This window comes from Hemitrygon akajei, chromosome 16 (genome assembly GCF_048418815.1).
Source record: "Hemitrygon akajei chromosome 16, sHemAka1.3, whole genome shotgun sequence".
NCBI classification, from domain to species: Eukaryota; Metazoa; Chordata; class Chondrichthyes; order Myliobatiformes; family Dasyatidae; genus Hemitrygon; species Hemitrygon akajei.
This window is the reverse complement of record NC_133139.1, coordinates 53,939,675-54,011,763: the sequence shown is the minus strand read 5'-3', so window position 1 is coordinate 54,011,763 and position 72,089 is coordinate 53,939,675. Positions and strand designations below refer to the sequence as shown.

Sequence of the window (72,089 nt, the reverse complement as noted above, 5' to 3'; positions counted from 1 at the left end):
CCATAGTCTGTGTTGGGATCGCTTCTTTTTCCCTTATATATCAATGATTTGGATGATGAAATTGATGGCTTTGCTGCAAAGTTTGCAGACGATACTAAGTGGAGGGCAGGTAGTTTTGAGGAAGTAGAGAGGAACTGAAGTGTCCTTCAGCCTCAGATTCACTGGAGGTGGTGACACGATTCTTTTGTAAAATAATTGATAATCCAGTGTAACACCTGCAACTCCTGTCAGACTGCAGTTGGAGCTGTGGTTGGACTTGTGATGGAAACAGTGCACCCCACAGATATGAACAGTGTGAGTGAGCACCAGGAGGGGAAATGCAAGCAGGTAGTGTAGGTGTTCCCCTCTCAGACAGGTTTACCATGTTGGATGCTGTTTGGGAAATGGTCTCTGGGAAAAGCAGCAACTGCCCAGTTTGTGGTACCTTGACTGGCTCTGCAGTATAGCAGTGGTGGTGGGATTTGTTAGTGAGGGGAACAGACAGGGTACCTGTATCCGAGAGCAAGACCCAAGGATGGTCTGCAGCCTCCTTGGTGGTGGGGTCAGGGAGTCTTGAGGGGGGGAGGGAGAAGAGTCAAAGGTTGTAGTGCATGTTGGTCCCAATGACATACGAAGAAAGAGGGAAGAAAGAATTCAGGTAGTAAGACAAAAGGTTAAAAAGCAGGACCCTTTGGGTGGTCTCATGATTACTCCTTGAGCAGCATCCTAGTGAGGATAAGAGTAAGAGGACAGGATGGATGATTGTTCAGCTGAAGAGCTGGTGCAGGAGGGAGGGCTTTAGGTACTATTGGGATCAATCCTGGGGAGGTGGAATCTGTACAAAGACACATTGATCTTAAAACGAAGGTGTACCAGAATCCTTAAAGGGATGTTTGCTCACCAAGGTTTAGACTGGGAAACTCAGTGGCTGTATGGTAGGTGGAGAGATTAACCTGAATGTAGGGGACATATCAGATAGGTCCAGTAGGCAGAGAAGTGGGGGGAATTTTGGGAAGATCAGGGAGGGCAGGTGGGCTCAACTTTCATGTATTGATGTTTGGAGCTAGAAGATGTGGGAGATGCACTGAATGACCTTAACTAGGAGGACAAGGAGGACAGTTAGTTCAAGAAGTTGGATTAGGGTCAAGATAGTTGTCTTCATTATGTTTTCCCTGGTAGTTTTAGCTTTCTTTATGCATACTTATGTATTCATATAATCAACTGTTTGAAAAGGTTTAGTAACTTGTACATTTAGTTTTGTTTTTTTGTAGTTTCTTTGTCTGCAAAGCTGAAGTGTGATTCAGACAGTACCTGATAAACGGGTTTCTTATCTAAACCAGTCCAGACTAGTTTGCAGTATAAAAAGAAACCATGTGCTCACCTTCCTTTGTTACAGCCACGATAGTTACACTTCAATAAGGCATTTGCATGACAGGCTGGTCCAGAAAGTTAAAGCACATGGGATCTGAGGTGAGCTGGGTGCTAAGAGGCAGAGGGTGTTGATGACTGGAAGCCTGTGAATATTGACCATTGGCAGAGATCAGTGCTGGGACACTTGCTGTTGATGAATACGATGTTAATGTAGCGGTATGATTAGTGAACTTGTGGTATGGGTGGTGAGGAAAAATATTTGAGGCCACAGTGGTTTATAGGTCACATGGGAAATTGACAGATGGAATTTAATCCTGAAAAGCGTCAGTGATGCACTTCGGGAAGTCAGATAAGGGTATATTATCTATAGTACTTGCTAATATAGTTAGGAAAGTCCATGTCTATAATTTCCTGACATTAGCAATACAGATAGATAGGATGGTGAAGAAGGTGTGTGAAATGCTTGCCTTCATAGGCCTGGGAATTGAGTTGTGACATTACATTTCAAATTCACAATAGACTTGTTCGATGTGACAGAGTGGAAAGGATTAAAGCAGCAGGAGTGATGTTCCTAGTCATGGAAAATATCACAGCAGTGTCCAAACAGGACAGAGTGAAGAACTCTTCTAGTCAGGCTTTATGGGTGGAACAGGAATAAGAAAGGTATAACCATATTAATGAGGCTATATTACAGACCACCCAACAGTCCTAGGGATTTAAAGGACCAAATTTGTGGAAAGATTACAGACTTTGCAAATTTGTTAAATTAGGTGGTTTTAACTTTTCAGATATCGACTGGGAATCCCATATGGTAAAAGGACTAGATGGTATAGAGTTTGTCAGATGTGTTCAGGAATGTACCAAGAAGTCCCAATGAGAGAGACAGGACAGGTGACAGAAGTTTGTGTAGAGGAACACTTTGCATCTGGTTAATTTAACACCATTAGCTTTGAAGTACATTTGGAAAAAGATAGGTCTGGTCCATGGGTTGAGATTCCAAACTGGAGAAAGGTCAATTTTGATGGTATGAGAGGGAAATGGGAATGGGGAATAGACATTACCTGAATGGTAATGTCTATTACCAGAAATCGAAGTTCATGCCATCATGTAGATTGGGAGTCCACTTCGCCGAGCACCTATGCTCCATCTGCCAGAAAGTGTGGGATCTCCTGCTGGCCACCCATTTTAATTCATCTTCCTATTCCAACATGTCTATCCATGGCCTCCTCTATTGTCGCGATGATGCCACACTCAGGTTGGACGAGCCATACCTTATATTCCGTCTGGGTAGCCTCCAACCTGATGGCATGAACATTGATTTCTTGAACTTCAGGTAATGTCCTCACCTTCACCATTACCCATCCTCTTTTCCCTCTCTCACCTTATCTCCTTGCCTGCCCATCACCTCCCTCTGGTGCTCCCCCCTTGTTCTTCCTTCCATGGCCTTCTGTCCTTTCCTATTAGATTCCCCCTTCTCCAGACCTGTATCTCTTTCACTAGTCGACTTCCTAACTTGATGAGCATGCTAGAACCTCCACCTGAATGTGATAAATATGGCATGCTGAAGACTCAACTATTATAAACTTTAACACCATTAGACTCTGAGCACACCAAACAGTTGCTCACCTTGCCTGGCCTGGGGGTTGCTAGGCCTTCAGAGCTAGTGAACAACATGCTGCCTTTCCTGGGAAATCACCATCCTTAGACTCATAGAGTCATACAGAAACAGGCCTTTCAGCCCATCTAGTCTATGCCAAAACCATATTTAGACCATAAGATCACAAGCCATAGGAGCAGAATTAGGCCATCTGGCCCATCAATCATGGCTGATCCTTATTTTCCCTGCTCAGCCCCACACCTCAGCCTTCTCCCCGTAACCATTGATGCCACAGCTAATCAACAACCTATCAATCTCTGCTTTAAATAAACCCAATGACCTGGTCTCCATAGCTGCCTGTGGTAACAAATTACACAAACTCACCATCCTCTGGCTAAAGAAATTTCTCCACATCACAGTTTAAATGGCCTACTCCATTTGCACAGAGACCATGTCCCTCCATGTCCCTGCTATCCATGTACCTATCCAAACTTCTCTTAAACATTGAAATCAAACTCACATGGACCACTTACGCTGGCAGCTTGTTCCACACTCTCATAATCCTCTGAAGAAGAAGTTACACCTCATGTTCCCTTAAATCTCTCACCTTAAACACCCTTAACCCATGACCTCTGGTTGTAGTTCCATCCAACCTCAGTGGAAAAAGCCAGCTTGTCTATCAAATCTCCTCACAATCTTCTACATTCTAAAGAATACATACCTAACCTATTCAATCTTTCCTTATAACTCAAGACCTCCCAGCAACATCCTTGTAAAATTTCTTTACACTCTTTCCACCTTGTTTACATCTTTCCTGTAGGCAGGTGACCAAATCTGCATACAGTACTCCAATTTAGGCCTCACCAACATCTTATATAACTTCAACATAACATCCCATCTCCTGTGCTCAGATCCTTGATTTATGAAGGCTAATATGCAAAAGCTTTCTTTAGAACCCCATCTACCTGTGACCTGTATTCCCAGACCCCTTTGTTCCACAGCACTCCTCAGTGCCCTACTGTTCACTGAATAAGACCTACTCTGGTTGGTTCCACCACCTCACACTTGCTTCCATTAAATCCCATCTGCCATTTTTCAGCCCATTTTTACAGCTGGTCCAGATCTTACTGCAAGCCATGATAGTTTTCCTTTTTGTCCACTACACACCCAATCTTGGTGTCATCTGCAAATTTGCAGATCCAATTAGCCATTATCATCTTAGATGAGAAACAACAATGGACCAAGCACCGATCCATGTGGCACTCTACTAGTCACAGGCCTCCAGTCAGAGAAGCAACCATCTATTACTACTCTCTGGCTTCTCCCACAAAGACAATGTCTAATCCAATTTACTACCTCATCCTGAATGCCGAACGGATTAACTAGCCTCCCTCGTGGGACCTTGTCAAGTGCCTTACTAAAGACCATTTAGATAACAGCCACTGTCCTGCCTTCAAACACTTTCCTGGAAACCTCCTCAAAAAGCTCTATAAAATTGGTTGGACATGACCTACCATGCACAAAGCCATGCTGACTATCCTTAATCAGTCCATGTTTATCCAAGTATTTATATATACAGTCCCTTAGAATATCTTCCAATAACTTTCCCACACCTGATGTCAGACTCACTGGCCTGTAATTTCCAGGTTTCTGTTTCGAGGTTTTTTTAAACAGTGGAACAACATTAGCTATCCTCCAATCCTCCAGTATCCATTGCATTGTGAAGTATGTTTGAAATATCTCTGCTAGGGCTCCGGCAACTTCTGGTCCGAGGGAACACCTTGACAGGCCCTGGATGTTTATCAACTCTGATTTACCTCAGGTTAGCAAACACCTCCTCCTCTATAATCTGTACAGGATCCATGAAATTGATGCTTTGCCTCAATTCTATACTTTGTATCCGACTCCCAAGTAAATGCAGATGCAAAAAATGCATTTATGATCTCCCCATCTGTTTTAGCTCCATACATGGATTATCATTCTAGTCTTCCAGAGGACCAATTTTATCCCTAGCAATCTTTTTGTTCGTAACACACCATTAGAATCCCTTAGGAATCTCCTTCACCTTGTCTGCTAGAGCAACTTCATACCTTCTTTTAGCCTTCCTGATTTCTTTCTTAAGTGTTCTCTTGCATTTCTTCTACTCCATAAGCACCTCATTTGTGCCTATCCCTGCTATGCCAGTGCCTTAACCAGTGCCTCAATATCTCTTGAAAACCTAGGTTTCACTACACTTGCTATCTTGAGCTTTTATTTTGACAGGCACATACAAGCTTTATAATCTCAAAATTTTGTTTTTGAATGCCTTCCACTTTCTAAGTACACCTTTGCCAGAAAACAGCCTGTCCCAATCCACACTTGCCAGGTCATTTCTGATTCCATCAAGATTGATCTTTCTCCAATTGAGAATCTCAACCTGCAGACCAGACCTATCTTTTCCCATGTTTACTTTGAAACTTGTGGTCGCTGGATGCAAAGTGTTTCCCTTCACAAACTTCTGTCTTATTCGCTAACAGTTTTGCATGCTCTCTCATTGGGACTTCTACTTACTGATGAAGGAAACTTTCTTGAACACACTTGACAAACTCTGTCTCATCCAGTCCTTTTACAGTATGGGATTCCCAGTCAATATGTGGAAAGTTAAAAGCACCTACTGTAACAAACTTATGTTTTCTTTGCAAGTCTGCAATCTCCTTACAAATTTGTTTCTCTAAATTCCACAGTCTGTTGGATGTTCTGTTATATAGCCCTTTTAATGTGGCCATACCTTTCTTATTTCTCAGTTCCACCCATAACCACCCTTCCACCCTTGTTCAAAAAAGGTAGTAGGGATAGTCTGGGTAATTATAGACCAGTGAGCCTTACATCTGTGGTAGGAATGCTGTTGGAAAAGATTCTTAGAGATAGGATCTATGGGCATTTAGAGAATCATAGTCTGATCAGGGACAGTCAGCATGGCTTTGTGAAGGGCAGATCATGTCTAACAAGCCTGATAGAGTTCTTTGAGGAGGTGATCAGGCATCTAGATGAGGGTAGTGCAGTGGATGTGATCTACATGGATTTTAGAAAGGCATTTGACAAGGTTCCACACGGTAGGCTTATTCAGAAAGTCAGAAGGCATGGGATCCAGTGAAGTTTGGCCAGGTGGATTCAGAATTGGCTTCCCTGCAGAAGGCAGAGGGTCGTGGTGGAGGGAATACATTCAGATTGGAGGGTTGTGACTAGTGGCGTCCCACAAGGATCTGTTCTGGGACCTCTACTTTTTGTGATTTTTATTAACGACCTGGATGTGGGGGTAGAAGGGTGGGTTGGCAAGTTTGCAGATGACACAAAGGTTGGTGGTGTTGTAGATAGTGTAGAGGATTGTTGAAGATTGCAGAGGGACATTGATAGGATGCAGAAGTGGGCTGAGAAGTGGCAGATGGAGTTCAACCCGGAGAAGTGTGAGGTGGTACACTTTGGAAGGACAAACTCCAAGGCAGAGTACAAAGTAAATGGCAGGATACTTGGTAGTGTGGAGGAGCTGAGGGATCTGGGGGTACATGTCCACAGATCCCTGAAAGTTGCCTCACAGGTAGATAGGGTAGATAAGAAAGCTTATGGGGTGTTAGCTTTCATAAGTCAAGGGATAGAGTTTAAGAGACGCGATGTAATGATGCAGCTCTATAAAACTCTGGTTAGGCCACACTTGGAGTACTGTGTCCAGTTCTGGTCTCCTCACTATAGGAAGGATGTGGAAGCATTGGAAAAGGTACAGAGGAGATTTACCAGGATGCTGCCTGGTTTAGAGAGTATGGATTATGATCAGAGATTAAGGGAGCTAGGACTTTACTCTTTGGAGAGAAGGAGGATGAGAGGAGACATGATAGAGGTATACAACATATTAAGAGGAATAGATTGAGTGGTCAGCCAGCGCCTCTTCCCCAGGGCACCACTGCTCAATACAAGAGGACATGGCTTTAAGGTAAGGGGAGGGAAGTTCAAGGGGGATATTAGAGGAAGGTTTTTCACTCAGAGAGCGGTTGGTGCGTGGAATGCACTGCCTGAGTCAGTGGTGGAGGCAGATACACTAGTGAAGTTTAAGAGACTACTAGACAGGTATATGGAGGAATTTAAGGTGGGGGGTTATATGGGAGGCAGGGTTTGAGGGTCAGCACAACATTGTGGGCCGAAGGACCTGTAATGTGCTGTACTATTCTATGTTCTATGTTCTATAACACCTCATTAGTTGAGTTCTCCAGTCTGTCCTGATGGAACACCGCTATGATATTTTCCAACTAGTAATGCCATCCCTCCACTCTGTCACATCTGAAACAACAGAACATTGAGCTGGGATGTATTAATTGCAGATGTTGATCCATACCCTGAGTTCATCCGCCTTTGCTTACTTCTTGCATTGAGATATAGACAGCTCATGCGCTTGTCACACCATGCTCAACCTTTTAATTTTTGACTTTGTCTGATATCTTTACAACCTCTCCACTAACTGTTCTGACCGTCTGGTTCCCTTCCTCTTAACTTTAGTTTAAACCCCACCATGCAGCATTATCAAACCTTCCAGCTAGGATATTAGTCCTCCTCCATTTCAGGTGCAAACCATTCCCTCTGTACAGGTCCCACCTTCCCTGGAAGAGAGCCCAATGATCCCTCCCTCCTACACCAACTCCTTAGCCACATGTTAAATTGTACTGTATAATTTAAATTTTCCTAGTTCTGGCCTCACTAGCATGTGGCACAGGTAGCAGTCCTGACATCACAACCCTGGAGGTCCTGCCCTTCAACTTAGCATCTAATTCCCTGAACTCCCTGTGCAGAACCTCATCACATGTCCTACCCATGTCATTGGTACCCACATGGACCATCCACAGAACCTCTTTGCTGTTCCCTGACAAGCGAATCCCCTATCACCACAACTCACCTCTTCTTCCCCCTTCCCTTCTTAGTCACAGAGCCAAGCCCATTGCCAGAGACCTGACTGCTGTGACTTTCCTCTGCTAGGTCATCGCCTCCAATTGTATCCAAAGTGACATACCTGTTGTTGAGGGGGATGGCCACATGGGTACTCTGCGCTGGCTCCTTTCCCTTTCCTGACTGTCACACAATTTCCTGTGTCCTGCACCTTGGGTATAACTACCTCTCTATATGTCCTAACTATCACCCCCGCAGCCTTTCAAATGATCCAGTTCCATCTCCAGCTCCATAACGTGAATTGTTAAAAGCTGTAACTGGATGCACTTCTAGCAGTTGTAGTCATCAAGAACACTGGAGGTCTCCCTGACTTCCCACCTCCCACATTAGGAGCATTCCACTATCCTGCCTGGCATCTCTACTGTCCTACCTGAGCAGATATAAAGAAGGGAAGGAAAAAAAACTTAACCGAGAACTTTTCTTTTCTTTTGCTTTCTCTGGCTGTAGCCTCTCTTTACTGAAGCCTTAAAGAGTTAAAGCCTCAAGCTCACCACTCCAATTCTGTCCACTCAGAGGATGGCTGCTGTACTTGCCCCTGACTTCCTTTAATTTGCTTTTGCTAATCAATCATTTCTATTTGGGCAGGAACTTGAGTGAAATCCCCTTGTTTCAAACTTTTGACAACTGGATTGGTTGCTGATCAAAGCTCTATTAGGCTTTGTTTTTTCTGTTAAAGAACTCCTTATGCTGCAAATACCTGATCCAATGCACATAGCCTTTGTGCGTAGACTGGTCACAGAAAAGCTGGAAACCATGAAGGCTGAGTTTGCTAACATGGAAAGGCTTGGCATTGTACATGGGTTGAATAGACCTTGGGTTTTGCTCCTCCTCATGGTCTTTAAGCCCGATGGTGAATGTTGGTCATGTAGCAATTGATGATGCCTTAACGAGGTCACCACCCCCGATCATTACCTAGTCCCACATGTCCATGTCTTTTCAGCACATTTAACCAGAAAACACATTTTTTCTAAAGTTGACTTAGTTTGGGGCCTGTGCGCTGGGAGGACAGTGAGGATAGGAATAGAATGAGGTGGCAGATAATGAGGTGGCTGAAGAATTGGAGCAGGGAGCAGAGATTCAGCTTTCTGGATAATTGGAACCTCTTCTGGGGCAGGTATGACCTGTACAAAAGGGGCAGTTTGCACCTGAATCTGAGGGGGCCAATATCCTTACAAGCAGGTTTGCTAGAGCTGTTGGGAGTGGTTTAAACTAATATGACAGAGCAAAGACACACAAAATGCTGAAGGAATGCAGCAGGCCAGGCAGCATCTATGGAAAAGAGTACAGATGATGTTTTGGGCTGAATCCCTTCAGCAGGACTGGAGACAAAAAAGGCTGAGGAATAGATTTAAAAGGTGTTGGGGGGGGGGGGGGGAAGGAGAGAGAGGAATGCTAGAAGATGAGTGCACCTCTAGGGTTCTGAGCTTTTGCTGGCCTGGCCCAGGGACGAACTGATTCTAAGCCGGTGCTGCCGACTGAAGCATTGCAGGAGTCAATGGAATATTGCAAACAGCGGTTCAGCTGTTGGAGGGCTCTGTACTTGGACTGCTCTTCCCTGCTTCTCTCATCCACAAAGGCTGTTGTAAGTCTAGTCAAGGAGAAGAGTTTACGAAAGGTTCAAAAAACTAGATAATGATAGAGATCTAGAAGGTTATAAAGGCTAACAGGAAGTAGCTATTTATATCCTCCTTAGCACAGGTGAGCTAATGGAGGATTGGAGGACAGTTAATGTTGTTCCACTGTCAAGAAAGGCAGAAAAAAACCAGAAACCAGCAAATTATAGGCTGGTGAGCCTGACATCAGTAGTGGGAAAGCAATTGGAAGATATCCTAAGGGACCAGATATATGAATATTTGTTTTGACATGGACTGATTAGGGACAGTCAGCATGGCTTTATGTGCGGCAGGTCATCGCTAACCATTCTCATAGAGGTTTTTGAGGAAGTTACCTGGAATGTTGAAGCCAAGACAGTGGAGGTTGTCAATGTGGACTTTAGCTGTGAGGGTGTGGAATGAGCTGCCAGTGCAAGTGATGCATGGGAGCTCGATTTCAACATTTAAGAGAAATTTGGTTAGGTACGTGGATGGCAGGATTATGGAAGGCTATGGTTCAGGTGCAGGTTGATGGGACTAGGCAGTTCAAATGGTTCAGCATAGACTAGAAAGGCCAAATCGCCTGTTTCTGTTCTGTTCTTTTCTATGACTGCACTGGGAACTTTGTATGCTGTTCTGGCAGTATTACAGGCAGGATACGAATGGAGAGGAGATTCACTGGGATGTTGACTGGATTTGGAGGACTTTGGTTGATGGGAGAGATTGGATAGGCTGGGTGTTTTTCTCCTGGAATGAGGGAGGCTGAGCGATGACCTGATAGAGGTGTATAAAGTTACGAGATAAATAGGGTAGATAGGCAGAAACTGTTTATCATGATAGGGATATCACAAAACAAAAGGACATACTGTATGTTTAAGGAAAGAAGAAGGAATTTTAAAGGGGATCTGAGGCATAAATATCTTTTACATAGAGAGTGATCAATATGTGGTACCCACTGTCAGAAGAGGTGGTGGAACCAGATACATTTAGGAGACACTCAAACACTAATTAGGCAAGGCCAAGAAGTATTTGGTTATAGTGCTGAGAAAGGGATTAGTGTAGGTGAGCTAGAAGATTAGTAGGACCTGTTTCTGTTTTGTATGATATGTTCACTTTTAATGATATCATTCTTTTAGGGTATAGAACATATATGTCAAACTCAAGGCCCGCGGGCCAAATTCGGCCCGCGGTGTAATTATCTTTGGCCCGCGAGATAATATCTAATTACTATTAAAGCTGGCCCCAGTAATCGAAGCGCCTATGGCATATGATATGGCTAATGCTGAGTTTATTCAGGTACCAGGTTTTCAGGGTTTTTAGTGTTTATTCGGCAGTCTTCTTCATAAGAAACGGAATTTGTAAAGTGAAACACTTTGTAGTTATAGCAGAGACTGAGACACATGAGAGCAGGCTGAAAAAACGGAGGTAACGAAAGCTGCGTTCGCTCGCGTCCGACTGATCCGGCCCGCATGAAGCTGCATTTTGCTCAATCCGGCCCGTGACCTAAAATGAGTTTGACACCCCTGGTATAGAACATAGAACATAGAATAGTACAGCACATTACAGGCCCTTCGGCCCACAATGTTGTGCTGACTCTCAAACCCTGCCTCCCATATAACCCCCCATCTTAAATTCCTCCATATACCTCTGTAGTAGTTTCTTAAACTTCACTAGTGTATCTGCCTCTACCACTGACTCAGGCAGTGCATTCCACGCAACAACCACTCTCTGAGTAAAAAACCTTCCTCAAATATCCCCCTTAATATCTAATATCTTAGTACTCAAATGTTCAACATAGTACATAAAACACTACCCATATCCCTCCATTCTCTGCAAATTCATGAGCCTCCACATCCCCCAAGTAACCAATTCCAGGCATCCACCACTCTGTGTAAAGAAACATAAAGCACACACTTGTCCTCTCACTTTAAGTACATACCCTCTGGTATTAGAGATTTCAATCCTGGGAAAAAATACCATCTGTCTGCTCTATCCATGTCTCTCATAACTTTATAAACTTCTATCAGAATTCTCCTTATCCTCCACTGCTCCAGAGAAAGCGACCCATATTTGTCCAACATGTTCTCTTATCCAGGCAGCATACTGGTAAACCTTTTCTACACCCTCTCCAAAGCCTCCACATTCTTTTTATCATGGGCAAGCAGAATTGAAAGCAGTACTCCAGATATGAGCTAACCAGAGTTTCATAAGCCTGCAGTATAACTTACCGACTCTTGAACTCAGTGCCTTAACTAATGAAGGAAGCATGCGTCTGTATTCTTAACCGCCCTATCAACTTGTGTAGGCACTTTCAGGGAGCTATGGATTTGGACCCCAATATCCCTTTGTACATCAACACTGTTAAAGGGTCTTGCCTCTAACCATGTATGGTCCCTTTACATTTGATCTCCCAAAGTGCAATATCTCACACTTGAGATTCCTCTATGTGGTAATTAAAATGTAATTCTTTACACTGATAATCCAGTATATTACTATGATTTGATAATTCTGAGTACTACCATCACCTGGTGATTCAGTATACCACTGCTGTCCCGTATTCCAATGCAATTTATTACTGTAATCAACAGAAGTGTTAGGAAGGAGCTCCACACCTAAAGCCTAGAGCTGTTTCTATAGCACAGTAATAGAAAACTTTAAACTTTATTAACAATTTCAGAGTGCCCCATTATCCATGGGGATATTTTAATACAGTAGTTGACTGATCCAGTTGTGTTTTCAATCTGTTATCTCACTGTGAGGACGAGGTGGTAGAGAATTGATCGGAGAAGTTATCGATGGCCATTGTTTGAGTGGAGTTTGTGTGAGAACCCTCGCTGTCATCTCTCTTCCTCAGTATGTAGCTGTATATCCTGCAGTAGAAGCATAGACACTAAAGAGTTAAATGTCACAACTCTGTCATTGGACAGAAATTGAGCAGCAAGTTGCCCATCATCAGTGCCACCAATTCCACCTCTTGGCTCTCTCCCCATTCTATCAATGTGAATCAGTCCCAATGCCACCTTCCCCATAGCCTCGCGTGAGTCAAAACGTAGTCTACAATTCAGTGTGCAGTAGGATTCACTGATCATGAAGGAGTGTACAATCATAGGTCCAGTCCTGGGTTCATGGGCTTTCAGAGGATGTACAAAGTACAGGATCGGCCATGGTCTCTGGAACAATAGGGCAGGCACAGGGCTTGGCTGCTGTATCCCTGCTACTGAGATACAAGAGAGACAGCAGATGCTGAAATATAGATCCACATACAGTACACAGAGCACAGGAGCAACTCATCAGGTCAGACAGCATTTACAGAGGAACTGGACAGTAGACGAGACCCTCAGGATCCTCAGGACTGTTTACGGTATGAGATGTGTACTTACACAATTGGGACAGTGCTGAGCCAACAGACTGCAGCAGCCAGGAGCAGAGAGAAGCCACTATACCACTCCAGGAAAGCAATGTAAAGGCTGTTGAAGGTGAGTGCAGCTATCACATCCGTCAGGGTCATGGCAGTCTGAAACCAGGCAAAAGTGGAACCTGAGGACATTGAAAACAGAACATGGAGTGAGTAAAATTAATAGTACCGGTACTACTGATCCAAGTACACTTGTCCACTGTATGCAGATGTACTAGAGGGACTGGAGTGTTCTTGCTCATTTCCCCTACCACTCCCCCCACCCACACACACAGCCTCTGGACCACTGACATCTAGAGCCATGGGTGGCTCTGTGGGCAACAAGCAAAGCCTGAGCTCACCTGTTGAGATGCTGTGTGTCAGAGCTAAGCACTGCTGTTGGATCTGGTTGGGTCCAGGGCAGAAGGCAGGAGAATGGGGCTAACTAAAACAGCCATAATTGAACGGTGGAGCAGACTCAATGGGCCAAATGGCCTAATTCTGCTCCTATATCTTATAGTCTTCTGGCTCCAGGTCATGAGAGAAGCTACGGCTGACCTCCCATCGACATTGCACACAGGTGGACCTGCCAGTACCCCAGCTCATCACAGGTGCACTGTAGGCCTGTGTGCTGAGTCCCCTGCTCTACTCCCTTTATATTTCTGAATGTGAGGCTAAGTACAGCTGCAATACCATATTTACTGTAAGTCTACTGATGATAGCACTGTTGTTGGCTGAATCAAAGGTGGCAAGGAATTGACGTTCAGGAGGGAGATTGAAAACCTGGTTGAGTGGTGCTGCACCAACAACCTTTCACTCAATATCAGCATAACCAAAGTTGACTACAGGAAGAGGAAAACAAGGTCCATGAGCCAGTGCTCTTAGAGGAATGGAGGTGGAGGTCAGTAACTTTAAATTTCTTGGAATTATCATATCAGAGGATCTGCTTTGTACTATTACAAAGAAGGCATTGCAATGCCTCTACTTTCTTAGAAAACTGTGCTGATTAGGGAGGTCATCTAAAACTTTGACAAGCTTCTATAAATGCACAGTGGAGAGTATTTAACTGGCTGCTTCACAGCCTGGTATGGAAAAACCAATGCCCAAGAACAGAAAAGCCTAAGAAAAGTAGTAGATACACCCCATTCAATGAAAAGCAAAGCCCTCCCCACAGTTGAGCATGTGTTCAGTTCTGGTCACCTCACTACAGGAAGGATATGGAAACCATGGAAAGGGTGCAGAGGAGATTTACAAGGATGTTACCTGGATTGGGGAGCATGCCTTATGAGAATAGGTTGAGTGAACTGGGCCTTTTCTCTTTGGAACGACGGAAGATGAGAGGTAACCTGATAGAGGTGTATAAGATGATGAGAGGCATTGATTGTGTGGATAGTCAGAGGCTTTTTCCCCAGGGCTGAAATGGCTAACACAAGAGGGCACAGTTTTAAGGTACTTGGAAGTAGGTACAGAGGAGATGTCAGGGGTAAGTTTTTTACTCAGAGTGGTGAGTGCGTGGAATGGGCTGCTGGTAACGGTGGCGGAGGCGGATATGATAGGGTCTTTTTAAGAGACTCCTGGCTAGGTACATGGAGCTTAGAAAAATAGAGGGCTATGGGTAACCCTAGGTAATTTCTAAGTTAAGGACATGTTTGGCACAGATTTGTGGGCTGAAGGGCCTGTATTGTGCTGTAAGCTTTTCTATGTTTTTTCTTTTCTATCAATAAGGAGCATTGCCACAGGAAAACAGCATCCATCATTAAGGACACCAACCATCCAGGGTATGCTCTCTTCTCACTGCTGCCATCTGGAAGGAGGTACAGGAGTCTTAGGTCCCACACCACCAAGTTCAAGAACAGTTATTACCCGTCAACCATCCAGTTCCTGAGCCAGCATGGATAACTCCACTCACCTCAACAGTGAACTGATTCCACAGCCTATGGACTCACTACAACTATTGTCCTCAGTATTATTTATTTACTATTTGTTTATTATTGTTGTGTGTTTTTTTTAAATTTTCAGTTTACCTTCTTTTGCAAATTGGTTGTTTGTCATTCTGTGTGAGTAGTTTTCATTGATTCTATTGTATTTCTTTGTTATGCTGTGCATGCCTGCAAGGAAGTGAATCTCAGGGTTGTATATGGTGACATACATGTACTTTGATAATAAATTGACTTTAAACTTTGAGGCATTTGGAGATGCATTACCATCTGGCTACATCCCTGTCCCTGGAGCACAGCTTATATGGGGCTCCGATCTGGAAGGCAGTATCCTGGACCACTCATCTCAGGGAAAACGATTTATCTAGCTATTTATTTATTTAGAGATGCAGTGAGATATACAGATACAGATCCAGCCCAATGAGCCACACCGGCCAGCAACCTACCAATTTAACCCTAGCCTAATGACAGGACAATTTACAATGACCAATTAATGTGCCTTTGGACTGTGGGAGGAAACCGGAGCACTCACAGGAAGAATATACAAACTTTCCTACAGATATTTGAAATCTGAAATCCAATGCTACCATAGGGCCCCTGGCCAGATGTGGTCTTAAAATCATCTCTAAGTTACATAGAGTGACCTTGGGGTTTGGTGGGTGGGGGTATGGTTAGTCAAGGATGAAGGGAAAACCAGTTCAGAACCACCAGCTGCAGTGTAGCTCATGGAATGGGAGGAGGGATGGCTAATGCATGATGCAATTAGAGCACACACAAAATGCTGGAGCAGCTCAGCAAGTTAGGCAGCATCTATGAAGGGAAATAAGCAGGCAACATTTTCGGTTGAGACCCTTCATTAGGACTGGATAGGAAGGGGCAGAAGCCAGAATAAAAAGGTAAGGGGATGGTAAGGAGCACAAGCTGGCAGGTGACAGGTGAGGCTAGCTGAGGGGGATGAGGTAAGAAGCTAGGAAGGGATGTGCGCAGATGAGAAAGGGTGAGAGAGTAACCAGATAGGGGATTGGAAAAAAAGATCTTCCCCCTCACCTAGTCTTCCCTGTCACCTACCAGGTTGTACTCTTCTTCCTCTTCCCACCATCTTATTCTGGTCTGCTCCCTTCCTTTCCAGTCCTAATGATGGGCTACAGCTTGATATGCTGACTGTTTATTCCCTCCAGTGATGCTGACTGACTTGCTGAGTTCCTCCAGCATTTTGTATGTGTTTCTCAGGATTTCCACCATGTGCAAAATCTCTTGTGTTGATGATGCATTCAGAAGATGGGACAGCCTTTGGTTGATATGATGGTGGAGGGTTGATAGCATTTCTGGAAGAAACAGCAGGACAGGGTCTGCTCTGTTGTTGATGTGACAGGAGGGCCAATCTGTAAGTGGACTGGCTGGCATTGGGAATGCTGTGGGCAAGATGCAGGGCTTCGTCTCCAGGGTTGATTGGAAGAGAGGATAGTTTATGGACCAGGTGATTGGTTGAGAGGGCAGTCTGTCAAGCGAGTGGATGTGGAGGTCATGGTCCAGATTGTTGGTGGGACTGTAGAACTCCCTCCACCTCCATCAGCTATAGAGGCTTCACTCTCATGATTGACACAGAGAGCAGCAAGTGGCAGACCTCAGAGGAATGTGTGTGATCAGTTCTCAGCTGCTGGCCGTGTGGTGTGGGTCCTCCAGCTGCTCTGGTCTGCCCACACGCCCCAAGGATGTGTGTGTTGGACGGTGGTGGGTGAATGGGGAGGGGGAGAATAAAATGAATGGAACAGAGTGGGAAATGGGATGGCTGAGATTCCACCTGACAGGCCAGATAGCTTCTATCACTAAACACAAAGTGCACTGCAGATGCTGTGGTCAAATCAAGACGTACAAAAAAGCTGGATGAACTCAGCAGGTCGGGCAGCATCCGTTGAAAGAGGCTGTCAACGTTTCGGGTCGAGACCCTTCTATCACTGTTGGAAGGAAATCATGCATCCATGAGATGAATCTCACATGCTTTAGAACACATTCTTACCGTAGGAAGCTCGGTCGGTTAGCTTGGACAGCTGAGCCCGGATTGTTGGCAGTGGAATACAGGAAAACAGCATCATGGCCCGCGCTGCAAAACACAAGAGCACAACATGACGGCAGGGACATCCAATGGCACGGGAACTTGGCACACCAGCCTGCTTGGTACTGCAGACGTGTTCTGCAGAAACATCCCTGTGATGGGGAATGTCCCACAGATACATCCCCCCCTCCCCCGGGTAGGAAATATTCCAGAGACCCTGCCTTGGGTGGGCAATTGTGACAGAAACATCCCATGGGTGAGGAGCATCCCACAGACACCCTCTGGTTGGAGTTTCCCACAGGGACATCCCTTGGGTGGGGATAGTCCCCTGCAGTAGGCTGATCGTCACTTCTGCTCTCACAGTCAATCCAAAGTCCATGGCATAAGACATTAATACCATAAGACACAGGAGAAGAATTAGGCCAGTCAGCCATTCCAACATGGCTGATTTATTATCCCTCTCAACCCTATTCTCCTCCCTTTTCTTCGTAACCTTTGACACCATGACTAATCAAGAACCTATTAACCTCTGCTTTAAACATACTCAATGACCTGGCCTCCACAGCTGTCCGTAACAATGCCTCATCTCCATTCTAAATGGATGTGCCTCTCTTCTGAGGCTGTGCCTTCTGGTCCTAGACTCTCGTACTATAGGAAACATCCTCTCCACATCCATTCTATCTGGGCCTTTCAATATTGAATAGGTTTCAATCAGATCCCTGCTCAGTCTTCCAAACTCCAGTGAGCACAGGCCCAGAATCATCAGACGCTCCCCCTATATTAACCCCTTCATCCCTGGGATCATTCTTGTGTACTCTTTTGACCCTCTCCAATACCAGCACGTCTTTTCTTAGGTAAGGGGCCCAAAACTGCTTATAGTATTCCAAGTGAGGTCTGATCAATGCCCTATAAAACCTCAACATTACATCCTTGCTCTTATATTCTCGTCCTCTCAAAATGAATGCAAACATTGTATTTGCCTTCCTTACCACTGACTCAACCTGCAATTTAACCTTAAGGGAATCCTGCATGCAGATTCCCAAGTCCCTTTGCACCTCTAATTTTTGAATTATTTCCCCATTTAGAAAATAGTCTATGCCTTTATTCCTTCTACCAAAATGCATGACAAATCCTTCCCGTACTATATTCCATTTGCCACTTCTTTGCCCATTCTCCCAATCTGTCTAAGTCCTTTTGCAGACTTCCTAGTTCCTCAGCACTACCTGCCCTTGCACCTATCTTTGATAGGTGGAGAGGCTGTACTTGACCTGGTATTGGGAAATGAACCTGGTCAGGTGTCAGGTCTCTTCGTGGGAGAGCATTTTGGAGATAGTGATCAGGGTTCTATCTCCTTTACCATAGCATTGGAGAGGGATAGGAGCAGACAAGTTAGGAAAATATTTAATTGGAGTGAGAGAAATATGAAGCTATCAGGCAGGAACTTGGAAGTATAAACTGGGAGCAGATGTTCTCAGGGAAATATACGGCAGAAATGTGGCAAATGTTCAGGGGATATTTGCATGGGGTTCTGCATAGGTATGTTCCAATGAGACAGGGAAAGGATGGGTAGGGTACAGGAACTGTGGTGTACAAAGGCTGTTGAAAATCTAGTCAAGAAGAAAAGAAAAAACTAACAAAAGGTTCAAAAACTAGGTAATGATAGAGATCTAGAAAATTATAAGGCTAGCAGGAAGGAGCTTAAGAGTGAAATTAGGAGAGACAGAAGGGGCCATGAGAAGGCCTTGGCGAGCAGGATTAAGGAAAAACCCAAGGTATTCTACAAGTATGTGAAGAGCAAGAGGATAAGCCCTGAGAGAATAGGACCCAATCAAGTGTGACAGTGGAAAAGTGTGTATAAACTGGAGGAGTTAGTGGATGGTACTTAATGAATACTTTGCCTCAGTATTCACTAGAGAAAAGGACTTACAGTGGATTGAAAAGCTTGAGCATATAGACATTAAGAAAGGGGATGTGCTGGAGCTTTTTAAAGCAACAAGTTGGGTAAGTCTTTGGGACCGGATGAGATGTACCCCAGGCTACTGTGGGAGGTGAGGGAGGAGATTGCTGAGCCTCTGACAATGATCTTTGCATCATCAATGGGGATAGGAGAGGTTCCTGAGGATTGGAGGGTTGCGGGGGTTGTTCCCTTATTCAAAAAAGGGGGTAGAGATTATAGCCCAGGAAATTATAGGCCAGTGAGCCTTACTTCAGTGGCTGGTAAATTGATGGAGAAGTTCCTGAGAGGCAGGATTTATGAACATTTGGAGAGGCATAATATGATTAGGAATAGTCAGCATGGCTTTGTCAAAGGTAGGTCGTGCCTTACGAGCCTTATTGAATTTTTTGAGGATGTGACTAAGCACATTGATGAAGGTAGAGCAGTAGATGTTTGGATTTCAGCAAGGCATTTGATAAGGTACCCCATGCAAGGCTTATTGAGAAAGTAAGGAGGCATGGGATCCAAGGGATTCTGGATTGAGAACTGGCTTGCCCACAGAAGGCAAAGAGTGGTTGTAGATGGGTAATACTCTGCATGGAGTCGGTGACGAGTGGTGTGCCTCAGGGATCTGTTCTGGGATCTCTTCTCTTCTTGATTTTTATAAATGATCTGGATGAGGAAGTGGAGGGATGAGTTAGTAAATTTGCTGATGACACAAAGGTTGGGGGGTGTTGTGTCTAGTGTGGAGGGCTGTCAGAGGTTACAGCGGGACATTGATAGGATGCAAAACTGGGCTGAGAAGTGGCAGATGGTGTTCATCCCAAATAAGTGTGAAGTGGTTCATTTTGGTAGGTCAAATATGATGGCAGAATATAGTATTAATGGTAAGACTCTTGGCAGTGTGGAGGATCAGAGAGATCTTGGTGTCCCGAGTCCATTGGACTCTCAAAGCTGCTGAGCAGGTTGACTGTGTGTTAACAATACTGTGTATTGGCCTTCATCAATCGTGGGATTGAGTTTAGGAGCCAAGTGGTAATGTTGCAGCTATATAGGACCCTGGTCAGACCCCACTTGGAGTACTCTGCTCAGTTCTGGTCACTTCACTACAGGAAGGATGTGGAAACTATAGAAAGGGTGCAGAGGAGATTTAAAAGGATGTTGCCTGGATTGGGGAGCATGCCTTATGAGAATAGGTTGAGTAAACTCGGTCTTTTCTCCTTGGAGTGACGGAAGTTGAAAGGTTACCCGAAAGATGTGTATAAGACGATGAGAGGCATTGATCACGTGGAAGTCAGAGGCCAATCAGGATAGGACTCTTTTATTTCCACTTTTATCTCCTTCCAGCCAGACAGTCTTCTATCCATGCTAATATCTTTCATGTGATACCACAGGCTCTTATCTTGCTAAGCATCCTCATGTGCCGCGCTTTCTGAAAATCCAAGAAAACAACATCCACTGGCTCTCATTTGTCTATCCTGCCTGTAAGTTCCTCAAAGAATTCCAGCAGGCAGGCAAGACTTCCCCTTAAGGAAACAATGCTGACTTTGGCCTACTTTATCGTGTGCTTTCAAGTACCCTGATACCTCATCCTTAATAATTGACTCCAACACCTTCCCAACCACTGAAGTCAGGATGACTGGCCTGTACAGTAATTTCCTTTTTTTTTCTGCCTGCCTTTCTGCTTAAAGAGTTGAGTGACTCTTGCAATTTTCTAGTACTCCAGAACCATTCCAAAATCTGGTGATTCTTGAAAGGTTATTACTAGTGCCTCCACTATTAATACCTCTTTTAGAACCTGGAGGTGTAGTCCATCTGGTTCAGGTGACTTATCTGCCTTTAAACCTTGCAGCTTCCCAAGCACTTTTTCTCTAGTAATAGCAACTATACTCACTTCTGCCCCCTAACACGCTCAAATTTCTGGCATACTGCTCATAGTGAAGACTGAAACAAAATACTTATTAAGTTCAGCTGCATTTCTTTGTCCCCTGTTATTAGCTCTCCAGCATCATTTTCCAGCAGTCTAATATCTGCTCTCATCTCTCTTTTACTCTTTATGTATCTTTTGGTATAATCTTTTATATTATTGGCTATTTCATCTTCATAATTCATCCTATCTCTCCCTATGGCTTTTTATTTACCCTTTGTTGGTTTTATAAAAGCTTTCCAACTATCTAGCTACCCGCTATTTTTGTTCTATTTATATGCCCTCTATTTTGCTTTAATGCTGTGTTTGAATTTCTTTGTCAGCCACAGTTGCCTCATTTAGAATACTTCTTCATCTTTGGGATGTATCTATCCTGTGCCTAATGAATTTCCCCCAGAAACTCCAGCAATTACTGTTCTGCCATCATCTCTGATATTGTCCCTTATCAATCAACTTTGGCCATCTCTTCTCTCATCCCCTTTACTCCACTGGATGTGGGTGGTCGGGCCCCGCTTCTGGTGCACTTCAACCCCATGATCCTAATCTTTGGTTGGGTGAGGTACCAAACAACCTCCATGTTGGTCCAATTTCTGAGACCAGTGGTTCACTGCAGAGGCTTGGCACTGAGGAACTGAAGTTTAATCAAGTCTATAAGACCATAAGACATAGCAGAATTAGGCTATTTTGGCCCATCAAGTCTGCTCCTCCATTTCATCATGACTGATCCATTTCTCTCTAAGCCCCAATCTCCTACATTCTCCCCATAATATTCATGCCCTGAATAATTGAGAATCTATCAATCTCTGCCTTAAATTTACCCATTTACTTGGCCTCTTTAGCTGCCTGTAGCAGCGAATTATACAGATTTGTCACTTTCTGCCTAAAGAAATCCCTCCTCATCTCCATTCTAAATGGACGCCTCTCTATTCTGAAGGTGTGTTTGCTAGTTCTGGACTCTCCCACCTTAGGAACCATTCTCTCCACATCTACACTATCAAGGTCTTTCAATTTTTGATAGGTTTCAATGAGATCCCCTCTCATACTTTTGAATTCCATTGAGTGCAAGCCCAGAGCCATCAAATGCTTTGCTTTTATCTTCTAGTCTTCTTGAAATGAAAGCTAACATTGTACTTGCCTTCTCTACCACAGACTCAATCTGTACCTTAACCTTTAGGGAATCCTGCACGGGGATCCCAAGTACTTTGCACCTCAAATTTTCTCTCCGTTTAGAAAAAAGTCTAGACTTTTATATCTTCTACTAAAGTGCATGACCATAAACTTCCTGACATTGCATTCAATCTGTTCATTCTACTAATCTGCCTAACTCCTTCTGCAACCTCTCTGCTTCCACAATACTACCTGCCCCTCCACCTGTCTTCATATCATCCGTAATCTAGACCACAAAGCATCAATTCCATCATCTAAATCATAGGCATATAACATAAAAAGAATTGGTCCCAATACAGACCCCTGTGGAACACTAGTTTCTGGCAGCCTGCCAGAAAAGGCTCCCTTTATTCCCACTCTTTGCCTCCAACCAATCTATCCATATTAATATCCTTCCTATAATACCTTGCTAGTTAAGCAGTCTCATGTGTGGCACCTTGTCAAGGACCTTATGAAAATCCCAGCACACAACATCCACCAGTTCTCCTTTGTCTATCCTGATTGTTATTTCTTCAAAGAATTCCAACAGATTGGTCTGGCAAGATTTTTCCCTTTAAGGAAACCAGGCTGACTTCTGCCTATTTTATCATGTGCCTCCAAGTACCCTGAAGCCACATCCATAACAATCAACTCCAACATCTTCCCAACCACTGAGGTCAGACTAATTGGCCTATAATTTCATTTCTTCTGCCTCTTCTGCAATTTTCCAGTCCTCTGGATCCATGTCAGAATCTATTGATTCTTGAAAGATCATTACTAATGCCTCCACAATCTCTTCAACGATCTCTTTCAGAACTTAAGGTGTGCACCATCTGGTCCTAGTGACTTATCTACCTTCAGACCTTTCAGTTTCCCAACCACCTTCTCCCTTGTAATAGCAACTTCACACAATTTTTCACCTTAACACTCCTGAACTTCTGGCTTTTTGCTAGTGACTTCCAATGTGAAGACTGGTGCAAAATATTTATTCAGTTTTCTGCCATTTCCTTGTCCCCAATTATTACCTCTCAAGCCTCGTTTTCTAGTGGCCTGATATCTACTCTCACCTCTCTTTGACTCTATATATCTGAAGAAACTTTTGATATCCTCTTTAATGTTATTAACTAGCGTATTCCATCTTTTCCCTCTTTATGACTTTTTTAGTTGTGTTACGAAAACCCCGTAACCAGGTAACTTACCAGCAAAGATAGATGGATCAGCTGAGTCGGATGCTACTATTTTCAAACGTTTTATTCAATAAGGGCACAAACGTATGGTTAATACAAAACATTCAAATCGTCAAAACTCAATCTAAAACACCGGTGTAACCATAATCAATCAGAAATAAGCTCTTTCGTTGTCTAGGGTATATAATACTGAGTCCAATTGGAAATATAAAGAGTCACTCTGAAGTCTGCAGGCTTTTGGTTTCACGTGTTGGAGAGAGAGAGAGATAAAACGGAAAAACTTGCCGTTTACATCCGTGTAATCAGGGGAGCGATCTTCCCCGTTGTTAGTTAAAAGCGATCTTCCGTTGGTTCCAGCCACAAACCCCGCATTCGGAATTTAACGCACGTGGCTTATTTCAAAATGGCTTCCCGTTCCCACGGGAAGCGTTATCGTGCTTCTTGGTGTCTCCTTGGTGCGTCTGAGGGTCGTCCTCTTTCAGACCCTTCTTTATACTGCCTCACAGGATCTCAGGTGTCAATCAGGTTGCAGGTGATGCAACCTCTCTCTCTCAACCAGCCCACTTTGCCCGAGGGCTTTACAATGTCCCTGCGAGTTGGCACGTCTGCAGTTCCCAGGTGTCTCCTGAGAACAATGCCACAGTCACCAGCTTTTGTCCCAGTGGAATGTCTTTCCATTTCCTGTGTCCATTCAGCCTGTCTCTCTCTCTCTCTTTTGGGTCATTGACCCCCCTTTTCTAGGGCTCTTGCAATTCTCACAAAGGAGGGGGCTGGTATCATAACACCTCCCCTCTTAAAAAGGTTTTTACCAGCGGTTAAAACCCAGAGTGGTACAGTCTTACAGAAATTTTGAATCTAATACAGAGTAATACAGTTATACATTCAAGTCAGCATCTAAACAGTTAACAAGTACAGTGCCCCTTTAGTTAATATCTTAAAGTCTTAATATCTTAAAGTCTTGTAGCATCAGACTTCAATTCAATAACCACCTATTTATTTATTGTTTTCAGCAACAAAACTGCGGAGGTGTGATCTTAGCTTAGGTGCATCTACAAAAGTTTATGCGAATACTAATCGTTTCGGTCGGTTTACTTCGCCGGCAGGTCTGTCTTTATTATTCACAGGCTTTGGCGCAACCCGTAAAACCTGCTTTGCTGTTTTAAAAAAATAGCATCCCCATTAACCATCACCTCTCTTCTGGCGAGTCCCCCCGTTGGGACTTTGAGTAATTTGGCGTGGTGAACTCCCGCCCGCCTCGTTCATCGGGGCTATTTTTTCAACACCATGTCCCAAACTGTCAAGACCCTTCAGGCTATTTGTTTTTAATTCCAACTCCTCTTTCAGGTAGCATTTCGAATGCAACCTCTTCACACCCCACCCTGGCGTAACAATAGAGTGGGGGGCCCCGCTATTTCCCGACTCACTCTGTGAGCGATCTGCCAGGTTTAAAATTTCTTCCTTCGACTTGGGAACTACAGACCCTCCTTCAACAACAATCCTCATTCCCCCCTTAAATTCGGCATTAACCTTGGCCCCACTCTCGAACACAAACACCGTGGAACTCACACTTCCCACGGTTACCAAGGTTAACCCTTTTCCTACTGAACCAACCCTATCTGATCCACAAAGACGGCCGCCCCGTCCCCCTGAATCAAACACCTCAGACTTCCCCTGAGCTCTATTACCAGGTTCAGCACCACGTGCGCCCCCATCTTGGACACACTCAAACGGGACATTGGCCCCTTCCAGGCTTTCAATACCCGTACCTTTTTCAAATTCTAACGTCCCCCGATCCTTCCAGTTACTCTCTAGGCAGCCCCCCGTTGGGGAAGGCGCAACCCTGCGAGCTGAAACAACCTCCTCGGCCATTTCAGCTGACTTCTCCACAGCAAGGATACCCTTCCTCTCTAAGACTGCCCTCATTTCACTCTCGGGACCATCGAGAACACCTTTAGAACTCTGAACTTCTTCAAACAATTCTGCCAAACCAGACAGATTAACCATGTCCAACTCTGGACATTTTAACAACTTTATCCGTTTCTCAACTTTAGTTCCTACCTCTAGGACCTTTCTCTTCACTAAGGGCAGGGCTATTTCCTCTCCCTTACCCCCTTTTACTTTACGGCTTTCTGTTTTACCACCCTCGGAACCCTCATGGTACAGGGTCGGTAAAAACATCTTGGCCAGATTACTGCTGGCTTCATTTAAACTGTCCTCTTTCTCAGCCGCTTTTTCCGACAGGCTGCGAGTGACCGCGCATGCGCGATAGCTTTGGGACTCTAGGGGCGGGGCCACCGTACTCGCCGGTCGGCGGGTCGGCATCATGGCTGCCCAAATCCTCCCTCCTGCTAACACACTTTGTAACAACGCGACCCACTGCTCTTGTGGCCACTTCTGGTTCACTGCCACCGTTTCAAAAAACAAGAAATAACTATCAACATCCGTCTCTTCGAACGGAGGTACTACTCTCAGCTCCCGACTAACATTAAACCGCTCTCTCCTTAGCTCCTCCCTCTCTCTTTCTCTCCCCGCTGCCGCTCTCTCGGCTGCTGCTAACTCTCTGATCCGAATTTCATGCTGTCTTTGCCTCTCAGCTTGATTCTGCTCGTTTTCCATCTCTAACCCCTTCGCCAAATTTAACAAGTCTGATTTGGTGCTCACCTCTAGCACCGCCACAGTCGCGTTTTTCATAAATTCACACACGTCCATCTTTGCTGGTTTTTCTGTCTGGCTACCTGCGTACCAGATCCAAATTATTTTTTTTTGACTTACAATCCCAATTGACTGACCTCCCCCTTTTTGGTGTCAAATCCCGAGACGAGAACCCCACTTGTTACGAAAACCCCGTAACCAGGTAACTTACCAGCAAAGATAGATGGATCAGCTGAGTCGGATGCTACTATTTTCAAACGTTTTATTCAATAAGGGCACAAACGTATGGTTAATACAAAACATTCAAATCGTCAAAACTCAATCTAAAACACCGGTGTAACCATAATCAATCAGAAATAAGCTCTTTCGTTGTCTAGGGTATATAATACTGAGTCCAATTGGAAATATAAAGAGTCACTCTGAAGTCTGCAGGCTTTTGGTTTCACGTGTTGGAGAGAGAGAGAGATAAAACGGAAAAACTTGCCGTTTACATCCGTGTAATCAGGGGAGCGATCTTCCCCGTTGTTAGTTAAAAGCGATCTTCCGTTGGTTCCAGCCACAAACCCCGCATTCGGAATTTAACGCACGTGGCTTATTTCAAAATGGCTTCCCGTTCCCACGGGAAGCGTTATCGTGCTTCTTGGTGTCTCCTTGGTGCGTCTGAGGGTCGTCCTCTTTCAGACCCTTCTTTATACTGCCTCACAGGATCTCAGGTGTCAATCAGGTTGCAGGTGATGCAACCTCTCTCTCTCAACCAGCCCACTTTGCCCGAGGGCTTTACAATGTCCCTGCGAGTTGGCACGTCTGCAGTTCCCAGGTGTCTCCTGAGAACAATGCCACAGTCACCAGCTTTTGTCCCAGTGGAATGTCTTTCCATTTCCTGTGTCCATTCAGCCTGTCTCTCTCTCTCTCTTTTGGGTCATTGACCCCCCTTTTCTAGGGCTCTTGCAATTCTCACAAAGGAGGGGGCTGGTATCATAACAGTTGCCATCTGTTGGTTTTCCAATTCTCACTAACCTTTGTTCTATTATATGGCCTCTTTTTGGCTTTTATATTGTCTTTGACTGCCTTTATCAGTCACAGTTGCATAATCCTGCCTTTATAATGCTTCTTCTTCAGGATGTATTTATCCTGTGTTTCTGTGTTGCTCCCAGAAATTCTAACGATTGCTGCTAGTGTTCCCTTCCAATTACCTTTGGCCATCTCCTCCTTCATGCCCCTGTAATTCTCTTTACTCCACTGTAATCCTGATACATCTGACTTTAGCTTTTTCCTCTCAAATTGCAGGGTGAATTCTATCATATTATGATCACTGTTTTCTAAGGGTCCCTTTACCTTAAGCTCTCTAATCAATTGGTTCATTATGCAACAATCAATCCAAGAATAGCTGATCCCCTCGTGGGTGCAGCTATGAGCTGATCTAAAGCTATCTTATAGACAATAGACAATAGGTGCAGAAGTAGACCATTCGGCCCTTCGAGCCTGCACCGCCATTTTGAGATCATGGTTGATCAATTACTATCAATACCCAGTTCCTGCCTTGTCCCCATATCCCTTGATTCCCCTATCCATAAGATACCTATCTAGCTCCTTCTTGAAAGCATCCAGAGAATTGGCCTCCACTACCTTCCGAGGCAGTGCATTCCAGACCCCCACAACTCTCTGGGAGAAGAAGTTTTTCCTTAACTCTGTCCTAAATGACCTACCCCTTATTCTCAAACCATGCCCTCTGGTACTGGACACTCCCAGCATCTGGAACATATTTCCTGCCTCTATCTTGTCCAATCCCTTAATAATCTTATATGTTTCAATCAGATCCCCTCTCAATCTCCTTAATTCCAGCGTGTACAAGCCCAGTCTCTCTAACCTCTCTGCGTAAGACAGTCCAGACATCCCAGGAATTAACCTCGTGAATCTACGCTGCACTTCCTCTACAGCCAGGATGTCCTTCCTTAACCCTGGAGACCAAAACTGTACACAATACTCCAGGTGTGGTCTCACCAGGGCTCTGTACAAATGCAAGAGGATTCCCTTGCTCTTGTACTCAATTCCCTTTGTAATAAAGGCCAACATTCCATTAGCCTTCTTCACTGCCTGCTGCACTTGCTCATTCATCTTCAGTGACTGATGAACAAGGACTCCGAGATCTCTTTGTACTTCTCCCTTACCCAACTCTACACCGTTCAGATAATAATCTGCCTTCCTGTTCTTACTCCCAAAGTGGATAACCTCACACTTATTCACATTAAACGCCATCTGCCAAGTATCTGCCCACTCACCCAGCCTATCCAAGTCACCCTGAATTCTAACATCCTCTTCACATGTCACACTGCCACCCAGCTTAGTATCATCAGCAAATTTGCTGATGTTATTTTCTATGCCTTCATCCAAATCGTTAACGTAAATGGTAAACAGCTGTGGTCCCAATACCGAGCCCTATGGCACCCCACTAGTCACCACCTGCCATTCCGAGAAACACCCATTCACCGCTACCCTTTGCTTTCTATCTGCCAACCAGTTTTCTATCCATGTCAATGCCTTCCCCCCGATGCCCTGAGCTTTGATTTTACCCACCAATCTCCTATGTGGGACCATATCAAATGCCTTCTGAAAATCAAGGTACACTACATCCACTGGATCTCCCCCGTCTAACTTCCTGGTTACATCCTCGAAAAACTCCAACAGATTAGTCAAGCATGATTTACCCTTGGTAAATCCATGCTGGCTCGGCCCAATCCTATCACTGTTACCTACATATGCCACTATTTCATCCTTAATAATGGACTCTAGCATCTTTCCCACCACCGATGTCAGGCTGACAGGTCGATAGTTCTCTGTTTTCTCCCTCCCTCCTTTCTTAAAAAGTGGGATAACATTAGCCATTCTCCAATCCTCAGGGACTGATCCTGAATCTAAGGAACATTGGAAAATGATTACCAATGCATCCGCAATTTCCAGGGCCACCTCCTTTAGTACCCTAGGGTGCAGACCATCTGGACCTGGGGATTTGTCAGCCTTCAGTCCCATCAGTCTTCTCATCACCGTTTCCTTCCGAATGTCAATCTGTTTCATTTCCTCTGTTACCCTATGTCCTTGGCCCATCCATACATCTGGGAGATTGCTTGTGTCTTCCTTAGTGAAAACAGATCTAAAGTACTCATTAAATTCTTCTGCCATTTCTCTGTTTCCCATAACAATTTCACCCAATTCATTCTTCAAGGGCCCAACATTGTTCTTAACTATCTTCTTTCTCTTCACATACCTAAAAAAGCTTTTGCTATCTTCCTTTATATTCCTGGCTAGCTTGTGTTCGTACCTAATTTTTTCTCCCCGTATTATCTTTTTAGTTAAGTTCTGTTGTTCCTTAAACACTTCTCAATCATCTGTCCTCCCACTCACCTTAGCTCTGTCATATTTCCTTTTTTTTAATGCTATGCAGTCTCTGACTTCCTTTGTCAACCACTGAGGCCCCATTCCCCCCTTTGAATCCTTCCTTCTCTGGGGGATGAACTGATTTTGCACCTTGTGTATTATTCCCAAGAATACCTGTCATTGCTGTTCCACTGTCTTTTCTGCTAGGCTATCTGTCCAGTCAACTTTGGCCAGCTCCTCCCTCATGGCTCCATAGTTTCCCCTGTTCATCTGCAACACTGACACCTCCGAGCTGCCCTTATCCTTCTCAAATTGCGGATAAAAACTTATCATATTGTGATCACTACCTCCTAATGGCTCCTTTACTGCGAGATCGCTTATCAAATACTGTTCCTTACATAACACTAAATCCAGAATAGTCTTGTCCCTGGTCGGCTCTCGTACAAGCTGTTCCAAGAATGCATCCTATAGGCACTCTACAAACTCCCTATCCTGTGGTCCAGCACCAACCTGATTCTCCCAGTTCACCTGCATGTTGAAATCCCCCATAACTACTGCGACATTACCTTTGCCACATGCCAATGTTAACTCCCTATTCAACTTGCACCCAATATCCATGCTACTGTTTGGTGGCCTGTAGACAACACCCATTTGGGTCCTCTTGCCTTTACTGTTCTATCCACACAGACTCTACTTCTCCTGACCCTATGTCCCCCCTTGCAAAGGACTGAATCTCATTCCTCACCAACAGGGCCACCCCACCCCCTCTGCCCACATTTCTGTCCCTACGATAGCACGTATACCCTTGTACATTCATTTCCCAGGTCTGATCTCCCTGCAGCCATGTCTCCGTTATCCCAACAACATCATAGTTACCCATTCGCACCTGGGCTTCAAGCTCATCCGCCTTATTTCTGACACTTCGAGCATTCAGATATAGAATTTTTAGCCCATTTCTCCTCTCTCTGTTTGAATCACTGCCTATTGTGCTTAACCCAGCTCCCCGAACTCCCATCGGACTATATGCCCTTAGAATTTTGTTGTCCTTCCTAAATTTACTTATTCTTTCAACACATTTAACTCCATGTTCCGTCAGACCATCCCTCTGTACATGAGTCCTCCTTATCACTTGTTCCGCCCCACTTTCCTCTACTACACACTTAATATTCCGGAACCGTGTAGTCCCCACCTGTCCTTTATTCTTCCTCTCGCTATCCTCTCTCACATTCTGGATCCCCGCCCCCTGCAAATTTAGTTTAAACCCCCCCAAGAAGCACTAACAAACTTCCCTGCAAGAATGTTAGTACCGCTCCAGTTCAGGTGTAAACCATCCCTTCGGAACAGATCCCACCTTCCCTGGAACAAATTATCTACAAACCTGAAGCCCTCCCTCCTGCACCATCCTCTCAGCCACATATTAATCTGTATAATCCTTCTGTTCCTTGCCTCACTCGCACGTGGCACAGGTAGCAATCCTGAGATTGTTACCCTGGGGGTCCTGCTCTTCAGCTTCGCACCTAACTCCCTGAACTCTCTACGCAGGACCCCCTCACTCATCCTACCCACGTCATTGGTCCCTACATGGACCACAACATCTGGATTCTTGCCCTCCCTCTCGAGAATATCCTGCACCCGATCTGAGATGTCTCGGACCCCGGCACCAGGGAAGCAACATACCATCCGAGACTCCCGATCTTCCCCACAAAATCTCCTATCCGCCCCCCTGACTATAGAATCCCCTATCAATACCGCTCTCTTCTCTTCCCTCCTCCCCTTCCTAGTCAAGGGTCCAACCTCAGTGCCAGAGACAGGACTACTGCAGCTTGTTCCTGGTAGGTCATCTTAAAGGCACTCTACAAATTCCCTATTTTTGGGATCCAGCATCTACCTACATATTGAAATCTCCCATGACTATCATACATTTTCTATCTCCCATTGTAATTTGTAGCCCTCATCTTTGCTACTGTTTGGAAGTTGGAGAGGACAATGTCCAGGTAAAAATATCTTTGATTGTGATATTTTAATAAAGTAAAAGTGAAGAATTACACTTGAAATGGGGTTCTTGGGAATAGAGGCCAGTGAGGGAGACAGAAAGACACATATTCAGACATGCATACACACAGACAGACCCAGACTCACACATAGAGCCTCTCTATCTCTCTCTCACACACACATATACAAAGCCACTGGTGCACACGTACGCCTAGTGCTGTGACTCATTGTTGTGAATTCAGTGTCAGTCTCACTGTATAAACTGGCCATGTCTGTTTCCCTGGGATTACAGCTAACTGGGTCCAGACACCAGTGTCGTAAGGTTAGTCATTGCACTGTAGAGGAAAGACGTTCACAAAGAACCTCATTTTCCATGCCCCTGCCAAGAACGGGTCTGTGTGCATTGACGTAGCAGCAGTCCCACTCTGCATTCCTTGGCACCACAGTGACACTGACTTCACCAGTAACCATAGCAACAGCCCGACCTTAGGTGTAGGGAAATGATGAAAGCAGTAACTGCAGACTTTTGATAGGATACATTCCACCACACCTCAAACATTCCAGCACTCTGCTCCACACAATAAAATAATCTCACACACCCATTCTCACTGCACCTTAATCTGGACTCAAACACTCTCTCACTCTCTCTCGCTCTCTCATGCACACACACACACACACACACACACACACACACACACACACACACACACACACACACACACACACACACACACACACACACACACACACACACACACACACACACACCTGCCTGCTCGTTCTCACACACACCCGCATTCACACAGAGAATCACAATCACACCATGCAAGTACCTAGCAGCGACCCATCTCCAACACTAAATTTCAACAACATTATTTTCACCAGATTTTGAAATTTACTTTTGCTGATTAGACCAGAGACATGATGAATCCAGCAGTTATGGCCAGTCTGCCACAGTCTGAGGTCATCCAAAGGCCCGTTGCCTCATTTCCGACCAGCATGAATTCCAGTTTGCCCTTTTGTTAAACAGCTTCCACTCCTGCAATGGTTACATTACAGAATTCTTGTGTTTTCCAGTTCCCACCTTGGCTTCTCTCCCATCTCCCTCTCTCTGAAGCTGATGTTTTCCCTCTCACCTTTCCAGCCTGGGCTCTTCCTATTTCTTTAGTATCAGTGCGGTTCCATGCTCAGCTGTCAAGTCTTGGAAGGCGAATTCCTGCTCTAACACATTTTTTCCTCTTTTACTCAAGCTGCCTCTTTCACCAAGCTCCATCAGTGACTCAGTACATTGAAAATGTTCCTAAAAATTATTTGGATTTTTAACCCACTAAGGGCTGCATAATTGGAGTTCTTACTGATATTTTTAGATAGGGAAAATTGCAGAAATGTGAACCTGAGAATTGGCCCAAAGGTTGGACAGCCTTCAACACAACATCTAGCTGTCTCCTGCAGATTGCATCTGTTTTAACCCTGGGGTCTATAATACCCTTCCTGTATTAGTTCAGAGGGGGCTTGGTTTGTTGGAGCACTTGGGATTGCAAAGTACTCACTAGTACTCATTAGAAAGTACATCTGACACTGATGGAGCACCTTTAGTAGTGGAGGACATGGTACTTCAGAGACAATTTGTCCGTGAAATCCACATTCCGGGTCACAGTCCGGTCCGTGGATTCCGGAGTCTGGGTCTTCTGGCTGTCCCTTGTTTCAGTTGGGCTTAATTAGGCAGCTGATGCTCGTCTTGGGCCTGAGAATATAAGTGGCCCTGGGTTCGAGTATAGGTGCTGGTTCATCTCGTCAGTATCCCATCCTCATCTCTGTGGGGTAAGTCAGGCTGGCTTTGCCGTTACCCTGCGGTTGGATCTGTCCCTTCCTGTCCTTGGGTAAGCCAGGCCATCTTTGCTGTTACCCTGAGGCTGGACTGTTCCCTTCCCTTCCCCTTCTTTCTGTAGCCCTTGGCTGAAGCCTCCCTGCTACCTTTCACCTGAAGCCTCGCCTGCGTCCTCGCCTATTCTCGCCGTCAAGTTCTACCCCGGAGCAAGACTGGAGCCTTGCTGTGTCCAGATAAGGAACCATCTTTTGTTGTTTGGAGCTGTCTCTGTGTCCATGCCTTTGCTAGGTAGGTCTGGCCGTTTGCCGCTACCTTCTGTTGTGAACCGTCTCATCGTGTTCAGTGTTCTGTGTATGAGTCCCGGCCCTACGTCCTGTTCCCAAGGAGGGGACCCGGGCTCTGTGTTCCACGTTCCTGTTTCCCAAGACCAAGGCTCTGTGTCCCATGTTCCTGTCTCCCAAGTCCGAGTCTGAGCTTCGTGTCCTCCTCCAGCCCAGGAGTCCCACGTCCTGCCCCCACGTTCAGTCCTGTTGCCTTACCACATCTTGTTCTTGCCTAGGTCCGGAGCCTGAGTCAAGACCCAGGTTCCAGGTCCCTGTCCAGTCTCAGGCTCGGAGTCCTTGTCCAGGTTCCAAGTTCCTAGTTCCTCGTCCAGGTCCCGCTTTCCTAGTCTAGCCCTAGCCCTGGCCCTGTATCCTAGTCTCGTCCAGGGCCTGTGGCTTGTCCAGCGTCGTTTCTTCCCCACTTCCTTTGCTTTCTTGACACACCTAGTCTTGTCCCTAGTACTTCAGTGTCTGTGTCTTGCATTTGGGTCCATTCTCAATGCCCACCTTATGACACAATCATGTTCTTCTGGAAATAAATAAAATACTGTGGATGCTGGAACTCTGAAATTAAAACTTAAAATACAAGAAAGCTAGACTTCTGGTAAGATGGCAGCATGTTCGAGTGCAGCAGCTTCTTGGGGACCAACCAAAGATGCACTTATTTTAAATGTGTTTTTTTTTTATTTTTTTTTTTTTTTATAAACTTTTTTTATTGTTTTCAAATTGTTACAGAATAAATGTGCATGAAAAAAAAAGTGTTACCCAGCCCCCTCCCCTTAACCCCTCCCCCCTAACATCCCTATTAAGAAAATAAGAAAGAGAAAAAAAAGGAAATGCCTGGATGTTGGAAGATCCCCACATGCTCCACGGAGTTCTCATTTTTTTTAAAATATATGTTAAAGTTCTTTTTCTTTTCAATCTATAATAATACCTAATCTTTCCACTTTCGTGGTATCCTGGGAAATCTTTATAAAAGTCTCCATGTTGCTATGTGTGTCCCCACCATTCATCCAGGCAAAAAGATAGAAAAAAATTAAAATATAAAGGAAAAAAAAAAAAATACCCCCCTACTAATGTTGTGGAAAAAAGACACAACATTACCCCCCTCTGCTGTACGGGTCATGGCAACCGCCATGATTACACACGTGAATCCCGCAGTAACCGATCCACAGCCTCCCAGCTCCCCCGCAACATAAAAAAGTATATGTATAAGAAGAGAAAAAAAAATACTATTCTCATTTAGTATTTCTAAAATTTTGCTTTTCTCTTCTGTAATATCCATAAATGTCCATCACTTCTGTTCCTTGGGTCTATCTACATCTTTAATCCATTACGTTTGGAAGCCTCTATGTGTAGTTAGCGAATAGATGGAAGTTCTTGTACAAACTCCTCCGCTTTTCGATAGTCGGAAAAAAAAAATTTTCTGTCCTCCAAAAAAATTATCAGTGTTGCTGAATGACGCATTGTAAATTTATAACCCTTTTCCCATAAGGCTTTTTTCGCTGGGTTAAATTCCTTCCTTCTCTTCAACAGGTTGTAACTTATATCAGGATAAAAAAGAATTGGTTTCCCTGCTATCATCAGTGGCCCGTTTCTATTTTTGGCACTTTGGGCAGCGGCCTTCAGGATCTTTTCTTTGTCTTGGTATCGTAAGCATTTTATCAAAATTGATCGTGGGTTTTGGTCAGCTCGAGGTCTTGACCTTAAAGATCTATGCGCCCATTCAATCTCAATTGGAGTTTCTCTTTCCATTTTCAATTTTTTAGGGATCCATTTTTGAAAAAAATTTATTGGATCTTCTCCTTCTATATCTTCTTTAAGTCCAACAATTTTAATATTATTTCGTCTACTGAGATTTTCAAGCTTATCAATTTTTTCCATAAATTGTTTTCTTTCTGATGTCCAAGCAGTATTTCCCTTTTCCATTTTGTCCATTCTTTCAACCATGTCTTCCGTTGTAGTTTCCAAGTTCGTAATTCTTTTTTCCATTTTTTCCTGTCTCTTTGTCATTTTATCAAGCATAGTCTCCATATTGGTCATTTTTTTTTCGAGTTTTTTTTGGTTATTTTTAATTACTTTTAATGTGTCTAATTTACGCATTATTTGCCTCAAAGTCTTTTCTATATTTCTAGAAGGACTTTTACCTCCTTCAGCTGATCCTTCCGAGAGATTTGATTCTCCCTCCGATTCACTATCACTTTCAGTTGCAGTGGTAGCTGGGCTTTGTAGTTCTTTTTGTTCCTGTTTGCGCATGCTCCATCCTTCGCGTTTGCGCAGTTCACGATGGTTTTTTCCTTTGGAAGTGGCAAGCGTTGCCACCATCTCCTGTTCAGTATCACCGGCGATACAATGTACCTGAGATCGCGGCTCCTCGGTAGACGTGGGCCTCGCTCTTGTTCCAACTTGCGTAGTCTTCCCGGTATTAGTTTTCTTCATCTTCTTTCCTTGAGGCATAGCTTGACACAGTCCGGAGTCGTTTATAAGCAACTTTTAGAGAGTATTGACTAACTTTTCTTCATTTAAACATTAATTTATTAACTTTTTACGGGAGAGCTGGGTCCCTGCGTCTCGATCCTACGTCATCACGTGATGTCCCCCTAAATGTGTTTTTTTAATGAATGCAAGACTACACTGGACTCCAAGAACTGTGGGTACAGTAGGTCCACCGCATCAGTGATCTGTTCATTGTTTGGAGCTGCTGACTGGGGTGTCGAAGGAGCCGGTGGACAAGTCCGAAGAGGAAAAGCTGGTGCTCAAGGTGGGAGAAAGGGAGGCTAGTTCTCAGCCAGAGAAGGAGAAGCTGGTGGACGGGCCGGAAAAGGAGGAACTGGTGGACGGGCCGGAAAAGGAGGAACTGGTGGACGGGCCAGAGAAGGAGAAATTGATGGATGAGCCAGAGAAGGAGAAGCTGATGGCTGGGCTGGAGAAGGTTCAGAGGAACTGACCTGGGTTCAGATCGTGCTGCTGCCTGCTACTCAAAGACATCGGAGTTGGTGTGGGAAAGCAGTGTGCAGTGTAACTATGAGTGACTGTCTTGTAAGTTTCTCTTGCAATTGTGAGATGCTGTAGGCCTGCTTCCCTTGTTTGATGGTGAGAAAGGCGATGAGGCAGCAGCATGGCCTTGGTTGTAGTGAGAACAAGGCCTCAAACAGGCTTGCCGCTGCTGCAGGAGGTGAGACAATGCTGGAGACCGTGTTGTGTGGAGTCTATGCTCATTTGGGAGCTATCCTCTCCTGTCAGTGCTGCCCTCCAGTGTTTGACTGGTGGAATGACAGGCTGGATTGCTAGGAGCTGTACCATCGATTTCCATGGTGCTGAGGGACGTGGACTGTACATGTGTTTACTTGTGTAACAATGTGTGTGTTTTTCTACCTCTCACTATTTTGAATGTATATTATGCACCTTGGCCCCGGAGGAACGCTGTTTCATTTGATGATCCATGTATGATCTGAATGATAATTAAACTTGATTTGATTTTCTTTTTGGAGATGGGTGTTTCAGGTTCGAGAACCCTCTTTAGAACAAAGAAGGAGTGAAAGTAAATTAGAGCAGAGAAGTTGGGGAGGTGGGGGGGGGGGGGAAGTGAGGCCAAACAGAGGGAATATCTGCAAGACCAAATGTAATAGTTAGAGGATGTGGTGCTCACCTGGTAGCTACTTCTGTGTGTGGTCACAGAGTCATTACCAGCTGAGGTTTTCCCTGCTACCAGGCATAGAGCTGGGTGCAGCCATGAAGAACAGTTCTGACTGTGCTACCTTGGACTGTTCCTGGTAGAACATCTTATCCAGAGAACAACTTCTGATTATTAGTTACCCAGCACTGGTCTGCACGAAACATCACCCAGGCCCTGTAATGGCAAGGGGCAGTGGGTTCTGACAGATGGTTCCCCCAACAGACCACCTGAATCACTTGGCAGCATGATTCAACTCCAAAGCCTTGATCACCATCACCACCACCATGATCTTGGTCAGTGGAGAGAAAGGTCCCTTCCTATCAACCACATCCCACATTCCTATCACACATTGCCTTCATGAGGCCTCCCACTGGCAGTGAGATGATGAGTACCCCCTGAGAAAACATGCCTCTGTCAGGCAGGTCTGAAGTCAGATGAAGGGGTATTTATCGAGATTCATCTCAGAGACTGCAGGACAGTCCTAACTCCACCAGCAGCTGCAGCAGGGAACCACTGTCACAGTGAAAGGTGTCCTCTGACTCTCCTGAAGCCTCCTAAAATGTGAGGTGCTGCATCCGGCTCTTTCAAGGTCCAGGACCACCATGGGGAAACTTTCCACAGATACTGAACATGAGAAGCCCGATCTCTGGTGGTTGGGAGAGGGGGATACAGGACTGGCTGGAATCGGCCCATTACATAGTCAGGAGAAAGATGCCATGTGACAGATTTACACAGTAGAAAAAGTTTAGGATCTGTGAGGTCAAGGTTAATATCTAGGCTGAAGATAGCTAAAAATGCCAACTGAAACCAGGCAGGATTTTGAAATTTTTATCGAGGTTTCCACACCACATGTGGTTACTGATTTGTGAGCGTTTGTTGTTTTTGGATGATATTTGAACCATGAAGTCAGTGTCAGGATGTGTGCGTTGCTGAGAATACTCACACACACATTTCCCAATCTGACCTGCCCTCGGATCTCAATAGTCACTCATAAACAACAACTCGGATCTCATCCCTTTCACAACTCCAGATGTTTCTCACAGGCCACAGGACAGTTATAGTCTTATAAGGAAAAGAGGAAGTTACAGATGCTGGAGATCTGAAACAAAAACAGAAAATGCTGAAAAAACTCAGCAGGTGTGAGAATGCCCATGGGGGGGAGGAGTAAACTTCAGCTAAAATACAATTTCTGTGATTATATTTTGGTCAATGGTCAGGAAAGTAAACACCATGTTAACATTAATTTTGAGAGGATGAAAAAGCAAGATGAAAGAAGATGGCGGCGCGACGCAGCTTGCAGCGGCCACTCCGGAGCTGATTATCTGTTATTTGTGAAGTGGGGTGCCGTGCGCAATCATAATCGATTGAAAACGGACGTGGGAGCATGGAGGAACATCGGGAAATCTCCAGGAAGACCTTCTTCGTTGCTGCTGCTGCTGTGAGGTCCGGGACTCTGCTGAGAAGAACAGGCCCCCAGTCCTCGGGGTCGCGTTGCCGATGGCCGTTGGTGGGGCCGTTTTAATACGCTCGGCAGAGGATGGTGCTCAGAGAAGCTGTGCTGGAGGGGATGGTTGTTGGCTCGGAGGTTCGACTGCGGTCAGGTCGCTTTCGGTGTGTGCTGCGTCTGCGAGGCTGAGTTGGGCGGCGCCATGGAAGTCCACAGCGGGGGTATTCCCTTCTGCCGCCGGCGTGGGATGGCGAGTCTGTCAGGACCCTGGGGACTTGTGGAAACTGTGTGGTGATTTCTTTTGAACTTATAGTCCTTTAACATCTTTGGACTATTTTTACTGTGCTCATGGTCTTTTTTTAAAATCAATTATGCTATTGTTTGCACTGTTGTAGCTATATGTTGTAACTATGTGGTTTTGTGCAGGTCTTGTAGCTTTAGTTTTTGGTCTTGTTTGTCTGGTGGATTTGGAGCTCCTTTCCGGGGAACGCGCTAAGACGGTAGCGCGATATTAATACGCAGCAGTCTCTCTGGACTCTGGATTGGGGATTACCAAACATTACGTGGATTTTCTGGTGTAGTCTGTTTTGTTATATGCTTTTGTGATATCATTCTGGAGGAACGTTGTCTCATTTTTTAACTGCATTGCATTTGTGGTTTCTAAATGACAATAAACTGAATCTGAATCTGAAGTTGTTTGCTAAGGTCTCATAAGGCATTGGTCTGCCCACATTTGGAGTATTGTGAGCAATTTTGGGCCCCATACCTAAGAAAGGATGTGCTGGTCTTAGACAGGGTTTCAGAGGAGGTTTAAAAGAATGACACTGCTAATAAAAGGTTTAATTAAAAGGGGCTTTGGATGGCTCTGGGCCTTTACTCACTGGAGTTAGAAGAATGAAGGGGAATCTAATTGAAACATCTAATATTGAAAGGTCACGATAGAAAGGTTGTTGAGAGGATACGTCCAATGCTGGAACACTCTAGGACCAGGGACACAGCTTCCGAATACAAGGATGTTCCTTTAGAACAGAGGTGAGGAGGAATTTCTTTAGCCAGGGCGTGGTGAATCTGTGGAATTCATTGCCACATGGCTGTGGAAGTCAGGTCATTGAGTATATTTGAAGTGGAGGTTGATATATTCTTGATTAGCAAGGGCATCATAGGTTAAAGGGAGAATGGAGTTGAGAAGGATAATAAATCAGTCATGATGAAATTGCAGAGCCAAGTGGCCTAATTCTGCCCCTATGTCTTATGGTATGTACAGTGCCTATAAAAAGTACTCACTCCCCCCCCTTGGAAATCTTTGTTTTATTGTTTTAACATATTGAATCAAGTGGATTTAATTTGGCTTTTTTGACACAGATCATCAGAAAAAGACTCTTTCATGTGCAAGTGAAAACAGATTTCTACAAAGTGATCTAAATTAATTACAAATATAAATATAATTGCATAAGTATTCACCTCTTTTAAAAAGAAACACCAAATCATCACTGGTGCAGCTATTTGGTTTTAGAAGTCACATTTTTAGTTAAATGGAGATCGCTGTGTGCAATCAAGGTATTTCAATTTATTGTAATAAAAGTACACCTGTATCTGGGAGGTCCATGTGCTGGTGAGTCAGTATCCTGGCAAAAACTACACCATGTAGATAAAAGAAGACTCCAAGCAACTTTGCGAAAAGGTATTGAAAAGCACAAGTCAGGAGATGGATACAAGAAAATTTCCAAGTAACTGAATATCCCTTGGAGTACAGTTAAATCAATCATCAAGAAATGGAAGGAATATGGTACAGCTGTAAATCTATCTAGAGCAGGCTGTCCTTTATATAAAAAAAGCCCAGTGATATGACTATGCAACAAGGGAACTAATGAGGGAGGCCACCAAGAGACCTATGACAACTCTGGAGGAGTTACAAACTTCAGTGGCTGAGATGCGAGAAACTGCGCATACAACAGCTGTTGCCCGAGTGCTTCACCAGTCGCAGCTTTATGGGAGAGTGGCAAGGAGAATGCGACTTTGGTAAAAAAAACTGACATGAAATCTTGCTAGAGTTTGCCAGAAGGAACGTAGGAGACTCTGAGGTCAGCTGGAAGAAGATTCTTTGGTCTGATGAAACCAAAATTGAGCTTTTTGGTCATCAGACTATGTTTGGCGTAAGCCAAGCACCACACATCATCAAAAACACACCATCCCTACTATGAAGCATGGTGGTGGCTGTGCCATGCTGTGGGGATGCTTCACTGTAGCAGTCCCTGGAAGGCTTCTGAAAGTAAAAATAAATGCAACAAAATATAGAGAAATCATAGAGGAAAACCTGATGTAGCCTGCAAGAGAACTATGACTTGAGAGAAGATTTGTTTTCCAGCAAAACATTGACCTCAAGCATAAAGTCAAAGCTACACAGATACGACTTAAAAACAATGAAGTTAATGTCCTGGAGTGGCCAAATCAGAGTCCAGACCTCAATCCAATTGAGAATTGGTGGCTAGACTTGAAAAGGGCCACTCACTCATGATCCCCATGCAATCTGACAGAGCTTGAGCAGTTTTGTAAAAAAGAATGGGGAAAAATTGCGATGTCCAGATGTGCAAAGCCAATAGAGACCTATTCACACAGACTCAAGGCTGTAATTGCTGCCAAAGGTGCAACTACTCAATACTGACTTGAAGGGGGTGAATACTTATGCACTCAATAATTTTGTGCCGTATTGGTAATTAATTTAGATCACTTTGTAGAGATCTGTTTTCACTTTGATATGAGAGAGTCTTTTTCTGTTGATCAGTGTCAAAAAAGCTAAATTAAATCTATTGTGCTTCAATGTTGTAAAACGATAAAACATAAAAACTTCCAGGGGATGGGAGGGTGAATACTTCTTATAGGTACTGTATTTGAGATAACTATGGGTGTACTGCAGGACGAGGCCCATACCATTTATAATTAACTTCCACTGAGGGATGCAAATTGGATCTTTAAAACAATCTGGTAGTTCTTCATGGTTACTGCCTCTTGATATCCCACAGCTTACAAGATTCTCCGGTGTTAGTTTCACATTTTGTGGTTGTGATTTCATAACATTGAAACATGTGGTCCAGTATCACATCTCTAGACTATACTCTCACATTCATTGCCAAACCCCACAGGATTCAAAACTCAAAGATCCATTCAATGGCCCAGTGATACATATTTTCTATTCTAACTTTGAATGGGTACTTGAAGTTGGTGCTCTCACACAGGAGATGGCCTGAGGATTTTGTTTCAAAGTGGTTACAGCAGAGTCGGTCACTTACCAATGAAATACCAGGCGGTGCTTCTCACAAAGGCCATGGTGACAAGCCCAGCAGTGTTGGAGATGATGCCCATTAATACCAGAGAGGAATCACTCAGATGCCCAGAGAAAATTAGAACTCCAAAGAAGCTGGTCAGAAACATGGCAAAGGTGGCTGCCTTGCCGTAGCCAACAAAGACTGGGTCCCAGCTCAGTGGGGGCTTCAGAACATAGATTGAGATTATATTTTCACCACCAGTCATTCCAAAATCGTACAGGATGTAGCAGATAAAGAGAAGAATCATTTCTCTGCTGAATTTTCTCTGCAAAGGATTGCACGTCCCCACGGGCACCTGTCCTTGTGCAGGCATAGCAGGGTATCTGAGGAAGATTGCCGAATACAATAGGAGTAGGAAGTACAGGGACAGACACAGGCAGATTAGCAGGAGACCATGCTCGTTATTGATTTTGATCAGGAAGAAGTGACCAGATACCACACTGCCCAGCAGTCCGGCCACTCCCACTGTCACCTCCAGCATATTTAGCCGCAGGCTGCGTCTTGCCTCTCCTGAATTCAAGGCAGCAATTGCATTAATTCCACTCCAGTAAGCAGGGAACCCTCCAGTAAGTCCATTAATCACAGCTGATCCATACATCACACTGATTGGCCAGTGGAAGACATGGGTGAATAGCAGCAAGCTCCTCCCTAGCAGGTACCCCAGTAAAGGCACAACCAGTAGCACCTTCTGGCCTTGACTATCAGCCCACCGTCCCAGCAGCACCGTTGTCAGCATGGGGGCCAGAGAGTAGACCATGTTATAAATCATGTAGAACTGAGCCACTTCCTTCTGGGCCACGTCACTGTTCTCAGCTGTTGTCCCATTTAGCCGATCATATACATCCATCAAAAGTGCCGTATCAAAGAGAGAATTAGCTACATTGGTAACAAAAACCAATGGCTCCACAAAGCTGAGCAGCGTATTCATATCACACACAGGATCTATTACAACAGTATCTCAATCACTGCTCACTTCTACAGAACAGATTGCTGGAGAGGCAAAGGAGTCTAAACTATCTAGACTAGACTCTGTTCTGGAGCAGGCTCTGCAATGTGCTGAAGGTACCTCTTATGAGATTTTTAAATTTCAAACACAGTTTTGTTGGATTCTGCCAGGAAGCTTCATGTGGCCAATAAGAACTGATGTTGCAATTGTTGTCACTGATGAGAAACGCGTCTGGTATGAGGAACTGGGAGAATGAAAAAGGAACGAATACTTAGTAAAAACAGACCTTTCCCAACTGTGTTCTGATTTAATGAACCACTGAGTGCTGGGCACATCTGTTTTCTGTTAACGAAGCAGTGCTGGCCGAGGCTGACCATGAAGCTCTTTATTCATTGCTGTGAAAAGTTAGTAGTGGTATTTCTGCTGCTGGTGGTGTTTCTCTGCAACTCAGGAACTTCACTCGCCCCTTATGATCACTCAGGAAAGAATCTTGTTACCGTGGGCTGGATTCATAGACGCTTGACTGAGAAAGGTCACCAAGAGTTCTGGATGGCTTTTGGCTAGGTCCCAACATTAGAGTCTGGTTACAAGGGAAAGAGGAGGAAATAATGTGTTGGACATGGAACTGGTTCAGTGGCAGAAGGTCAGGCTGTCCAGGACACAGAAGTAAGGAATGAAACTTCATCCAGAGAAGTGAGACAAGGCAAGGGAATGTATAAGAATTGGGAGTATATTGAATAACATGGAGAAAGTGTCCTCAGATCCTCTAAAGGCAGCAGGTCAGATTGATAAGGGTGCCACAGGAGCGTAGCAGTTAGCGCGATGCTATAACAGCTCGGGGCATGTTATCCATTTACAATGTTTACAACCTGTCAGTTGTCACAAATATTTTGTCAGTGATAAGTCTGAGAGGATTTTACACAAGGCTTGGCACGCAGTGGTGAAAGGAGCTAAGGCTTTCCAGTGTCTACATTGTATCTCAGTGTGTCTCTAAATATGTCCTCCTGCACTTAGTCAGAAAGCAAATCTTTAGGGACTTCTCCTTGTACTGGAAGACCAAAGTTTTGCCTATCATAGTGTTCATGATCTTCCCCAGTAGATGATGCTTGTCTCTGTTTGTGTCCTTGACAACAACTTGCAAAACGCAGATTCCTGAGTTATTCATTTGCCCCTAATGAACCTCAACCAACTCCTCTCCATCACTTTCCTCAAGTTTATGGCAAATGGCCAGATCATGAGGAGATGTATCACAGCCTTTCCCATGATTGTACATGGAACATAGAAGAGTACAGCACAAGGACAGGCCATTCAGCCTACAGTGATGTACCAAGCCAGGTAAAAACAAATCCAAAGCACCCAAATACTAATCCCTCCTACATACACAATATCCCTCCAACCTCCTTACATCCATGTGCCTATCCAAACACCTCTTAAAAGTCTCTAATATATTTCCCTCTACCACCATAACAGGCAGCACATTCCAGGCAACCATGACTCTGAATAAAAAAACTTACGCCTCACATCCCCCTTGAACCTACCCCCCTCACCCTTCAATGCATGCCCACTGGTATTAGACATTCCATGTAGACAACATTTTCATCAATCATCCTCAACACCTCATTGAAAAACTCAATCAAGATACTGTACTGTGACAGACCCATACCCACCAGGATTATACCCCAGAGTTGTACAGTGACAGACCCGTCCCAACCAGTACTGTACCCCAGTGTTATGCAGTGACAGACCCATCCCAATTGCTACTGTACCCCAGTGGTATATTGTGACAGATCCTCTCCCCACTGGTACTGTACCCCCCCACCCCGTGTTATACAGTGACAGACCCATCCACATTGGTACTGTAACCCAGTGATTACGCAGTGACAGACCCATCACCAATTGTATGGTGTCACAGTGTTATACAGTGACAGATCCCTCACCACTGGTATAGTATCCCAGTGGATACTGTATCTAGCTACATCAGCAAGTGTATTGATGATGTTACTCTGTCCAAGACCATCACTACACGCGCTAACCAGAAGCCATGGATGACCGCGGAGGTGCGTGCGTTGCTGAGGACCCGTTACTCCACCTTCAGAGCAAGCGACAAGGCAGCCCTATCAACAGCAAGGGCCAAATTGTCCTGGGCCATCAGAAGGGCAAAGCGTGCACACACCCAGTAAATCCACAGCCACTTCCAGGACAGTGGTGACATGCGGAACATGTGGAACAGCATTCAGGACATCACCAACTACAGGACAATATCACCTGACTGTGTGGGTGATACCTCCCTACCAGATGCGCTGAATACCTTCTACACTCATTTTGAGGCAGAAAATGATGTGGCAGCGAGGAAGTCCACCCCTCCTACAAATGACCAGGTGCTGTGTCTCACTGTGGCTGACGTGAGAAGAACCCTGTGCAGGGTCAACCCACGGAAGGCTGTTGGATCAGACAACATTCCTGGTAGAGTGCTCAGAGGATGTGCAGACCAGCTAGCAGACGTTCTCACTGACATCTTCAACATCTCCCTCTCCCTGAGCAGCGCCACCATTCCAATGTGCTTCAAGGCCGCCACCATTGTCCCCGTGCTGAAGAAGTCTTCAGTGTCCTGCTTAAATGACTACCGTCCCGTTGCACTCACATCCATCATCATGAAGTGTTTCGAGAGGCTCGTCATGAGGCATATCAAGACCCTGCTGCCCCCCTCACTGGACCCCCTGCAGTTAGCGTACAGTCCCAACCGCTCAACAGACGATGCCATTGCCATCACCCTCCACCTGAACAAAAAAGACACATATGTTCAAATGCTGTTCATAGACTTCAGTTCAGCATTCAACACAATCATCCCTCAGAAACTGATTGGAAAGCTGAGCCTATTGGGCCTGAACACCTCCCTCTGCAACTGGATCCTAGACTTCCTTACTGGGAGACCTCAGTCAGTCCGGATCGGAGGCAGCATCTCCAACACCATCACACTGAGCACGGGGGCCCCTCAGGGCTGTGTGCTCAGTCCACTGCTGTTCACTCTGCTGACCCACGACTGTGCTGCAATACACAGCTCGAACCATATCATCAAGTTTGCCGATGACACGACCGTGGTGGGTCTCATCAGCAAGAACGACGAGTCAGCTTACAGAGAGGAGGTGTGCGGCTAACGGACTGGTTCAGAGCCAACAACCTGTCTCTGAATGTGAACAAAACAAAAGAGATGGTTGTTGACTTCAGGAGGGCACGGAGCGACCACTCCCAGCTGAACATCGACAGATCCTCGGTAGAGATTGTTAAGAGCACCAAATTTCTTGGCGTTCACCTGGCGGAGAATCTCACCTGGTCCCTCAACACCATCTCCATAGCAAAGAAAGCCCAGCAGAGCCTCTATTTTCTGCGAAGGCTGAGGAGAGTCCATCTCCCACCCCCCCATCCTCATCACATTCTACAGGGGTTGTATTGAGAGCATCCTAAGCAGCTGCCTGGTTCGGAAATTGCACCATCTCGAATCGCAAGACCCTGCAGTGGATAGTGAGGTCAGCTGAGAAGATCATCAGGGTCTCTCTTCCCGCCACTACGGACATTTACACTACACGCTGCATCCGCAAAGCAAACAGCATTATGTAGGACCCCACACACCCCTCATACAAACTCTTCTCCCTCCTGCTGTCCAGGGAAAAGCATTCGGGCTCTCACGACCAGACTATGTAACAGTTTCTTCCCCCAAGCTATCAGACTCCTCAATACTCAGAGCCTGGACTGACACCAACTTACTGCCCTATTGTCTTGTTTATTACTTATTTTAATGCCTGCACTGTTTTGTACAGGAAGAACAGTTAGCAGAGATTCATAGGGGATACGAGGAAAAGACCAAGGAACTGGAGAGACAAAAACATGCTTATAGCATCTTGCAGCGTCAGTTTGAAGAAATGAAGGAGACCCTTAAAGAGAGAGAAAAGATGTTAATGGCAAATGGGTTGATGACAAATGGAGAAGCTGAGCACGTTGGCAAAGAAGGCAGTGCACACAGTGAGAGCAGACAAGGCCTCAAGCTCAGCAACTCACTAGATTTTCGGGTAAACACATTTGTAGATGAAAAGGAAGCCTTATTAGAGCAGATTAAAATATTAAAAGCACAACTGGATGAGAAAACCAAGAGTGGAAAAGGCAGTGTTCAGTGACACAATCTTGGAAAACTGAATGGACATGCAGGTGATTGATGTGCAAAGAGAAATATAAAAGGTTATATGGCAGATGGAGTTTAATGCGGACAAGTGTGAGGTATTGCACTTCAGAAGGTCAAACCAAGGTAGAACAAGGTAAATGGTAGGACACTGAGGAGTGCATTAGAACAGAGGGATCTAGGAGTGCAGATACCTAATTCCCTAAGAGTGCCATCACAGGTAGATAGGGTCATAAAGAGAGCTTTTGGTACATTGGCCTTTATAAATCAAAGTATTGAGTATAAGAGTTGGAATGTAATGGTGAGGTTGTATAAGACATTGGTGAGACTGAATTTGGAGTATTGTGTGCAGTTTTGGTCACTGAATTACAGGAAGGATATTAATAAGGTTGAAAGAGTGCAGGGAAGGTTTACAAGGATGTTGCTGGGACTTGAGAAACTGAGTTACAGACAAAGGTTGAATAGGTTAGGACTTTATTCCCTGGAGCGTAGAAGAATGAGGGGAGACTTGATAGAGCTGTATAAAATTATGATGGGTTAGACAGAGTGAATGCAAGCAGGCTTTTTCCACTGAGGCTAGGGGAGAAAAAAGCCAGAGGTCATGGGTTAAGGGTGAAGGGGGGAAAGCTTAAAGGGAACATTAAGGGGGGGGCTTCTTCACACAGAGAGTGGTGGGAATGTGGAATGAGCTGCCAGATGAAGTGGTGAATGTGGGCTCACTTTTGACATTTAAGAAAAACTTGGACAGATATATGGATGAGAGGGGTTTGGAGGGATATGGCCCAGTTGCAGGTCAGTGGGACTAGGCAGAAAAATGGTTCGGCACAGCCAAGAAGGGCCAAAAGGCCTGTTTCTGTGCTGTAATGTTCTATGGTCCTATGGTTCTAAGGGGTCCCAGAACAGATCTCTGAGGCACACCACTGGTCACCAACCTCCATGCAGAATATGACCCGTCTACAACCACTCTTTGCCTTCTGTGGGCAAGCCATTTCTGGAATCCACAAAGCAATGTCCCTTGGATCCTATGCTTCCTTACTTTCTCAGTAAGCCATACATGGGGTACTTTATCAAATGCCTTGCTGAAATCCATATACACTACATCTACTACTCTATCCTCATCAATGTGTTTAGTTATATCCTCAAAAAATCAATCAGGCTCGTAAGGCATGACCTAGAACCATAGAACCATAGAACACTACAGCTCAGTACAGGCCCTTCAGCCCTCCATGTTGTGCTGACCCATATAATCCTTTAAAAAAAGTACTAAACCCACACTACCCCATAACCCTCCATTTTTCTTTCATCCATATGCCTGTCCAAGAGGCTCTTAAATACCCTTAATGGTTTAGCCTCCACCACCATCCCTGGCAAGTCATTCCAGGTACTCACAACCCTCTGTGTACAAAAAAAAACTTACCTCTGATATCTTCCCTAAACTTCCCTCCCTTAATTTTGTACATATGCCCTCTGGTGTTTGCTATTGGTGCCCTGGGAAACAGGTACTGACTATCCACCCTATCTATGCCTCTCATAATCTTGTAGACCTCTATCAAGTCCCCTCTCATTCTTCTACGCTCCAAAGAGAAAAGTCCCAGGTCTGCTAACCTTGCTTCATATGACTTGTTCTCCAATCCAGGCAACATCCTGGTAAATTTCCTCAGTGTTAAGACTGTTACAGAAACATCTACACTGGTACTGTACTCCAGAATTATTGCATGACAGACCCATCCACACTGGTACTGCACTTCAGTGTTATACAGTGACAGACCCATCACCACTGGTACTATACCCCAGTGTAACACTTTGACAGACCCGTACCCACTGGTACTGCACCCCAGTGTTATACAGTGATAGACCCATTCCCATTGGTACGGGGTCCTAGTGTTATACAGTGAAAGACTCATCGCCATGGGTACTGTGTCCCAGTCTTATACAGTGACAGACGCACCCCCATCACACTATACCCCAGTGTTATACAGTGACAGACCCGTCCCAAATAGTACTGTATCCCAGTGTTATACAGTGACAGACCCACCACAATTGGTACTGTACCCCAGTGTTATACAGTGATAGACCCATTCCCATTGGTACGGGGTCCTAGTGTTATACAGTGAAAGACTCATCGCCATGGGTACTGTGTCCCAGTCTTATACAGTGACAGACGCACCCCCATCACACTATACCCCAGTGTTATACAGTGACAGACCCGTCCCAAATAGTACTGTATCCCAGTGTTATACAGTGACAGACCCACCACAATTGGTACTGTACCCCAGTGTTATACAGTGATAGACCCATTCCCATTGGTACGGGGTCCTAGTGTTATACAGTGAAAGACTCATCGCCATGGGTACTGTGTCCCAGTCTTATACAGTGACAGACGCACCCCCATCACACTATACCCCAGTGTTATACAGTGACAGACCCGTCCCAAATAGTACTGTATCCCAGTGTTATACAGTGACAGACCCACCACAATTGGTACTGTACCCCAGTGTTATGTAGTAACAGCTCATCACCACTGGTATTGTACATCAGTGTTATACATTGACAGACTGAATCCCACTGGTGTTGAACCCCTGTGTTATACTGTGACAGACCTGTCCCCACTGGTACTGAAACCCAGTTTTATACAGTGACAGAGCCATTCACATTTGGATTTTACCCCAATTTTATACAGTGACAGACTCATCCCACTGGTACTGCACCCCAGTGTTATACTGTGACAGACCCATACTCACCGATACTGTACCCCAGTGTTATACAATGACAGACCCATTCCCTTTGGTACGGTGTCCGAGTGTTATACAGTGACAGACTCATCCCATCATATCGTACTCAGTGTTATACAGTGGCATACCCATCCCCTCTGGTACTGTACTCCAGTGTTATTCAGTGACTGATCCATTCCCATTGGTACAGTATGCCAGTATTATACTGTGACAGAAACATCCCCACCGGTATGTACCACAGAGTTATTGTGTGACAGACCCATCTTCACTGGCACTGTACCCCAGTGATACATTGTGACAAACCTGTCCCCACCAGTACTGTACCCCAGATTTGTACTGTGACAGACCCAACCCCACCAGTAACACCCTAGTGTGCTGTGATAGACCCATCCTCACTGGTACTGTATATAGTGACCGAACCATCTATAAAGGTACTGTACCACAGTAGTATACAGTGACAGAACCATTCCCACTGGTATTGTACCCCAATGTTATACTGTGACAGACCTGTCCCCATCAGTACTGTACCCCAGAGCTGTACTGTGACAGACCCATCCCCATCACTGACACCCCAGTGTAATACAGTGACAGACCCATCCCCACTGGTACTGTACCACCCGTGTTGTACTGTGACAAAGCCAATTCCACCAATATTGTACTTCAGTGCAATACAGTGGCAGACCCATCTCTACAGGTACTGTACCCCAGTGATGTACTGTGACAGAACAAGCCACACTTGTACTGTACCTTAGTGCTTATGCAGTGATAGACCCATCACCACTTTTACGGTGTCACAGTGTTATACAGTGGCAGACCCATCTCCACTGGTACTGTACCCCAGTGTTATGCTGTCACAGCAACATTTACACTGGTACTGTACCCCAGTGTTATTATGTAACAGGCCCAATGGTACAGTACCCCGGTATTATACAATGACAGAACCATCAACACAGGTACTGTACCCCAGTGTTATACAGTGATAGACCAGTCCACACCAATACTGAATCCTAGTGTTATACAGTGACAGACCCATCTCCACTGGTACTGTACCCCAGTGTAATACAGTGTCAGACCTGTCCCCACCGATACTGTACCCTGGTGTTATATAGTGACAGACCCATCCTCACTGGTGCTGTACCCCAGTGTTATACTACATCTTTTGAAGTGTTGATCCATAACAGGATTTATGATTAACTGATGGAGAATGGACCAATTAACGAAGCCAGCATAGCTTTGAGATAATTTCTGTTCTTGTAACCAATCTAAGAATGCTTTGAAGTAATATTCAGAGTTGATGAGGGTAAAGAATTTGATGTGGTGAGACTTTTGGCAGTGTGGAGAATCAGAGGGATCTTGGGGTCCAAGTCCATAGGACACTCAAAGCTGCAGTGCAGATTAACTGTGTGGTTAAGAAGGCATACGGTGCATTGGCCTTCATCAATCATGAGATTGAGTTCAAAAGTCGAGAGGTAATATTACAGCTGAATAGCAGCCTGCTGTGACCCCACTTTGAGAACTGTGTTCAGTTCTGGTCACCTCACTACAGGAAGGATGTGGAAACAATAGAAAGGGTGCAGAGGAGATTTACAAGGATGTTGCCTGGATTGGGAAGCATGCCTTATGAGAATAGGTTGAGTGAACTTGGCCTTTTCTCCTTGGAACGACGGAGGATGAGAGGTGACCTGATAGAGGTGTATAAGATGATGAGAGGCATTGATCGTGTGGGTAGTCAGAGGCTTTTTCCTAGGGCTGATGTGGCTAAAATGAGAGGGCACAGTTTTAGTGTGCTTGGAAGTAAGTACAAAAGAGATGTAAGTGGTAAGTTTTTTACGCAGAGAGTGGTGAGTGTGTGGAATGGGCTGCCGGTGACTGTGGTGGAGGTGGATACAACAGGGTCTTTTAAGAGACTCTTGGACAGGTACATGGAGCTTAGAAAAATAGAGGGCTATGGGTAACCTTATATAATTTCTAAAATAAGTATATGTTTGGCACAGAATTGTGGGCTGAAGGGCCTGTATTGTGCTGTAGGTTTTCTGTCTTTTATGTTTCAATGTAACATGTATTTCCAGCAGTCTTTTGGTAAAGTACTGTACACCCTAACAGGTTTATCGGTAAAGCTGAAGCACATGGTTTGAGAGGGACAATGACAACAATGTATCAATGTTGTACCGATACACAGGATTGTGTTGAGCGAGAGTTAGAGTTTAAAATAAGTGAGTGAGAGCTGTCAGTACATTTTTGCACCAGTCTCCAGGAGACACAGGATTGCGTGGTGATGCACCATCAATAACTCTCGGAGACGGGAGGCGAAGCATAAGCTTTTATTAGCTGCAAGAGATCACGATTAGCAGCAAGAGACCACCACACAACATCCTGGAGACTGAGGGGGGAGCAGCGCCTCCAACTGCCTTTATACAGGGGTCTGTGGGAGGAGCCACAGGAGCAGTCAGCAGATGGGCGTGTCCAGACAGGTATATGTAGTTCACCACATTCACCCCCCCCCCCTTTGTTTTAAAAGAGAGTCCCCACGGGACGAAGTTTCTTACAAGTATATTTACAGGTTAAGTCTATCAGGCGGTCGAATCGGTCCCTGCGATCTACGTAGCACCGGTGGTGATTGCACCGGTGACAGTGGTTGTGCTGGCTCCGGCCTGACTTGAGGTGCCAGCCCATTAGGCGTCAGTAATCCCTCATGCGTGTGCGAGGCGCCCGGTATGGGAGTATCGTGAGGAGTCTGTGTAGGGCTTGGTGTGCACGGTGTCTCGTGGGTATACACCTCGGTGGGTACGGGGTTCATAGTCACCGTGGAGTGTTCGGGGTAGGGATCTGCTGCTCCTGCGGGCGCCAGGTCACGGATGGAGACCGTGTCCTCCCGCCCATCAGGTAAGACCACGTAGGCATACTGGGGGTTCGCATGAAGTAGGTGAACCCTCTCGACCATCGGGGAGTATTTATTGCTCCTTGCATGTTTCCGGAGCAGCACTGGCCCTGGGGACGTCAGCCAAGCTGGTAGGGTGGTCCCAGTGGCAGACCTCCTGGGAAAAGAAAAGAGTCGCTCATGAGGGGTGGCATTAATGGACGTACATAACAGGGAGCGGATGGAGTGGAGTGCCTCAGGGAGGACCTCCTGCCAGTGAGAGACCGGCAATCCCTTTGACTTAAGGGCTAAGAGTGTGGCCTTCCACACGGTGGCATTCTCCCTCTCCACCTGTCCATTTCCCCGGGGATTATAGCTTGTGGTCCTACTAGTAGCAATACCCCTAGCCAGCAGGTACTGGCGCAGCTCGTCACTCATAAAGGAGGACCCTCTATCACTGTGGATATAGCAGGGATATCCGAACAGAGTGAAGAGCTGGCGCAGGGCTTTTATGACGGACGTGGCAGTGGTATCGGGGCAGGGGATGGCAAAGGGGAACCGCGAGTACTCGTCGATAATGTTGAGAAAGTAGACATTGCGGTCGGTGGAGGGAAGGGGGCCCTTAAAGTCGACACTCAGTCGCTCAAAGGGGCGGGTGGCCTTGATAAGTTGAGCCTTTTCAGGATGGTAGAAGTGCGGTTTGCACTCAGCACAGACTTGGCAGTCCCTGGTCATCGTCCTGATGTCCTCAAGGGGGTAAGGCAGGATCCGGGCTCTCACGAAATGGTAAAATCAGGTGACCCCCAGGTGGCAAAGATCTGCATGGAGGGCGTATAGCCGGTCGAGCTGTGCGTTGGCACATGCTCCTCGGGATAGGGCATCAGGGGGCTCATTGAGCCTTCCAGGATATCATAGTTGTAGGTGGAGAGTTCCATTCTCCACCGCAAAATTTTATCATTTTTGATTTTGCCCCGCTGTTGGTTGTTAAACATGAACGCAACTGAGCACTGGTCGGTCAGCAAGGTGAACCTTTTGCTGGCGAGATAGTGCCTCCAGTGCCTAATAGCTTCCACTATGGCCTGGGCTTCTTTCTCCACCGCGGAGTGCCGAATTTCAGGGCCTTGAAGGGTATGAGAGAAGAATGCTACCGGCCTTCCTGCCTGATTGAGGGTAGCAGCCAGTGCGAAATCGGAGGCATCACTCTCTACTTGGAAGGGAATGGTCTTGTCCACTGCATGCATCGTTGCTTTAATGCAGCTGAAGGCCGCACGGGCCTCGGCTGAGAGGGGAAATGCGGTGGACTTGACCAGGGGGCGGGCCTTGTCTGCGTAGTGAGGGACCCATTGGGCATAATAGGAAAAGAAGCCCAGGCACCGTTTGAGGGCTCTGAGGGTGGTGGGAAGAGGGAGTTCTAACAGGGGGCGCATATGGTCGGGGTCAGGGCCAATGACCCCGTTCTCCACAACGTACTCAAGAATAGCAAGTCGGGTGGTTCCAAACACACACTTGTCCCTGTTATAGGTAAAGTTAAGAGTTTTGGCCACTTGGAAGAATCGTTGGAGGTTAGTGTCGTGATCCTGCCAGTCGTGACCGCAGATGGTGATGTTATCCAGATATGGGAACGTGGCCTTCAGTTGGCACTGGTCCACCATCCGGTCCATTTCCCTCTGGAAGACAGAGACACCATTCGTGACACCGAAGGGGACGCGCAGGAAGTGATAGAGCCTGCCGCCCGCCTCGAAGGCGGAGTAGGGGTGGTCCTCCAGGCGGATGGGGAGCTGATGGTAAGCGGATTTCAGATCTATGGTCGAGTACACCTTGTACTGAGCTACCTGGTTGACCATATCCGCGATGTGGGGTAGGGGGTACGTGTCAAGCTGCGTGAACCTATTGATGGTCTGGCTATAGTCCACGACCATCCTATTTTTCTGCCCTGTCTGAACAACGACCACCTGGGCCCTCCAAGGACTTGTGCTTGGCTCAATGATCCCCTCCCTGAGCAGCTGCTGCACCTCCGACTTAATGAAGGCCCTGTCCCCCGCGCTGTACCTCCTGCTTTTAGTTGCCACAGGTTTACAGTCGGGGGTCAGGTTGGCGAACAGCGGTGGGGGAGGGATCTTGAGGGTGGAGAAGCTGCAAGTGGTGTCAGTAGCGCGGCTGTTGGCATGGTGTTGGGTGGGATGTGTTGGTCGGTGTGTGTGTGTGTGTGGTCAGTAGCGGGGTATATGATGAAGCCCCACAAAACTGAGGATTTCTGACAGTGATTGGTGGGAGGGGCCTGTCATACTCCATTGTCACACTTTTCAGGTGGCTCTGGAAGTCGAGCCCCAATAGCACGGGGCACACAGTTGAGGCATGACCAGTAACGCAAAGTCCTGATATTCTGTGCCCTGCAACACCAATGTCACTACACAACCCCCCCGGATGTCTGTGGAATGCGATCCAGAAGCCATGGTGACCCTCTGGCTTACCGGCCGTGTCATGAGTCTGCAGCGTTGCACCATGTCCGGGTGAATAAAACTCTCAGTGCTGCCCGTGTCAAACAGGCAGCTAGTCCTGTGCCCCTCCACCAGGATGTCCATCATTGACCTTGCAAGCTGGTGTGGAGCGCTTTGGTCGAGGGTTACGGAGGCCAGAGTTGAATCGCCATCTTGGTGCCCGGTAAGCACCCGTGGGTCGGAGGCGGGGCGAAGTGGCGCCAACAAAGATGGCCGCCCCATGCCTCGCACGAGGCAGGCAGGCAAGATGGCGCGACCAAGATGGCGACCCCCATGCCTCACATGTGGCACTGCTCGACCCCGCTCATGGTTTAGACTTACAGGCCTTGGCGAAGTGGCCCTTCTTTCCGCAGCTGGAGCAGGTAACTTCTCGGGCCAGGCAGCGTTTTCGGGGGTGCTTTTCGAGTCCACAGAAGTAGCACTGCACCGACTTGCGACTGGCAGGAGCCGTGGTCGATTACGGGGACTTCACGGGCTCGCAACTGGCAGCACCTGTGGTCGATTCGTCGGAGGGTGGCGGGGAGTTCACGGACTCGCGAGTGGCAGCAGCTGTGGTCGATTTGCCAGCGGGTGGCGGGGTTTGCAGCGTCCATGGGACCAGCGGGAGATCACGCGGCTGGACAGCGTCAGCGTTGTGCAGAGCAGCCTCCAGCATGTCGGCCAGCTCGATCGCCAACTGTAAGGTAAGATCGGCGTTTTCCAGCAGCTGCTGGTGCACGTACACTGACCTGATCCCCGTAACGAAGGCGTCTCGTACCAGGAGCTCCACATGCTGTTCCGCTGTCGGTCCCCTGCAGTCGCAGGCCCGCACGAGTGTCTGTAGGGCTTGGACAAACTCAGCGCTCGACTCTCAAGGCCGCTGCCGCTGCGTCGCTAAGCAATGTCTTGCGTAAACGGTGTTCACCAGCCGCAGGTATTGTCTTTTGAGGGTGTCCAGTGTCCCTTGGTAGGTCAGCAGGTCCCTGATTAGGGAGAATACCCGTGGACTGACCCTGGAGAGGAGAACTTTGTGCATGATAGCAGGCTCAGTCACAGGAATCTCTTCCAGGTACGATTGGAAGCATGCAAGCCAGAGTTCAAAGGCAATAGCTGCTTCAGGAGCTTGAGGATCAATGTCCAACCGGTCCGGTCATAAAATGCTCTCCATGTTTTAAAATTGTAGCTAATAAAATTGATGCACCATCAATAACTCTTGGAGCTGGGAGGCGAACGATAGGCTTTTATTAGCTGCAAGAGACCACCACACAACATCCTGGAGACTGAGGGGGGAGCAGTGCCTTCAATTGCCTTTATACAGGGGTCTGTGGGAGGAGCCACAGGAGCAGTCAGCAGCAGGGCGTGTCCAGACAAGTATATGTAGTTCACCACATGTGGAGGGAGAGAGAGAGTTTAAAGAAGTAAGTGAGGGCAACTGACACATTTTGTGCAGAACAGTTCCTAAGGAGAGATTGGATTGGGAATTAAATAGGCACTTTATAAAATCCAATAAAAAGAAGTTAGGTTTAATCAGAGTGACCATTGTGTGAGTGGGCCAGTGTTAGAGTGGGAAGTTCAGTGTTTGCCCCATTGAGGCTTCAATGAGGAGAGGGCGTAGGCAATATTCCCTCTAATTTGTAATGACCAATATGTGCTGTTTAAATTCCTTTGTATAGTATTAGCAAAAGTTGTGCGTGTGTGTGTGCATTTTATTCTTCAACAAAAACAGTAAAAATATGCCAGTTTTAAAATCTGCAGACAAATAGTCGCAAACTCCACATTGTCAACACCATCTGCATCTGAAACCAGAAAAGAAAATGTGATTGTGTATGATCATGAAATATATTTAGCATGCCAACAAGGTAGAGGGTGACAAAGTTTTGTGAGCAGTTTAAACTCCTTTGTGTGCTGCTAACAAAAGATGTGTGTGCACATGATGCACCATCAATAACTCTAGGAGACTGGAAGTGAACGATAAGCTTTTATTAACAGCGAAAAGGGAGCACGACATGTCAAAGACTGAGGGAGGAGCAGTGGCCCAATCACCTTTATACAGGGGTCTGTGGGAGGAGGCGTGTCCAGACAGGTATACATAGTTTACCACAGCACATGCACCCAAACCTTAGAGAGAACATTGGGTGTAGGCCGTAGATAGATTCTTTTTCTTATTCATTCTTTTATTTCTGATTGCACAGTTAGAACAGTGGGGATGCTCCTCTTGTGTCATGTGTAAAGACTGGGAGACCTCCAGTGTACCTGATGACTACACCTGCAAGAAATGCAGCTCCTAACAGACTGTGTTAAGGATTTGGGGCTGGAACTGGATGAATTCGGGAGGCTGAGGAGTTGATAGATAGGGCATACAGGGAGGTAGTTGACCCAAGGTGCAGGACACAGGAAACTGGATGACCATCGGGAGGGGGAAAGGGGATAGGTGGCCAGTGCAGAGTACCCCTGTGACCATCCCCTCAACAATAGGTATACCACCTTGGATACTTTTGGGTAGGGGATGACCATCAAAGGAAAGACACAGCGATCAGGTCTCTGACACTGGTCTGTCTCTGTGTCTCAGAAGGGAAGGGGAGAGAAGAGGTGAGGTATAATGATATGCAACTCATTGGTTAGGGGAACAGAAAGGTTCTGAAAGATTCTGTGAATGAGAACAAGACTCCCAGATGGTATGTTGCCTCCCAGGTGCAAAGTGAATTCAGGGAGTAAATTAAAGGACAGATCCTCCAGAGTTGTAATCTCAGGATTGCTAATCATGACACAGGCTAGTGATGCCAGAAGATCATACAGTTTAACATGTGGTTAAGGAGTTGGTGCAGGAGAGAGGGTTTCAGATTTTTTGATCAATGGGTTCTTTTCCAGGGAAGGTGGAACCTGTACAAAAGGGATGGTTTGCACGTGAACTGGAGGGAACAAATATCCTAGTGGGAAGGTTTGCTGGTGCTGCACAGAAGGGTTTTAACTAGAATTGCAAGAGGATGGGAACCAGAGCGCCAGAACAGGTGGTGAAGTCATTATGGAGAAAGAAATTAAGCCTACATACAGAGTCAGGAGTTGAAAGGTCAAGCATGGTGGGACTGATGTCTTGAGCTGTGGATATTTCAATGCCAGGAGCACTGTAAGGGAAGCAGATAAGCTTATGGTATGGTTCAGCACATGGAATTATGATATTGTAGCCATTAGTGAGACTGGGTTGCAGGAGGGGCAGGACTAACAGTTCAGTGTTCTGGGGTTCCAATGTTGTAGATGTGATAGAGTGGGAAGGATTAAAGAAGGAGAGGTGGCATTACTAGTCAGGGAAAATGTCACAGCAGTGCTCAGTCAGGACATCCTTGAGAGCTTGTCTAATGAGGATTTATGGGTAGAACTGAAAAATAAGAAAGGTATGATCACATTAATGGGATGATATTATAGACCATCTAACAGTCTGCAAGACTTAGAGATGCAGATTTACAGAGAGATCACAGACTGTTGCAAGAAATATAAGGTAGTGATAGTAGGTGATTTTAACTTTTTACATGTTGACTGGGACTCCTGTACTATAAAAGGGCTGGTTGGGAAAGAGTTTGTTAAATGTGTTCAGGAATGTTTCTTTAATCAGAACTTAGAAATCCCAACTCGAGAGTGTGATACCAGATCTCTTATTGGGTAATGAGACAGGGCAGGTAACAGAAGTTTGTGTAGGGGAACACTTTGCATCAAGTAATCATAATGCTATTAGTTTCAAGGTAGTTATTGAAATGGAAAGATCTGGGACTCCGGTTAAGATTCTACATTGGAGACAGGCCAATTTTGATGGCATCAGAAAGGATCTGGCAAATGTGGATTGGGACAGGTTATTTTCTGACAAAAGTGAACTTGGTAAGTTGGAGGCCTTCAAAAGTGAAATTTTGAGAGTACAGAGTTTGTATGTTCCTGTCAGAATAAAAGGCAAGGATAACAAGTTTTAGGAAAATTGGGTTTCAAGAGCTGTTGAGGCCTTGGTTAAGGATAAGAATGAGGTGCATAGCAGATATAGGTATAGGTACTTGAGGAGTATAAGAAATGCAAAAGAATACTTAAGAAGGAAATCAGGAAGGTTAAAAGAAGACGAGGTTGGTCTAGAAGACAAGGTAAAGCAGAATCCTAAGAGCTTTTACTGATATATTAATGAGAAAAGGATAGCAAGGGTCAATATTGGTCCTCCGGCAGATCAGTGGTAATCTATTCATGGAGATGAATGAGATGGGGAGATTTTAAATGGACTTTTTATATAACCATATAACAATTACAGCAAGGAAACAGGCCATCTCAGCCCTTCTAGTCCGTGCCAACGCTTACGCTCACCTAGTCCCACTGGCCCGCACTCAGCCCATAACCCTCCATTCCTTTTCTATCCATATACCTATCCAATTTTACTTTAAATGACAATACCAAACCTGCCTCTTCCACTTCTAATGGAAGCTCATTCCACACAGCTACCACTCTCTGAGTAAAGAAATTCCCCCTCGTGTTACCCTTAAACTTTTGCCCCCTAACTCTCAACTCATGTCCTCTTGTTTGAATCTCCCCTACTCTCAACAGAAAAAGCCTATCCATGTCAACTCGATCTATCCCCCTTATTATTTTAAATACTTCTATCAAGTCCCCCCTCAACCTTCTACGCTCCAAAGAATAAAGACCTAACTTGTTCAACCTTTCTCTGTAACTTAGGTGCTGAAACCCAGGTAACAATCTAGTAAATCTTCTCTGTATTCTCTCTATTTTGTTGATATTTTTGCATTTTTGTTATTTTTTGTTATTATGATATTTTTGTTATTTTTGCATCTGTATTTACTCAGGAGATGGACACAGAGTCTATAGATGTGAAGTAATGCAGGATTGAGGTCATGCAGATTTCAGAGGAGGAGGTGTTTGCTGTCCTGAGGCAAATTAGGTGGATAAATCTCCAGAGCCTGACAAGGAGTTCCCTCAGACCCTGTTGGAAGCTAGTGCAGAAATTATAGGGCCCCATCAGAGATATTTAAAATATCCTCAGCCACAAATGAGTTGCTGGAGGATTGGAGGATAGCTAATGATAATCCATTAATTAAGAAGGGCTCTAAGAATAGGCCAGGAAATTATAGGCCCTTGAGCCTGACATCAGTAGTGGAAAATTAATGGGAGGTATTCTAAGGGAACAGATATACAAGTATTTGGATAGACAGGGACTGATTAGTTATAATCAACATGGCTTTGAGAGCGGTAGCGAAAGGGGATTCTATAGTCAGGGGGGCGGATAGGAGATTTTGTGGGGAAGATCGGGAGCCTCGGATGGTATGTTGCCTCCCTGGTGCTGGGGTCCGAGACATCTCAGATCGGGTGCAGGTTATTCTCGAGAGGGAGGGCAAGAACCCAGATGTTGTGGTCCATGTAGGGACCAACGATGTGGGTAGGATGAGTGAGGGGGTCCTGCGTAGTGAGTTCAGGGAGTTAGGTGCGAAGCTGAAGGGTAGGACCTCCAGGGTAACAATCTCAGGATTGCTACCTGTGCCACGTGCGAGTGAGGCAAGGAACAGAAGGATTATACAGATTAATACGTGGCTGAGAGGATGGTGCAGGAGGGAGGGCTTCAGGTTTTTAGATAATTGAGCTTTGTTCCAGGGAAGGTGGGATCTGTTCCGACGGGACAGTTTACATCTGAACTGGAGTGGTACTAACATTCTTGCAGGAAAGTTTGCTAGTGCTTCTCGGGGGGGTTTAAACTAAATTTGCAGGGGGCAGGGATCCAGAATGCGAGAGAGGATAGCGAGATGAAGACAGGTGGGGACTACACGGTTCCGGAATATTAAGTGTGTAGTAGAGAAAGGTGAGGCTGAACAAGTGATAAGGAGGACACATGTACAGAGGGATGGTCTGACGGAACATGGAGTTAAATGTGCTGAAAGAATAAGTAAATTTAGAAAGGACAACAAAATTCAAGGGGCGTATAGCCTGAAGGGAGTTCGGGGAGCTGGGTTAAGCACAATAGGCAGTGATTTAAACAGAGAGAGGAGAAATGGGCTAAAAATTCTATATCTGAATGCGCAAAGTGTCAGAAATAAGGCGGATGAGCTTGAAGCTCAGGTGCGAATGGGTAACTATGATGTTGTTGGGATAACGGAGACATGGCTGCAGGGAGATCAGACCTGGGAAATGAATGTACAAGGGTATACATGCTATCGTAGGGACAGAAATGTGGGCAGACAGGGTGGGGTGGCCCTGTTGGTGAGGAATGAGATTCAGTCCTTTGCAAGGGGGAGGATCAGGAGAAGTAGAGTCTGTGTGGATAGAACTGAGGAACAGTAAGGGCAAAAAGACCCTAATGGGTGTTGTCTACAGGCCACCAAACAGTAGCATGGATATTGGGTGCAAGTTGAATAGGGAGTTAACATTGGCATGTGACAAAGGTAATGTCGCAGTAGTTATGGGGGATTTCAACATGCAGGTGAACTGGGAGAATCAGGTTGGTGCTGGACCCCAGGATAGGAAGTTTGTAGAGTGCCTACGGGATGCATTCTTGGAACAGCTTGTACGAGAGCCGACCAGGGACAAGGCTATTCTGGATTTAGTCTTGTGTAATGAACAGGATTTGATAAGCGATCTTGAAGTAAAGGAGCCATTAGGAGGTAGTGACCATAATATGATAAGTTTTTATCTGCAATTTGAGAAGGATAAGGGCAGATTGGAGGTGTCAGTGTTGCAGTTGAACAGGGGAAACTACGGAGCCATGAGGGAGTTGCTGGCCAAAGTTAACTGGACGGATATCCTAGCAGAAAAGACTGTGGAACAGCAATGGCAGGTATTCTTGGGAATAATGAATAAGGTGCAAAATCAGTTCATCCCCTGGAGAAGAAAGGATTCAAAGGGGGGAAAGAGGCCACAGTGGTTGACAAAGGAAGTCAGAGATTGCATAGCATTAAAAAAAAAGGAAATATGACAGAGCTAAGGTGAGTGGGAGGACAGATGATTGGGAAATTTTTAAGGAACAACAGAACTTAACTAAAAAGGCAATACGGGGAGAAAAAAATGAGGTACGAACGCAAGCTAGCCAGGAATATAAAGGAGGATAGCAAAAGCTTTTTTAGGTATGTGAAGAGAAAGAAGATAGTTAAGAACAATGTTGGGCCCTTGAAGAATGAATTGGGTGAAATTGTTATGGGAAACAGAGAAATGGCAGAATAATTTAATAAGTACTTTAGATCTGTCTTCACTAGGGAAGACACAAGCAATCTCCCAAATGTATGGATGGGCCAAGGACATAGGGTAACAGAGGAAATGAAACAGATTGACATTAGGAAGGAAACAGTGATGAGTATACTGATGGGACTGAAGGCTGACAAATCCCCAGGTCCAGATGGTCTGCATCCTAGGGTACTAAAGGAGGTGGCCCTGGAAATTGCGGATACATTGGTAATCATTTTCCAATGTTCCTTAGATTCAGGATCAGTTCCTGAGGATTGGAGAATGGCTAATGTTATCCCACTTTTTAAGAAAGGAGGGAAGGAGAAAACAGAGAACTATCGTCCTGTCAGCCTAACATCAGTAGTGGGGAAGATGCTAGAGTCCATTATTAAAGATGAAATAGTGGCATATCTAGATAGCAGTGATAGGATTGGGCCGAGCCAGCATGGATTTACCAAGGGCAAATCATGCTTGACTAATCTATTGGAGTTTTTCGAGGATGTAACCAGGAAGTTAGACAAGGGAGATCCAGTGGATGTAGTGTACCTCGATTTTCAGAAGGCATTTGATAAGGTCCCACATAGGAGATTGGTGGGTAAAATCAGAGCTCATGGCATTGGGGGGAAGATATTGACATGGATAGAAAACTGGTTGGCAGATAGAAAGCAAAGGGTAACGGTGAATGGGTGTTTTTCGGAATGGCAGGTGGTGACTAGTGGGGTGCCACAGGGCTTGGTATTGGGACCACAGCTGTTTACTATTTACATCAATGATTTAGATGAAGGCATTGAGAATAACATCAGCAAGTTTGCTGATGATACTAAGCTGGGTGGCAGTGTGACGTGATGAGGATGTTAGGAGAATTCAGGGTGACTTGGATAGGCTGGGTGAGTGGGCAGATACTTGGCAGATGACGTTTAATGTGAATAAGTGTGAGGTTATCCACTTTGGGAGTAAGAACAGGAAGGCAGATTATTATCTGAACAGTGTAGAGTTAGGTAAGGGAGAAATGCAAAGAGATCTAGGAGTCCTTGTTCATCAGTCACTGAAGGTGAATGAGCAAGTGCAGCAGGCAGTGAAGAAGGCTAATGGAATGTTGGCCTTTATTACAAAGGGAATTGAGAACAAGAGCAAGGAAATCCTTTTGCATTTGTACAGGGCCCTGGTGAGACCACACCTGGAGTATTGTGTACAGTTTTGGTCTCCAGGGTTAAGGAAGGACATCCTGGCTATAGAGGAAGTGCAGCGTAGATTCATGAGGTTAATTCCTGGGATGTCCGGACTGTCTTACGCAGAGAGGTTAGAGAGACTGGGCTTGTACACGCCGGAATTAAGGAGATTGAGAGGGGATCTGATTACAACTTATAAGATTATTAAGGAATTGGACAAGATAGAGGCAGGAAATATGTTCCAGATGCTGGGAGAGTCCAGTACCAGAGGGCATGGTTTGAGAATAAGGGGTAGGTCATTTAGGACAGAGTTAAGGAAAAAATTCTTCTCCCAGAGAGTTATGGGGGGTCTGGAATGCACTGCCTCGGAAGGCAGTGGAGGCCAATTCTCTGGATACTTTCAAGAAGGAGCTAGATAGGTATCTAATGGATAGGGGAATTAAGGGATATGGGGACAAGGCAGGAACCGGGTATTGATAGTAGATGATCAGCCATGATTTCAAAATGGCGGTGCAGGCTCGAAGGGCCGAATGGTCTACTTCTGCACCTATTGTCTATTGTCTATTTGTGTGTGGTAAGTCATGTCTAACCAACCTTAGAGATTTTTTTCGAGTAACTTACCAGGAAATTGTTGAAGGCAAGGTAGTGGATGTTGTTAACAGGGACTTTAGCAAGGCCTTTGACAAGGACCCACTTGGGAGGTTGGTTAAGAAGGTTCAGTCACTTGGTACTTAAGATGAGGTAGTCAATTGAATTGGACATTGACTTCATAAAAAGAGTGAGAGAGCAATTGTAAATTGTTGCCTCTCTGACTGAACACCTGTGACCAGTGGAGTGCTACTGTGATTGGTGCTGGGTCTGTTGATTGTCACCTATATTGATGATCTGGATGATAATGTGGTTAACTGGATCATCAAATTTGTGGATGACACCAAGACTAGGAGTGTAGTAGAAAATGAGGAAGACTATCTAAGCTTGCAATGGAATTTAGAACAGCTGGAAAAATAGGCTTAAAAACTGCAAATGGAACTTAATGCAGACAAGTGTGAGGTGTTGCATTTTGGGAGGGCCAACCAGGATAGGTCTTACACGGTGAGTGCTAGGGCACTCTGGAATGTGGTAGAACGGAGGCATCTGGGAATACATGTTCATAATTCCTTGAAAATGGCAGCACAAGTAGGTAAGGTTGCAAAGAAAGCTTTTGGCACATTGGCCTTCATAAATCAATCTATTAAGTATAGGATTTGGAAAGTTATGTTGGTGAGACCTAATTTGGAGTATTGTGTGCAGTTTTGCTCAACTACCTACAGGAAAGATGTAAATATGATTGAAAGAGTGCAGAGAAAATTCTACAAGGATGTTGCCTGGACTTGAGGATCTGAGTTATAGGGGAAGGCTGAACATAGAAACATAGAAAACCTACAGCAAAATACAGGCCATTTGGCCCACAATGCTGTACTGAACATGTAGTTACTTTAGAAATTCCTAGGGTTACCCATGACCCCCTATTTTTCTGAGCTCCATGTACCCTATCCAGGAGTCTCTTAAAAGACCCTATCGTATCCGCCTCCACCACCATCGCCGGCAGCCCATTCCACGCACTCACCACTCTCTGCGCAAAAAACTTACCCCTGACATCTCCTCTGAACCTCGGTCAGGAGTTTATTTCTTAGAATGTAGAAGATTTAGAGGAGATTTGATAGAGATATACAAAATTATGAGGGGTATAGAACATAGAACAATACAGCACAGCACAACCCTTTGGCCCACAATGTTGTGCTGACCCTTAAACCCTGCCTCGCATATAACCCTCCACCTTAAATTCCTCCATATACCTGTCTAGTAGTCTCTTAAATTTCACTAGTGTATCTGCCTCCACCACTGACTCAGGCAGTGCATTTCACACACCAACCACTCTCTGAGTAAAAAAACCTTCCTCTAATATCCCCCTTGAACTTCCCTCCCCTTACCTTAAAGCCATGTCCTCTTGTATTGAGCAGTGGTCAATACAAGATCTTTCCAAGATCCAAGATGGCGGCGTGACACAGCTTGCAGCGGCCAGTCCGGAACTGATTATCTGTTATTTGTGAAGTGTGCAATCATAATCGATTGAAAACAGACATGGAAGCACGGAGAAACCGGAAAATTCCAGGAAGACCTTCTTCGTTGCTGCTGCTGCTGTGAGGTCCGGGACTCTGCTGGGAAGAACAGGCACCCAGTCCTCAGGGTCGCGTTGCCGATGGTCGTTGGCGGGGCCGTCTTAATATGCTTGGCAGAGGATGGTGCTCGGAGAAGCTGTGCCGGACGGGATGGTCGTAGTCGGCTCGGAGGTTCGACGGACTCGGAGTCCTTTCGACTGCGGTCAGGTCGCTTTCGGTGTGTGCTGCGTCTGCGAGGCTGGTTTCGACGGAGCTTCCATTGTGTGCTGCGTCTGCGAGGCTGAGTCAGGCAGCGCCTTGGAAGTCCATAGTGGGGGTATTCCCTTCTGCCGCCTGCGTGGGATGGCGAGTCTGTCGGGACCCTGGGGACTTGTGGAAACTGTGGTGATTTCTTTTGAACTTACAGTCCTTTAACATCTTGGACTATTTTTACTGTGTCCATGGTCTGTTTTTTAAAATCAATTATGCTATTGTTTGCACTGTTGTAACTATATGTTGTAATTATGTGGTTTTGTGCAGGTCTTGTAGCTTTAGTTTTTGGTCTTGTTTGTCTGGTGGATTTGGAGCTCCTTTCCAGGGAACCCGCTAAGACGGTAGCGCGATATTAATACGCAGTAGCCTCTCTGGACTCTGGATTGGGGATTGCCAAACGTTACGTGGATTTTCTGGTGTAGTCTGTTTTGTCATATACTTTTGTGATATCATTCTGGGGGAACGTTGTCTCATTTATTAACTGCATTGCATTTGTGGTTTCTAAATGACAATAAACGGAATCTGAATCTGGTGCTCTGGGGAAGAGGCGCTGGCTATCCACTCTATCTATTCCTCTTAATATCTTGTACACCTCTATCATGGTTCCTCTCATCCTCCTCCTCTCCAAAGAGTAAAGCCCTAGCTCCCTTAATCTCTGATCATAATGCATACTCTCTAAACCAGGCAGCATCCTGGTAAATCTCCTCTGTACCCTTTCCAATGCTTCCACATCCTTCCTATAGTGAGGTGACCAGAACTGGACACAGTACTCCAAGTGTGGCCTAACCAGACTTTTATAGAGCTGCATCATTACCCCGTGACTCTTAAACTCTATCCCTTGACTTATGAAAGCTAACACTCCATAAGCTTTCTTAACTACCCTATCTACCCATGAGGCAACTTTCAGGGATCTGTGAACATGTACCCCCAGATCCCTCTGCTCCTCCACACTCCCAAGTATCCTGCCATTTACTTTGTACTCTGCCTTGGAGTTTGTCCTTCCAAAGTGTACCACCTCACACTTCTCCCGGTTGAACTCCATCTGCCACTTCTCAATCCTATCAATGTCTCTCTGCAATCTTTGACAATCTTCAACACTATCTACAACGCCACCAACTTTTGTGTCATCTGCAAATTTGCCAACCCATCCTTCTACCCCCACATCCAGGTCGTTAATAAAAATCACAAGAAATAGAGGTCCCAGCACTGACCCTTGTGGGACACCACTAGTCACAACCCTCCAATCCGAATGTACTCCCTCCACCATGACCCTTTACTTTCTGCAGGGAAGCCAATTCTGAATCCACCTGGCCAAACTTCACTGGATCCCATGCCTTCTGACTTTCTGAATAAGCCTACCGTGTGGAACCTTGTCAAATACCTTACTAAAATCCATGTAGATCACATCCACTCATCTATATGCCTGGTCACCTCTTCAAAGAACTCTATCAGGCTTGTTAGACATGATCTGCCCTTCACAAAGCTATGCTGACTGTCCCTGATCAGACCATGATTCTCTAAATGCCCATGGATTCTATCTCTAAGAATCTTTTCCAACAGCTTTCCCACCACAGATGTAAGGCTCACTGGTCTATAATTACCCGGACAATCCCTACTACCTTTTTTGAACAAGGGGACAATATTCGCCTCCCTCCAATCCTCCGGTACCATTCCTGTAGACAACGAGGACATAAAGATCCTAGCCAGAGGCTCAGTAATCTCTTCCTTCACTTCGTGGAGCAGCCTGGGGAATATTCCATCAGGCCCCGGGGACTTATCCGTCCTAATGTATTTTAACAACTCCAACACCTCTTCTCCCTTAATATCAACATGCTCCAGAACATCAACCTCACTCATATTGTCCTCACCGTCATCAAGTTCCCTCTCATTGGTGAATACAGAAGAGAAGTATTCATTGAGGACTTCGCTCACTTCCACAGCCTCCAGGCACATCTTCCCACCTTTATCTATAATCGGTCCCATCTTCACTCCTGCCAACTTTTTGTTCTTCACGTAATTGAAGAATGCCTTGGGGTTTTCCTTTACCCTACCTGCCAAGGCCTTCTCATGCCCCCTTCTTGCTCTCCTCAGCCCCTTCTTAAGCTCCTTTCTTGCTACCCTATATTCCTCAATAGACTCATCTGATCCTTGCTTCCTAAACCTCATGTATGCTGCCTTCTTCCATCTGACTAGATTCTCCACTTCACTTGTCACCCATGGTTCCTTCACCTTACCATTCTTTATCTCCCTCACCAGGACAAATTTATCCCTAACATCCTGCAAGACATCCCTAAATATCGACCACATGTCCATAATACATTTCCGTGCAAAAACATCATCCCAATTCACACCCGCAAGTTCTAGCCTTATAGCCTCATAATTTGCCCTTCCCCAATTAAAAATTTTCTTGTCTTCTCTGATTCTATTCTTTTCCATGATAATGTTAAAGGCCAGGGAGCGGTGATCACTGTCCCCCAGGTGCTCACTCACTGAGAGATCTGTGACCTGACCTGGTTCGTTACCTAATATCTAGTATGGCATTCCCCCTAGTCGGCTTGTCAACATACTGTGACAGGAATCCGTCCTGGATGCACTTAACAAACTCTGCCCCGTCTAAACCATTGGAACTAATCAGGTGCCAATCAATATTAGGGAAGTTAAAGTCACCCATGATAACAACCTCACAAAATGCTGGTGGAACGCAGCAGGCCAGGCAGCATCTCGGCCCGAAACGTCGTCAGTGTTTCTCCCTATAGATGCTGCCTGGCCTGCTGCGTTCCACCAGCATTTTGTGTGTGTTGCTTGAATTTCCAGCATCTGCAGATTTCCTCGTGTTTGCCATGATAACAACCTTGTTATTTTTGCACCTTTCCAAAATCTGCCTCCCAATCTGCTCCTCAGTATCTCTGCTGCTACCAGGGGACCTATAGAATACTCCCGGTTAAAAAACTGCTCCCTTCCTGTTCCTGACTTATACCCATACTGACTCAAACGAGGATCCAGCTACATTACCCACCCTTTCTGTAGCTGTAACAGTATCCCTAACCAGTAATGTCACCCCTCCTCCCCTTCCCCCTCCCCCCATCTATCCCTTTTAAAGCACTGAAATCCAGGAATATTGAGAATCCATTCCTGCCCTGGTGCCAGCCAAGTCTCTGTAATGGCCACTACATCATAATTTCATGTGTGTATCCAAGCTCTCAGTTCATCACCTTTATTCCTGATGCTTTTTGCATTGAAGTACACGCACTTAAGTCCTTCTATCTTACTACCCTTATACCCTTTATTCTGTTTCTCTTTCCTCAAAGTCTCTTTATATGTTAGATCTGGCTTTGCAGATCAATATACTTTATAGATAGGATAAATGAAAGCAGGCTTTTCCCACTGAGGTTTAGTAAGACTACAGCTACAGGTTATGGTTTAAGAGTGTAAGGGGAGCATGAGGGGAAACTTCATTCTGAATGTGGTGAGAGTGTGGAAAGAGCTTCCAGTGCAAGTGGTGGATGGTTCAACACGGCCAAGATGAGCTGATGGACCTGTTTCTGTGCTGTAATGTCCTATGACTCTAAATTACAGCAAAGAGACACGATAAATAGTTTTTTTATGGACTGGAGGAAGATGCGAGTAGAAGTGTTCCCCAGTGATTTGTGTGGGGATATTCCTAATGTTGTTGTTGAACTACTGACCTAGTTGGGATAGGGGCCATAATTTGTAGGTTTCTAATTATCATCAAACTTGTCAGCACGGTGATCATAGGAAACAGACAGACCAATAGAGAGCACAGAAACCTGGCAGCTGAAATTTATTGCAGAGATAAGGTGAGGAAACAGAATTTGTTGGCAAGAATGAGGGGAGACTATGGAGTTCTAAAAATGGTGCAGTTACAGAGGGACTTCATTGTCTGGATAGAGTGGATGTAGAGAGAGTGTTTCCATCAGTAGCAGAGGCCAGGAACCAAGGGCACAGCCTCAAATCTGAGATGAGGAAGAATTCCTTTAGCCAGAGGGTGGTAAATCTGTGGAATTCTTTGTCAAAGAGGGCAGTGGAGGTCAAATCATTTTGTGTATTTAAGGAAGAGATTAATAGGTTCTTGATTTGTTAAGAGTTAAGGGTTACAGGAGAGTGGGGGTGGGGAGATTGGATTAAAAAAATCTGTCAAGATTGAACGGTGGGGCAGACTCAATGAGCCAAAAGGCCATATTCTGCTCCTATATTTTATGACCTTATGGCCTTGGGGGTAATTGTGCTCAAGAGGAAGGGCATGTTATAGGATACAGTTAAAAGAGCATTCAGGGTGTAGGTTTTGACCAATGCAGACACTTAGTGTAAAGGGAATTTGTACAGAACCTTTATAGATGGTCTGGCCTCAAATAGAGTATTGTGATCAATTCTGTTGCCGCATTTTAGGAAGAATGCAAGGGCATGAGAGAAGGTTCAGAAAAGATTGATGAAAATGGTTCCTGGATTGAACAGGTACAAAGACAGATTAGACTGGTGCATTATCTGTTCCAAGTATATCCTGCGACAAAATGTTTACGCAGGATGAGTAACAGAGGCTGTTCCCGTTTTTGAACAGGACTGGACGTCACAGATAGAAAATGAAGGGAAGGGAACTACAGTGATATGAGGAAAATCTTTGTGACACACAAGATTGCAAATGCTGGAATCTGGAGCAACAAACAACCTATTGGGGAACTCAAAGGGTCAAGCAGCATCTGTGGAAGGAAAGGAATGATTGATATTTTGGATTGAAACCCTGCATTATGACTTTTTGTAGGGGAGACTGTTAGGATTCAGGGAGGGATGGGTAAGGAGGAATTAGAGAACCAGGGAGTCACAGAGGGAAAGGGGTGTTGGGAAGATGTGAAGATGTAGCTGGTGGTGGGATCTTGTTGCACTGTTGGAAATAACAAAGGCTGAAGTGTTGGATGCAAAAGCTATTAGGGTGAAAGACATGGACTATCTCTCTGGTCTGGAAGGGAGTGGGGTGAGAACAGAGGTAGAAATAACAAGGGAGGTGTGAGAATGAGCTCTGTCAACCACAGAAGAAGGGAAGATGGTAAAAGATTTTGACCTGAAACATTCGGAATTCCTTTCCCTTCACACATGCTGCTCGATCTCGTTCAGTTCCTCCAGCAAACTGAGGTGAGGAACAGGTTTTTATAGAGTGTTGCAAATTCAGTTTCCAATGGGACCATAAAGAAGGAATTAGATAAATAAACGGTGAAGAAAAATTTGCAAGGCAGTGGATGGAGGGTTGATGGATGGGTGGAGTTAGTAAAAAAATTCCATTAAAAAGGAGAAGGTATTAGATACCTTGGTGGGCTTGACGCTGGATAATTGTCAGGAGATGTAGCCCAGACTGCTTGCTGTGCAAGGCAAGAAGAGAGGTTGCTCGGGCACTGACAGAAATCTTCAAATTTTCTCTGGCCAGAGATAAGGTAGTAGATGCCTGGAGACCACAGATATGATGCCTTTATTCAAGAATGATTCAGCGTGGACTACAAGGGCTGAAGGGTCTGTTTCTGTGCTGTCCTTTTCTATAGCTCTATGACTCTAAGGAATAATATGTTTATGAGTCTAACATCAGTGACAGGGAAATTATTGGGAAAAAATTCTGTGGAACAGAATTGATCTGTAAATTGGAGAGACAAGGATTGATCAGGACTCATTAGGGAGAGGTCCTGTGTGCTTTATTTGATTAAACTTTTGAACCTATAGATGTGTCTGAGTGAATAAATGAAGAGCATTCTGATGAGGGTTTTGATTGGAAGCTCCTGACCCATTAAGTTCTTCCAGCAGTTTGTTCTACAGACTGAAAACTGAACACAGAGGCCAGGCATTAATCCTGTCCTGATACACATCTTCCCACTATCTACAAGTCATGTTGGGAATGAGAGGGAATATTCCCCACTTGTTTTGATGCAAATAGCCCAGTACCTCACAGGAAGCTTCATTATTTCAAAGGCAACTGGCCTGAATTGCCCATGCATTATTACCCTGAACGTTTACCAGCTGTCGGCCTGCACCATCTGCAAGGGAAACTGTTGCAACTCAGTCCAGTTTCAGTGACAATAGCTGGCAAATCCACAGCCCCTGCCATGAGATACACATTATCTCAGGACATCACCACCCACAGATCCATTGCCCAGACCCACATCACTGGCTCTGAAGTCTAATATCAGGTACCTCCACATGATCTACAGAAGTAAAGACAGAAAGCTCTGCAAACACTCAGGAGGGCAGGCAGCATCTTTGGAGTGAGATATAGGTAATGATTCAACTCACTTTTTTTGTTTTTGTCACACCAAATAAAGCAGCTGTAACCACCAAGTTTTATGCTTCCTCTTGACTTTCAAAGAACAAGTAGGCCAATATCATTAGATCCAACAGTGTCCAGTCTTCAACAGCGGTTCAAAGAGGCAGCTGCAGCCTCCT

General features: G+C 45.4%; 1 protein-coding gene across 3 annotated transcripts; it reads right to left on the bottom strand.

The window, feature by feature from the left end:
* Nucleotides 1–12,154: 12,154 nt before the first annotated feature.
* On the bottom strand, nt 12,155–42,756 carry LOC140740056 (solute carrier family 46 member 2-like). 3 transcript variants are annotated; one of them, XM_073068896.1, is made up of 4 exons: nt 41,665–42,756; nt 16,856–16,939; nt 12,888–13,044; nt 12,155–12,377 (listed from the first exon to the last, which is right to left on the bottom strand). In XM_073068896.1, the coding sequence occupies exons 1-4, from the start codon at nt 42,626–42,628 to the stop codon at nt 12,257–12,259; spliced, it is 1,326 nt and encodes a 441-aa protein (XP_072924997.1). In that variant the 5' UTR covers nt 42,629–42,756; the 3' UTR covers nt 12,155–12,256. The 3 variants fall into 3 exon arrangements, 1 of the variants encoding a protein (XP_072924997.1); XR_012101790.1 differs by lacking the exons at nt 12,155–12,377; nt 41,665–42,756 and adding an exon at nt 23,373–28,582 and having other exon boundaries at nt 12,991–13,044; XR_012101789.1 differs by lacking the exons at nt 12,155–12,377; nt 41,665–42,756 and adding an exon at nt 23,100–28,582 and having other exon boundaries at nt 13,013–13,044.
* Between the last annotated feature and the right edge of the window lie 29,333 nt (nt 42,757–72,089).

Bases quoted from the DNA above. Each gene is read 5' to 3' on its own strand.
- LOC140740056 (XM_073068896.1), bottom strand. From the start codon at position 42,628: ATGAATACGCTGCTCAGCTTTGTGGAGCCATTGGTTTTTGTTACCAAT. The intron at 13,045-16,855 runs GTAAGAATGTGT...CAATGTCCTCAG, and splicing joins AACCGACCGAGCTTCCTACG to GTTCCACTTTTGCCTGGTTT. The intron at 12,378-12,887 runs GTAAGTACACAT...CTTCTACTGCAG, and splicing joins CTCAGCACTGTCCCAATTGT to GATATACAGCTACATACTGA.